General features: G+C 32.8%; 6 protein-coding genes and 1 long non-coding RNA gene across 11 annotated transcripts; 3 read left to right on the top strand and 4 right to left on the bottom strand.

Moving 5' to 3' along the window:
• The first annotated feature begins 15,805 nt into the window (after nucleotides 1-15,805).
• On the top strand, nucleotides 15,806-19,067 carry LOC107953319 (protein REVEILLE 7). Of its 5 annotated transcripts, none has more exons than XM_016888582.2 (7): nucleotides 15,806-16,035; nucleotides 16,271-16,336; nucleotides 16,850-16,966; nucleotides 17,092-17,203; nucleotides 17,293-17,354; nucleotides 17,542-17,961; nucleotides 18,057-19,067. In XM_016888582.2, the coding sequence occupies exons 2-7, from the start codon at nucleotides 16,325-16,327 to the stop codon at nucleotides 18,312-18,314; spliced, it is 981 nt and encodes a 326-aa protein (XP_016744071.1). In that variant the 5' UTR covers nucleotides 15,806-16,035; nucleotides 16,271-16,324; the 3' UTR covers nucleotides 18,315-19,067. The 5 variants fall into 5 exon arrangements, with proteins under 5 accessions (XP_016744071.1, XP_016744073.1, XP_016744076.1 ...); XM_016888584.2 differs by having other exon boundaries at nucleotides 15,819-16,011; XM_016888587.2 differs by lacking the exon at nucleotides 16,850-16,966 and having other exon boundaries at nucleotides 15,819-16,035.
• A 10,468-nt stretch (nucleotides 19,068-29,535) lies between these two features.
• Nucleotides 29,536-31,490, top strand: LOC107953320 (guanine nucleotide-binding protein subunit beta-like protein). Its single transcript, XM_016888592.2, has 2 exons — nucleotides 29,536-30,614; nucleotides 31,266-31,490. The coding sequence occupies exons 1-2, from the start codon at nucleotides 29,733-29,735 to the stop codon at nucleotides 31,365-31,367; spliced, it is 984 nt and encodes a 327-aa protein (XP_016744081.2). The 5' UTR covers nucleotides 29,536-29,732; the 3' UTR covers nucleotides 31,368-31,490.
• Nucleotides 31,491-34,915: 3,425 nt separating this feature from the next.
• Nucleotides 34,916-36,072, bottom strand: LOC107956531 (protein C2-DOMAIN ABA-RELATED 4). Its single transcript, XM_016892154.2, has 4 exons — nucleotides 35,912-36,072; nucleotides 35,588-35,826; nucleotides 35,410-35,505; nucleotides 34,916-35,329 (listed from the first exon to the last, which is right to left on the bottom strand). The coding sequence occupies exons 1-4, from the start codon at nucleotides 35,913-35,915 to the stop codon at nucleotides 35,030-35,032; spliced, it is 639 nt and encodes a 212-aa protein (XP_016747643.2). The 5' UTR covers nucleotides 35,916-36,072; the 3' UTR covers nucleotides 34,916-35,029.
• Nucleotides 36,073-36,735: 663 nt separating this feature from the next.
• On the top strand, nucleotides 36,736-37,358 carry LOC107956530 (uncharacterized). Its single transcript, XR_001700148.2, has 2 exons — nucleotides 36,736-37,065; nucleotides 37,193-37,358. It is a non-coding gene; the product is annotated as an uncharacterized lncRNA (long non-coding RNA).
• Nucleotides 37,359-42,729: 5,371 nt separating this feature from the next.
• Nucleotides 42,730-47,798, bottom strand: LOC107953318 (uncharacterized). The gene is made up of 7 exons (XM_016888581.2): nucleotides 47,380-47,798; nucleotides 47,104-47,189; nucleotides 46,686-46,748; nucleotides 46,496-46,597; nucleotides 46,194-46,259; nucleotides 43,582-43,657; nucleotides 42,730-43,347 (listed from the first exon to the last, which is right to left on the bottom strand). The coding sequence occupies exons 1-7, from the start codon at nucleotides 47,744-47,746 to the stop codon at nucleotides 42,842-42,844; spliced, it is 1,266 nt and encodes a 421-aa protein (XP_016744070.1). The 5' UTR covers nucleotides 47,747-47,798; the 3' UTR covers nucleotides 42,730-42,841.
• A 6,969-nt stretch (nucleotides 47,799-54,767) lies between these two features.
• On the bottom strand, nucleotides 54,768-57,515 carry LOC107955917 (probable inactive receptor kinase At2g26730). Its single transcript, XM_016891698.2, has 2 exons — nucleotides 56,222-57,515; nucleotides 54,768-55,339 (listed from the first exon to the last, which is right to left on the bottom strand). Exons 1-2 carry the CDS (start codon nucleotides 57,513-57,515, stop codon nucleotides 54,768-54,770), a joined length of 1,866 nt encoding a protein of 621 aa, XP_016747187.2.
• Nucleotides 57,516-69,598: 12,083 nt separating this feature from the next.
• LOC107953317 (ubiquitin-conjugating enzyme E2-23 kDa) lies at nucleotides 69,599-71,172 on the bottom strand. The gene is made up of 5 exons (XM_041097319.1): nucleotides 71,091-71,172; nucleotides 70,372-70,486; nucleotides 70,193-70,245; nucleotides 69,958-70,086; nucleotides 69,599-69,799 (listed from the first exon to the last, which is right to left on the bottom strand). The coding sequence occupies exons 1-5, from the start codon at nucleotides 71,167-71,169 to the stop codon at nucleotides 69,663-69,665; spliced, it is 513 nt and encodes a 170-aa protein (XP_040953253.1). The 5' UTR covers nucleotides 71,170-71,172; the 3' UTR covers nucleotides 69,599-69,662.
• Between the last annotated feature and the right edge of the window lie 917 nt (nucleotides 71,173-72,089).

The following is a 72,089-nucleotide window of genomic DNA, read 5'->3' on the forward strand; positions in this document are numbered from 1 at the left end:
ATTAAATCCCTTAGACTATAATTATACCATATTCTTATTTGATGGACAAATATGGACATGTTTTATTTATTTTTGTTAAGTTATAATGTAGAGGTTACAATTGTAAATTAAGTAAATAAAAGGTTAAATTAAAAGAATGCTAAATTAAGTTATCATCTTCCTTTCTTTTCTTTTGGAAACTGAATGGCCATTGTTATGGGAGAAGAAAGCTTCGGTCAAGCCAAGGTTGGGGTATGTAAGTGATCATTGATATTGTTTTTAGTATTTTTTATGTTTTTGAGCTCGTATTAGCTTGACCTAGCTAACCTGGATACTAATTTGTAAAACTATTAAATGTTATAGATTATGCCATTGATGAGTTTGAGTTGTTCTTCAAGTTTTATGGTAGATTATTAAGCTTGGTTGTTAAATATGACTATTTTGTAAAGTAGTTTTTAGTAATTTTAATGTTTAAAGACTAAAATGTTAAAGTGATAAAATTAAAAGGACTTGATGTAAAATAACAACAAATATGGGTTGTAGTGGAGTGCTATACAATTCGACTGAACTTAGTTTTAGTTAAAATTGGTTAAATTGCGAGTTTTGAGCTTATGGACTAAATTGCATAGAAGTACAATGTTGGGGAAATTTTGTAAAAAATTATAAAAGGATTTAATTGCATAAAATGAGTTAATTTTACTGTTGGAATTATTTAATTGAATAAAATTATTATTCTAGATCAAGAATGGGTTGAAAATCGAGGCATATAGAGGTTGTTGAATAGTCTTTGCACCTTTGTCATCGCTACAGTATAGTCTAGTAAGTTCGTTCTTTCAATTTTAATACATATTAAATGTATATTATATGAACTTAATTGTAGAATGATGGATAATGTTGATGCATATATTTGGGAATGAAAATAATGAATTGATATGGTATCGATCACTGATTAGAATATTCTGAGTCGATGAACGTAGGATAGAGTATGATTGACATACCAATAAGTTGTTTTGCGCGTGGTAAGGGATTGGTATGAAATGTGATGATGATTTCTGTATATCCTCTGTTCACTGAATATACTGAGGTCCTGCATATGTTGCAGACTATCGTGTTATATTACTGTGTTTTTTTGGTGTGTTACGGAGGCAGATGTTAGCCTATGGGCTAGACACTTAGTGTTGAGGTGTATTATCAGTTGGATTGGCTCGTATGAGTGTTTGGTGTGTTCTGGGTGGTTAACTGTGTACTCGTATCTGTATATCGTTCATCGGACAATGTTTTATTGATCATTGAATGTTATTGAAACATGAGAAATTTATTTGCACCATTGTTTGAGCATTACTCACCTGTTGTGAGCTGTGATTGACAGGAACTCTATTAGTAACCTTGTTATTTGAATTATTATTTTAATTTGGTATGTTTTATCGTTTAGTTGACGAACTTACTAAGTTTTATGTAAGCTTACTCGTGTCCTTGTCTTTTTCTTTATAAATTACGTTTTTGTGGAAATCAAGAGATCTGATCAACTCGAAGAATCACACTATCTGAGAAGCTTTTGGTAGACCTTGAGTGTAACCTTGGCTTATATGGCATGTAATAGGCTAATAGTGGATATTTTGTGATAGTTTTAAGCACGTACCTATGTGGTAGCTTGATCTACTTGTAATATTGTTGTGTCAAGTAACTATTTGAGGCATGTATGCTTAATTCTACTGAAGGCATGAGTGGTTGATGCTAATTAAGCATGAATTGGTAAGTTTTGTTATTTGATGTGGTATACATGGGTGGCTTGAAAGTTTAGCTTGACAATGGTTTATAATGTGATTGAAATGTGTTGTCAATGGTGGCACATTGGTTAGACACATAGGATGGTTGATTAACTTGATTTGAGTGGTTTAAAATGCATTCCAAAGTCTTATAAACATGTGTGTAAGTGTATAATTAGGTACCTAAGCAATTGGATGTGAAATGGGCAAGTTTTGGGTCATTTTTGGCACACACGGCTTGGGACACGGGCTGCCACACGCCCATGTGTCACACACGGGCAACCCACATGGATGTGTGCTCCAAACGTGTTAGGTGTAGGGTTCACAAGGGCTAGCACAATGCCTGCAATACGACCGTGTGACCCAAGTTAGTGAGTTACACTGGCAGACACACAGGTGAGCACATGGGCGTGTAGGATAGCCATACGACCATGTTTGGAGCCACACGGTCTGGGCTTTGTCACATGGCTTGGACACATGGCCGTGTGACCCCTATTTTTAGAACCTTCATATTTACCCCAAATCTTCTGATTTCTATCGAATTGGTCCCTAATTGTTTCTAAACTATTTTTAAGGCCTTGTAGGCTCGATTTAAGGCCCATAAATACATGTTTCACTTTAATTTAAATGTTACATGAATATTTGATAATTAAATTGTAAAATTGATACTGTGTGATACTGAATATTCTAAATTGTACTGTAATACTCTGTAACCCTAAAAAGGGATCCATCTATAGATCCATCTATAAAAAGGGATTTAAATGTATGGTATCAGAACTTGAGCTATGCTCATTATAATTTTACTCATAATGTGAAATAAATTCTTATAAGTCATCAAGGTAAGTTGAATATCTTCCTTTAGTACTTACTAAGTCTTTATACTTAACGTGTCATTGTTTCTTACGGGTAGATTCATTGAGGATTTTGTGAAGCCACATCCGATTTGGAAGTCTCCATTACCTTTGCAAAGTTGAAGTGTGCGTATTAATACTAAGTTCTTATCTCTATGAGTTTGACATGTACACAGATCGAGTGTCATTCAATAACAAGTTTTTATGATTTGGATTTAATTCCACATTAATGCTTTCAAACATGATGAATTGGCACAATCTTTACGATAATATAACTAATTAAAACTCGTGAGTTGAAATTGAGTTTGGTGAAATTTAAAAGGGTAAATTGTCTAGTTCGTTACTCAACTTTTTGGGCACTTTCATTTTGGTCACCCAAATAAAAATACTTGTAATTTAGTCACCGTCGTTATAATAATTAAATATTTTAGTCACCCAACCATTAACCCACTAATGGAGTTATAATAATTAAATACTTGTTCATCATCATCATCATCATTTTTTACTATTTTTTAACCCGCTATTGTTCATCATCATCTTCCCTCCACACCACCCCTTACTTCTACCATTCTTCTTCTTCTTCCTTTGCTCCTTGCTTCTGGCTATTGTACCATCTCTTCCTTTACCCACCGCTTCCATCATCATCACACATCAAGGGCTATTGTGATAATAAACTGATGTATTTGAACATATTGAAAATTTGATATAGAAACTTATTCAATTTTTTTTATTTGAAAGAAATTCAATATTTATTAAGATATTTTTAAAAACAATTTTTATATAAAGGGGTGTATTTTAAACTCTATACATTTTTTTATCAATTTTTAATATTTTAAACGTGTTTAGCAAATGTATACTTTATTCTAAGATGCAACAATTTATACTATTTTTAAAAAAAATTAAAATATTTTTACAATCTTTTACAATTTCTAATAAAATTGATATATATTTTACAATATTTAACTATTTTTATATTTTTTTACAATTTTTAAAAATTCTAACATATTTTAAGTTTTTTTAAAACTATATATTTTATAATTTATTTAAATTTTTGTAATTTTTATAAATTTTTATTATGTTATATTTTTTTTATATTTTTAGGGTTGTTTCGAATGATGATGTCATTATGACATCAAATTATGACACATGCCGAATCAGGAAAACCGTAGGGACAAAAATGGGCAAAAGAAAATCTTTAAGAATTAAAGTTAAAAAAAGGTGTAGGGACTAATACGTGCATTAAACCAGATTAATAAATGAGAAGGGGGGAAATTTTCCTTCTCTCATTCTTTCAAAAGTCGACGCAAAAAGCGAAGAAGGGGACAGGAGTGATGGTGACTTTGTTTCTCTATTCCTATTTGGGAAATTTGCTAATAAACCCTTGGGAAATGACAGCATAAAACCTTGCTCAATGTCTAACATTATAACCAAGTCCATAACATTAACCGCATAAGTTTGTTCCCCCAATTTTCACCTTTTACCCCAAATTTTTTGAAATAATTTTTTTCCTAGACAAATAATAGGGAAAAAATTATTCAAAATTCTTCTATATCAAATCGGCACGAAATCGTATATGGATATTTTGTAGCGTTACAAATTAGATCTGGGACGTGCCTGACAGAGAATAGGGTAAAGTGGTGATAATATGAGGTAAGTAAACCAAACTTTGCAAAATGTCCCTCACCTACCTTTTAAGTATTGGAGGATGTTGTTGACGTCAAACTTTGATTCTCTTCCAACTTTCTTTCTTTTTGGCATATCTATCAAGTAGCCAGCTATCCCTGTCAGCATCAAATAATACATATAAGGAAAATAAAATACAGTAATATTATTTTATTAAAAGAATTAAAAAAATTCAGTAATTTAATAATGTAAAAACAATGATAATGCAATCTTTGATTAATGAAAACTGTAATTCTTTATATTATCATTTCAATAATTCGACTTAGATTATGAGGTATGATATGGTGATTGCTCACATCGCCTCTTAATTATGTTATGTGTTCGAGTTTCGTTTATGAGAATGAAACACACTTCATAGTTAATCATTTACATAACAAAAAATTGTTCGATAAGAATATTTTTCTAGCCTTACTCAATTTTGATATTGAGCAAATTGATCGCTCTTAAAAAATGAAGCAATTTACTCCATGTCAATTTTAAAAAATGAGCATCTAAGACAGTTAAACACAACATTAATATTTTTTTTGTCAATTTTATATAATTTTAATTAATATAATAATAAATTTCTAAAGTAAAGTTTTTTTTTTATATGAAATTTCCCTCAAAAGTTTTTCTACATTATATCTTGGTTTTTTGTTTGTTATTGGCCGTTGTTCAACCTAATGCAGTCTCTTTTCTATGACCTGATGTGATCCTTTTCACTTCGGTCGTTTATGGCCGACCTCGTCTTCACCGTTTTGACAGTTTGTAACCATCTTCATTCGTGAACAGCTTTCCAATCAACACTGTTGACACCATTTTTTGGATGAAAACGGGGTCGACTTGGGTTTTGAAAAATGAAAACGAAAATGGGAGTCGCCACCGATCCTTTTTGATGAGGTGTGATCAGATCACCTCAAAAAGTGGTTGTTTTTAATAAACGATTTAATTTTATTAAAACAACGATTTTGGTCCACGAAATTCAGAAAAACGGGTTCGGGAGTCGGTTACGCACGAGGAAGGATTAACACCCTCGATACGCCTAAAATTGGTACCTAATTGATTACTTAATGTCTTAGTGTCGAAAAACTAAAAACTTTAGAGAGATTTAAAATACGATCCTTAAAAAAACTCGGATGACATGGATTGAAATTCGAGAGGATATTTGGCTATTTGGTTAAACGAGAAATATCGACACCCAGCACCTTAGGGCACGTTTTCTCGAATTTCCCAAATGCAAAACATTGCCTTATTTCGAAAATTTTTTAAAAGGATATTTAGCCATTTGGTTGAACAAGAAAAATCGACACCCAGCACCTTGGGGCACGTTCTCTCGAATTTTCCAAACGCAAAACATTGCCTTATTTGAAAATTTTTAAAAGGATATTTAGCCATTTGGTTGAATGAGAAAAATCGACACCCAGTACCTTAGGGCACGTTTTCTCAAATTTCTCAAACGCAAAACATTGCCTTATTTGAAAATTTTTGTTTTTGATGTATGGTGTTAATATGTGTGACGATTTTATATAAAAATGTGGATATATGTATATTATAAAATATACATCAATATTACAAAAAATATATGTATGCATGTACATATTTTAAAATGATAGAACATAAAAATATATATTTAGGAATTATAAAATATATGTATAGAGTATAAGAATGTATATATGCATATATATTTTTTAAGTTATAAAGTATAGAAGACGTATGTATATACATATATGTATATAAAAAATGCATATTGATGATAGAATATATATAAAAATATATATATAAGTATGTACATATATTGATTGTAAAAAATATATACGTGTATTAAGAATGTATGCATGTACATGTATTTTTAAAGTTATAGAACATAAAAAAACATATGTATGTAAAAATATATAAAACATAAAACATAAAACATAGGTGCGTATGTACATTATATAAAAATATGTATATGTACGTGTATAATAAAGTTTAAAATAAAGATATAAATAAGCAAAAAAAAAAACTAAATAAATAAATAAGATAAAAAAGGGTTTAAATGTAGCTTAAATTAAATTAGCAGGATAGATTAAAATAAAAATAAATAAATAAAGGGACCAATTTCAAATGCGCAAAGTAAAGCGGGGATTAATCGGAAAAATACCCATTGACCTCCTATTCTACGTTTCCAAGGACTAAAATGAAACAAGCAGTAAATCTTGCGGCCCGAATAAAAAATAAGAAAGAATCCGATTGCACTATGTTGCAAAAGCGGAGGGGCTGAACATACAATTAGCCCTTTCTAGCAAAACACGCGGATCCTAGCGTTACTGGGTCGGGTCGCGGGTCAACCATCAAAACGACGCCGTTTTGGCCACTGATGCTAAGGCCCAAAACGACGTCGTTTTATACCCAAGATAAATACTCTAAAAAAACAAAAATCAGTTTAAACCCACTTTAAAAAAAACCAGAGAGCTTTCAAAATCTCTCTCTAACAGCCTCAAATCTGACCAAATGGGGCCACTGTCTGCGCCGCCGTGGAACCACCGTAGGCCGTTGCCGGAGCGACGTGGGGATCGGATTTTCAACCCGATTTAAAGACCATTTTAAGGCCTAACCTTCTAGGCACAAAAGCCGAAAGAAGAGAACCCCCCACACCCCTTCGGGGTCCAATTTCAGTGACCAAACAAGGCCACCGGCGATGGGATTTACGGCGAACATGTATGGCCCTCTTCCCTTCTTCTTTCTATTTACTTTAATATGTAGAAAAAGAGGATAAAAAAAAAAGAAAAATGAACCGAATGAAAATAAGAAAAAACGAATCTGAAATAACAAAAAAAAATCACCTTTCAAAATTGATTTCTGTTTTTATTTCTCAGAATTCGATCTATATTCTTTTATTTCAAACTCTCTTTTTTGATACAAAAATCCCCCCTTTTACAAAGAAATTGTATTGGCTTTTTATAGCCAATATACAATACTTTTGCTGCTACTTGTTGTTGTTTCTGCCTCTGTTCAGTAGTCTTTTCTTTCTCTTTTCTTGCAGGTGGTCAGCAGAGGCGGAGCTTGCTATTTTGGTGCAATGCTTGGCTGGCGGTGGCTAGGGTGTCAGGTAAGCCTCGGGACGAGGCGTGGATGGTACGCCCGAGGGAGCGGCGCACATGGGAAAGGCAGGGAACCCTAGGGTTCCCTGATGTTTTTTACTTTTTGGGCCCAATTGGGCCAATTTAGATTTTGGGCCTTGGGCCGGGTATTGTAATTGGGCTTCGAGATTGGGTTAACCATTTGGTTTGGAGGCCCGGGAAAATTTGGGCTGTACAAACACGTTTTTTTTAATATTTGTGTTATATCCCTTCTATGTGTCACCAACAAACGAATCACAAGTTATGCACGTGCTTACGTTGGGTGAGTTTGTGAATCTTGAATCACAATCCATGTTATGGTAAACCTTCATGAGATCACTTTCATTGAGTGCACGTGGAGTTTTAGACTAATTTATAACTCAGTTGTCCTAAGAGGTCATATTTTTGAGTTAGAACGTTGTAATACCCGATTTTGGCACGGGTCTAAAAGGCTCTTAGTAAACAAATAAAAAATAAAAAAATAGAAAAATAGGGTCCAAATTACAGTGGGCCAATACGACCTAAACTCAAAATACATGGCCTGATTTCAAACGGTGGCCCAACTACAAATGCGGCCCAAAATAAATGAAGAAACCCTAGGGTTTTCTAAGGATCAGCAGCGTCGCAACCATGCCCTCCAAGCCACCAGCGTCCCCGACCTTCATCTGCACACAAAAAAGGAAACAAACAGTATATGGAAAACAAAATCGAAGGATTTGCAAATCAAATCAATATAGGCAGATTCGTTTCTTCATATATTTTGAGAATGGCTATAAAAGGCCATTAAACACACTGTAATAAGGATCGGGATTTTGGAAAAAATCAATAAAAAGAAATAAGTGTTTTCGCAACAAACAGAGAAAGGAGATCGAAACCAAAGGTTGATACATTTTCGTTTTACTATTTATTTTCTTTTTATTGTTTTTATTATACACTGATATAAAATAAAATAAGGGAGAAAGAAGTTCACATTCATTCGGATCTGTCACACCGCTTGAAGGATTGAGAGAGAGCCACCCTCGAGGATTGGCGGCCGGAAACCAAAAGGTTTTCGTGATTTCCCCGTGTATTCTGCCGGATTTTGGGAATTTTGAGCCCCGATCTGTACTTGGACAGGTCAGAAGGGCCGAAAAGGGGATTTTTTTTTCGGCCACCGCAGACAGCGGTGCCGGCGCCGGCGATGATTGGCCAGTGCCCGGACAATAGCCGATCGGACTGGGGGAGGGAGAGTTTTTTAAGTTTTTTTTAAAGAATTAGTTTTGAAATGATTTTTTTAGGTTAGGGGCTTTTTATAGGGTAACAAAACGATACCGTTTTGGGGAACCCTCAGACGCCCAAAACGGCATCGTTTTGAGTACCCGACCCGAATCCGACCCGATCCGCTTTAGGGTCCGCGTGTTTTTATGCGGAGGGGCAAATTGCACTTTTGGCCCCTCCGCCTTTTAATATATTTTCAATTAGGTTTTTTTGTTTTTTTTAAATTCGTCCTTTAATTTATTTTGAATTTCAATTTAACCCTTTTGAACGGCGCCGTTTTAGAGGAGAAGGAAAAATTACCCTTCCAGCCCCTCTATGTAATTCGCGCGTTCAATTTAGTCCTCCAGACTTTATTTATTTACGAATTTGCCCTATTTTTATCACAGTTTAAAATTAGTCCTTTTTTTAGAATTAATTAATTTCAAAATAATTTCTTTTTCTTTTTTTTAAGTTTATATGTGTAATTATTATTGTTATGATTTATATATATTTATTACATATATATGTACGTGTATATATATTATACTTTCTATCCATATTTTTATAATTTCTATATGTATATTTTTCTTTATTCTCATAAATGTATTATATATATAAATATTTTTTATATAAATTTTATAGTTTTTTTCCATAATTTCAATGTATATATTATGCACTTTTTTTTCTTTATATTTTTTTGTTTATTTATTTGTTTGTTGATTTATGTTTTCGTATTTTTTTTATTTTGCTCATTTATTTGATACTTTGCATGTCATTGGTTTTTTTTTAAAAAATTTTATTTATTTATTTGTTTATCTTATTTCTATACAATTGTCGTATTTATTATTGTTATTTGTTATTGCGATATTTATACATGCATTCAATATAACATTACATCATTTTTTACTCGATTTTAAAAATAAAAATAAAAATAAAAATAAAAAATTTTCCAAATTGAGATAATGCTCGTATTTAGGATTTTCAAGGGAATTGAGCCCTAACGTATTGGGTTCCGATTTTCTTTGTTAAATCTAACAATCGAGCATTTCTCTTTAATAAAAAAAATAAGAACTCATTATTGAGAATTCAACACGTTGTGTCCTAACGTATTGGATGTGACGCATTAATTTCTCGAAATGGAGATTTTTTCTAAAAAATAATAAAGGAAATATTCCGAGTTTGAGATTTTGGAGGAATTGTGCCCTAACGTATTGGGCCGCGATTTCTTAAATCTTGAATAAATGGATATTCTTTTAAATTTTTATTACACAAGTATTCTGGCCTAATTCATTTTTGAGGAAATAAGAATGTTGTGCCCTAACGTATTGGGTGTGGCATTTTCTTTCTTTGAAATGGTAAAGGTCTTAATACGTAACGTTTTTAAGTTTTTGCTAAGGATTATATTTTCAAATTTTTGACATTAAGACATTAATTAATTAATTAGGTACCAATTTTTGGGCGTTATGAGGGTGATAATCCTTCCTCATACGTAACCGACTCCCGGACTCATTTTTCTAAAATTCGTAGACCAAGGTCGTTTTTAGGTGACCCAATCACACCTTAATAAAAGATTGGTGGCGACTCCCAATTTTTGTTATTTTTAAAGTTGACAACCTACAATTTCTGTTTTCAAAAAAATCGGTTTCGACAAACGTCATATCACTGACATTACAAAGGAACATAGTATAATTCTTCTCAAAGATGAAACTAAAAAATTGCTTAGGGGACTAGAGATGAATTATAAATTATTAGGAATGAAAATACAAATTTATTATTATACTAATATATAATTTCATATAAATTTAAGAGACTAAATGACAATCTACCATTTGGGGCCTAAGGTCACTGCTTGTCCCTTTATCTTCGTCCTTGACTCCATTGTCAACAAGCTTAGTACACGTGGATTCCTCGATCCCCTCGTCACTAATTCATCCAATACCTATCTCTCTCAAACTATCTCAACCAAGAGTGAACCACCACCTCCTCGTTATTTGCATTTAAAAAATTACTGGACTCCAAATAATAGAAAACAAACCATTTGAGAGTTTGTTAGTGAGGGTGATAACGTGAGCGTGTTAAAAAGATGAAACCAACTACAAGTTTATGGGTAGGCAGATAAGAAAAGTAGAGTAGAAGCAAGGAAGGAGGCAGGCAAGGCAAGGCATGTGAGAATTAGAGGTCTACAATCTCTGCCCACCCATTATGCCTGAAACCACGCGGATCTGGAAATATCGAAATCATGGCTCACAATTTTCCTCTTATTTAATATACATGTCTATAGAATATAGATCACATGTGAACGCATTGCTGATCCTTTCTAATTCTCTGTGCTACATCCAACCAACGAAATGCAACAATATTTAGATTATCTTTCATCCGCGCCCAATAAAAATATAAATTGTTTTTTTATACGGAAGAATCGACTTGCATGGTGTAAAAATTAAAATAGTTTTATACACTTTTATAGTTATTTATATGATTAATATTTTAACGATTTAACCGTTATATTTTATGATCTATTCATATAAATCATGCATGTCAAATTTGATGTAAATTTAATACTTTTAATAATTTATTTTATGTAAAAAAAATATTTAACCATTTAATTTATTAATATATAGAGTATTTTAAAAGCATTCGAGTCAATCCTCAAAAAGTTGCATCTATCCTAAAATGGAGACAACTGAAAAATGTAACTGACGTTTGAAGTTTTCTAGGATTAGTTGGTTATTATAAGCAGTTTGTGAAGAGATTTTCTATGATTGCCTTACCATTGACCAGGATACTTTAGAAGAATATTAAGTTTGAATGGACTGATGAACATTAACGAAACTTTGAGAGATTGAAGAAAACACTTCAAAAGCTCCAATGTTAACACCACCAAAGTTGATAAAGGAGTATGACATTTACAGTGATGCATCTTATAATGGACTTAGATGTGTGTTGACACACACATAAGATGGAAAGATAATTGCTTATGTTTCTCGATAGTTGGAACTACATGAGAAAAATTATCATATACAAGATTTATAGTTGACAATTATTGTATTTGCTTTAAAAATTTGGCGACATTATCTGTACAGTGAGATGTGTTATATTTTTACTAATCACCAATGTTTGAAGTATTTTCTCAACTAAAAAGAAGTTGAATTTAAGACAAAAAAGATGGATTGAGTTGCTAGAAGACTATGATTATATCATTGACTATCATCTAGGGAAGATAAATGTAGTAGTTGATGCATTAAATAGAACGTCATTTTCAAGTAAAATTTAAAGTTTGAATTGAAGATTAAATGTTAGTAATTGGTCAAGAATATTGTGATAATCATCTCTTTTCTATGTGTAACTTTGAAAGTAAAAAACGCAAGTCTAGAGTACTAAAATGTATGATGATTTGAAGCTCTACTATTGGTGGACTAGAAATAAGTGAACGCAAGTCGAGAAATTGAACAAGTAATTCTAGTAATTTCTTAAGAACTATTTTTAAAAAGTAAAGTATGAGTTTAAGTTAAACCTTACAACTGTATACATGTAGGTGTTGGAAGATATCCTAAAAAACTATATCATTGAATTTGAAGGAAGTTGGGAGAACTACATTCTGTTGGTTGAATTTGCTTATAATAATAGTTACCAGTCAAGCATAAAAATGACATCTTATGAGGCATTTTATGGTAAAAAGTAGGACTCCAATAAACGAAAATAGAATTAAGCGAAAGCAAATTAATAGGTTCAAATTTAAGTAAAGAAATTAGAAAGAAAATGAAGTTGATCAAAGATAATATGAAGATGGCCTTTGATAGATAGAAATTAGACACAAATCTTTAAAAAGAGACGTTGAATATAATGTGAGAGACAAAGTGTTCTTAACAGTGTCTTTGTGGAAAAAAGTTCTTTGATTTAGCAAGAAAGATAAATTAAATTTAAGATTTATTAGACCTTATGAAATACTTGAACGAGTAGGTTCAGTGACATGTTGATTGGCCTTCCCACTAAAACTAGCAGTGGCATATTGGTTGGCCTTTCCACTAAAACTAGAGAAAATTTATCAGTAAAAATTAGTAGATAGACATCAAAGAATGTTATTAGAAATGATATGCTGAAATTTACTAAACCAGGGCTTTTATTATTATTATTATTAAAATAACTTTAAAATATTAATTATTTAACAAAATGAGTTAAAAAAATTAAGAAAATGACACAATTTCTACAATATCTGTTGGTGTCACCACTATGTCAGGCAGCACCAAACAACATTTTTTTTAATCATGCTTTAATCATTAACTTTTAAAAAACAATTTTTAGGGGTGTCGTTTGACACAGTGGCGACACTGGACTTAAATCTGATTATATAAAACGTTTAGGGATCTGATGAAAAAATTACATTTTTTAGATTGGCTGAAAAAAAAAGGGTGTCGCACCACCTAATTAAATTATTTTTCAACTTTTGGTTTATTTGCATGTTAGGTCTGTCCTCTTTTGAAATTAAATTTAAATAACCTTTAAAAATATAAGAATAATAAAAATAAACCCTTCTTAAATTTTTTGAAAAATAATAAAATTAAAAAACTATATAAAAGTCTTATTTAAATTACTCAGATATATCCCTCAAAAAATTTCTTCAAGTTTATCTAAATTTAAACATTTTCAATTTATTCCTTAGCATATTTGAAGTTTTAATGATTTATTTAATTGAATCATCTGGATCAATCGAACCGATAAATGGATGGTGTGACTGATTCGATCATCGATCTAATTTTAAAAACAATAAATTAGATATATAGGAGGGGAAATTAATTGAACTTGATTGGTAGATAAATAATAAATAAAATATATGATAAGGTTGATAGCTGAGGCTAGCACACCATTATCCTCGCAAAGAAAATGATAAATGAACAAACATGAGGCTGGAATTCAAATAAAATCGAAAATTTATTTTATGGATAATTTTTATCATATTATTTGTGGTTCGTTCAATTAAAAAAATCACATCATCTTTGATTTAGAAGATTAATCTAAATGTACATATAATATGAAAAAAAATGATATGTCATTTTTTAATTAGATGAAACCATAAATAATATGGTGAAAATGATCGTAGAATATTTTTTTAATAAAATCGGATACCTAATTTGCCTAATACGACTACTGCGGCTAAACAAGGTGGGACTATAAGTAAATTTGGTAATCTTAAAAGCGTATTATGCCTTTTATTCTTTTATGTAAATTATAAAAATACAAATAAAATTAGATAATTAAAATATTAAACAGACATATTTAATGTTAAATATGCTGTATTATTCCATATTTATATTTATATTATTTATATTCTATAATATATAAAAAAGTATAAATTTAACAAACTATTAAGCTAACCACTATAATTCCTATTTTTAATTATATTATTGAATTTATCATTTTAAATAATTTTTATAGTTTATAAGATTTATCACATTTATAATATTTTTAATTTTATTAAAATAAATACTTAAAAATTAGCTAATAAAAAAAAGTTATCATACTTATAAATAAAAATTTTGATTCTATTAAAAGATTGTTACTAAATAAATTTATATAATAAAAAAATCAAATATTATATCGAATTATTTTATATTTAAATTGTTATGTTTTTTATAAACCAAAAAGAAAAAAAAGATTATAATAGTTTTGTTTTAAATAGTAAATTTTAATTATTTATATAATAGCTAACTTTAGATTTTATATATACAATTTTATAAGTAATATTTTTAATAATATAAATTATATATTATCTACGAATTATTAAGAAAAATAAATAAAATTTGAAAAAAATATATATAACTTTTACAAATGTTCTAATAATAATTAGAAAATTTTTATTAGCATATATTTGAAATATCAAAATAATTGTATATGTTAATTATTTTAATTAGTTATTATTTTATTTTGGTGAAAAATTAATTATTATTTTGAATAACGCTGTGTTGCATTAATCGCATGAAATAAAACTAAATGGTATATTGAATGTATTAAAAATATTTAAATTTTTATTACAATATTTGAAAGATTAAATAAATTAATATACTTTGATTCTATTCAACAATTAAATACGCAAAATTGTAATATTAGAAGTCTTTTATTATTGTCTAAGTTTCTAATCAAGATGGTGTTAAGTAATAAATAAATATAATTATGGGAATGTTTTAGGTAAAAGCACAGGGAGATCCATGTTTTGAGTAATAAATTGTACTTTACCCCTCAATAAATGGGTAAATTAGTCTTTTTTATATTAAAGCAAAGTAAATTAATTTTTTTAATTTAATTCATTTGTATAATTTAAAACTGACATAATTAACAGAATAAGTGTTATGTGTACGTGATGAAAAAGTATATATAGATAAAATTTTTAACGAAAAAATTAATTTATTCTTTAATTTAATATACACTATCTAATTTATCAATTTTTAAATAGAGAAATAAAATACAATCTACTACATTATTTTCGCGGAAGGATTTTGTTTTTATTTTTAACCTAACAGAATAATGACATGGGATTGAATAAAAAGCGGAGGAATCATTGATTTGAAAACTTTCATTAATTCACTTTCTACTGTCTGGAAACTGGAAAGAGACTACTAAAATCTAACAAATATATATATATACATGGACGGTATTGGTTGTAGTTGGTACGCGTGGCGTTAGGGCAAAGGAGAGCTGATGTGGCAAAAAAGCACAGAGGAGGTGTGGTGGACCCCAGTTCAGCTCATCAAAGACGCCCTTTATGTCACAAGCACTTGGCCAGCCGTCTTTGTCTCTCTCACTCTCTCTCTCCGTGATATTTTCCCCCCATTTCTTTTTGCCCTTTTATTCCTTCCCCCATTTTATCTCCAGCAAGTGCATCCCACGCGCTATCACTGGTGGGACAGAGAATCAGAGACAAGAAACAAGCGGGAACGTGAAACAATCGCGCGTGAAATTGAAAATCATAAAATATCTGGAAAATGCCTACATTTATCATTTATCCATTCATCATCACTCAATATCTTCCACAAAAAATATATTTTTAAAAAATAGAAAAGACAGTGTAAGTAAAAGATGCCGCGTGTCGAGGGACCCGAGCGTTCTCAGCCACAAGACTCTAAGCACTTCTCGAATTTTCCATGGAAATGAAAAAAATAAAGAAAATTCAAAAAAAATCGTATCTTACGTGTCACCTTTCCCTGCTTTTATACCCAATAAGACCAATAACTTGAAAAAAAAAAAAACCTGTATTTCCCTTTCCTTTTTCCTTTCATTCTCTCTGCAATCTATCTTCTAATTTCGAGTCTTCCTTGAATTTTCTTTGCCCTTTTTTGCTTTTAAAGTACACCAGTACCACTCTTTATTTTTTTCCTTCGTTTTCACTGGGAATTTCTCTGCCACAAGTCGAGATTTCATTTCCAAGTAATTTGTTTTCCTTCTTTACTGGTACGTTTGTGGATAATATTTCATTTGCCTTGATATTTTTTCACTGATTCATTGGCGAGAAGAGAAGTTCTTCTTCTTCTTCTTGTAAATTTCTTGTTAATTTTGAAAGAAAAATTCTGAGTGGTGGTTGTGCAAGTTGACTTCGTTGGATTATTAAAGGTTCTTATTGTTATTGTTATGTATAGAGAGATTACATGTACTAAAGAGTGGTTGTTTTGGTTTTGCGGAGTTGCAGGGGTTATTCTAGTATTCACTTCGCAAGATTTGAAGCAAAATCCGTTTCCGTGTGATGGATACTCAGGTATATAGAAACAGAAACCTGTTTTGTTGTTTATAGGGCTTCTACTTGCACAGTGTTTTGTATTATGGACTCTAGCTGATTAATTGGATAAGACGGTACAATTTGCAGTGTAAATCCTTAAGTATAATTTGGTTTGCAGGGTAAACTGATATCGGTGGAATTTTCCTCTTTTATCTTTTCAATCCTAGATAGATTTGCATATTAAGACTTGTTTTTTATATTGCGAATGGGATGATGGAGGATTCAAATCCATTGCTTTGAGCCAAATGCTCTTCTCAGGTGTAATTAGTTGTCATCAATGTGATTGCTTAACTTCGGTATGGATTATTGCAAGTTTTGGAATCACATGCTTTTCTTGTTCTTCTGAATGGTGTGTTTTCTTCTTATGCGTAAATATATCTTTGTGGAAGTGAATATGGTTCAATGTGAATTATCATAGGTTTTAGTACAAACAGTTGTTACTTGAAAGTGAGATCTTTCCTTGTTTAATTGCTATTGGAAATTCTGATGTAGGACCAAATTGAAGACAAAACATCGCCCAATGCTTTTAAATCTGGCATATGCCCCCAATCTATGACATTGAACCAGTTGCAGGAGTTATACACATTTAATCATGATCACACACCCAAGGTTCCATTCTTCATGTTACCTGTTTAATTATACTTTCCTTTCAAGACTGCTTCCAACATATTATTGTTAATCTTTTCATGGCTATATGCTCATATCTCACGTTTATTTCTTTCCTGTTAAAATAGGCTAGAAAACCCTACACTATAACTAAACAGAGGGAGAAATGGACTGAGGAAGAGCATGAGAGGTTTCTTGAAGCTTTAAGGTTGTATGGTCGTGGCTGGCGCCAAATAGAAGGTAAGTGCACAATGAGTTGAACTGATTTACTTATCTTTGCCATGTTCACTATGGTTTGAACAGTTTAAGTTACTCTTATTTTCATGCAGAGCATGTAGGCACTAAATCTGCAGTTCAAATTCGAAGCCATGCTCAAAAGTTTTTCTCTAAGGTTCATTGCTTTGAGTTCATTACAAGATTTCCTTGATTAAGTAAATGTATTATATCTTTTATTACCAAGATTTACTTCATTAAGAAAATGCATTGTATGTTTTATTACCTTGCAATGTGTATAGTCATAGGCAGGTTCTCCTAGTCAGTCTGTTTCTCATATGCATACTTTCTGATTGTTGTTCTAGGTTGTCCGAGAGTCAAATGGTGGCTTTGATGGTTCCATTAAATCAATAGTGATACCGCCTCCTCGTCCTAAAAGAAAGCCAGTACATCCATATCCCCGAAAATCTGTCGATTTGGTCAAAGGAAAATCACCATCATCTCAACCAGAGAGATCTCCATCCCCCAACCAATTTTTCAGAGAGCAAGACAACAAATCACCAACGTCAGTTTTATCTGACGCAATGGGGTCTTCTGCCTTGGAGCAACAGAAAGGATGTTCTTCCCCAACTTCTTGTACTACAAATTTGCAGTCAATCAATACATCCCCTGTTGAAAAGGAAACTGACTATGCAACCTCTAACTTGGCTGCTGAGGAAGAGAAACCCTCTTTGTCATCTGTGAAAATGTTTGGTCAATCAGATGCGGAGAACATTCTGTCCATGGTAAAATTATGGTGTTAAATCTCTTCCTTTATTTTGTAAACTACTATTGCTAACCTTTATGACTCTAATTTCTTTTTCTTTCATGTATGATCCAGAACCTCAATGCAGATTTCAAGGACTTTGTTTTTGGTGAAGGCAATGCAGCACCTGTTATACCTTCCACTAGTATTAAGCTTTTTGGGAAAACAGTTCAGGTGAAAGATTCCCCTAAACCTTCCATAAGTGCAGAAAATTTTGAGTCACAAACATCTAAGACCAGTCGAGATGATGTTGATGCTGTCAATAAAATGCTAGTTCAGGCATTTCCTTCAACACACTTTAGACACGAGTTTGTCACACGGTACAGTTATTGATAATTGGAATGCAATGCCTTCTAGAGCTAACTTATCTACCAGTGATGCTCCTCTGCCATGGTGGGCCTTTTACCAAGGTGTACCCTTTTGTTACATTACTTCATTTAATCAAAACCGCTCGGATTCTAGTGTTGGAGAGAGGATGAAAGAGAGAGAAATTCTAAATGAAGGATCCTGTAGTGGTTCAAATACTGGTTCAGTTAGTCATGTAAGTAGGAGGGTTTCGGACTGCATTGATTCCGAAAGCCAACATCCTTGTCTTGAGGGAAAAATGTCTCCCCAAAGATGTACTAAGGGGTTTGTGCCATACAAAAGATGTTTAGCAGAAAGAGATATGACATCATCTGTTGTGTCTGAAGGGCAGGAGACACACAGAGCCCGAGTATGCTCATAGTAGCTGGCCAGCTATGTTGTTCCGATAGTGAAATGTCAAAAAGCTTTTAAGATAGTTTAGATAGTGGGAGGATGACAAATAATTATTTGAGATGTTCCTTTCCAAAGATAATATTTTTAGGCAAAAAGCTTGAATGGGTCGTAGACTATTTTTAACTGCTTCTGTATATCGGGGCCCTTCAGGTGACACATTTGAAGCGGAGGAGCTGCTGGCTTGATTCTATACGTCTATGTTTAGAGAGTTGAAACTGTGTTTTTTGCAACTTAGGCGTCATGTGTATATGCATGTCATGAATGCTAACTTGTTTTGCCGCAATTTTTGTATCTTTACATTATTAATGATTCCAGAATTATTTTTTCCCTTTCTGTCATCTTACAACAACATAAATGGTAATCAGTTCTTTATGCATGGTTCATAAATGTTAATGATATGAGCTTTAGTCTATCATTTTTATCTCCCTTTTGAAGTTTGACGCAACTACAACCAGTCTACAACTATTCAAATTGTCCAATTCAAACCAACTTCCCTATTACTTCTTAAGCTTCACGGTAGTTTCAATTTTACGAATTGAAAAGCGTAGTTTACCATGTTAGATGGACATGATCTCCAAGGCCATCTTGATGGCATCAAACTCGCTCCACTAAAACATGTTGAAGGCAATAAACCACCGAAACAAATCTTGTTTACCGCATTTGATTCTGTCAAGATCGATTCATCCAACAAGCCATGATAGCTTCTGTTGATAGCCCAATTGCCTCGACAATTGTTGTTGCTTGATACTCTACAAAAAGCATGGGCTCTTTTATATACTCTATATGCAAACAAAAGTCGCATACGAATCTACAACTTCAGTGATCAACTTATTAAAGTTACAAAGTAAGCCAAGAGTGTTGTAGAATATCTATAAAAATCACGATCATCACAAATGAGTTAGCTATTACCGATAATAGGGGTATAGGTCCAGAATATCGAATATGAATAACTTTTTCAAAAACTTCTTAATGATGAACTCTTCTCCAACAATAGGAGAAATAAATGTCTTCTCCTATCAGTGCCATCATTTTACAACACAAGACCAATCCTTCTCAATATTCTCACAATACTCGTCGCAACAATTTGCTCGAACTTTTATCACCATAATTTTTTCATCCTCAACAAGTTCCTTGCCGCACACAAGTTCCCAATAATGCTCAATCCCATTTTAGTGCCAATTTTGGGATAAATATGGTCAAACTATATTGTGTATCGCTCCAAGCCTTATAATCATTAGGATGCCAAAGCCAATTTTGCATCTCACAATGCACAATGTGCTCCATCTTAGATTCTAGATATTGGCACTTCTCATCATCTCACTGCGGATCTTTAATCTCTTGACAATGCTAATGAATATAAAGGCAATGAAGAAAATAATATTATTCCTATTCACCACATTGGTACTACTAATGTGCAACCATTAATTCTTCTTTTAAACTTAGCAACATATGCACCTTCAATTAAACAATCTCTCGTTTTTGTTTCCTAATTTTGTAAGAAGAACCAAACATAAATTAATTTTTTTTTCCATTTCATTTTTTGGTGAAGTATCTAATTTCAAGAATGCAATTGATGTCCATCCAAGTAACAATGGACACTATATGTAGCCTAACTTTACCCCTCCTAGGTAATATTTTGCTACAAACAAGAGCTCCATTTCCCTTTGGAATTAAAGACTGAGTGACCCAATTCTCACACTTTTTTTTTATTTTAAATAAAAATTCTTTACACTTATCTACATAAAAAAGAATTATTTTTGTAATGTTTGCTCCTCAAATAAAAGTCATAAATTTACATTTTTATCAAAATACATTACAAAATGGTCAATCTCTCAAATGATTTTTTTGCGATTTATGGGACCATCTCCTGTGCTTTTTGGTTGATAAACAAATATATTTGGTTATAAACACTCAAAAATAAAAAATGAAGTTTAATCAATTTTTTTACAAATTTCATCCTTCGGTAGAAAAAAAAATTCAAAACAAAAGTTTTATCTTTTTATTCCGATGGTGAAAGGGAGTTTCAAAGTCTTGACCTTTATTTTTAGTCTCATGATGTAGAACATTTATTATCACCTCCATACATGCCACAAAGAGTTGCTATAGTTGAATGATAACATTGTCACATCCTAGAAACAACAAAAACCCTCTTAAAACCATGTTTCTCTTCTGTCTGATTTTTGTAGTTTTCCCTGTCATCATGTCGTATATTTGATTAATCATCTTCTTACCCCAAACCTTCAAAATGACTCACCATATAAAAAAAAACTATTTATAGAAGAACTCACTTTACACAAACCTACGAGTTTTATGGTGTCTTTGATATTCATGGCTAAAATCATACACAAAATAAATTACAACCACACAGAAAACCTTTTGTATATTTAGGTTTCTTCTGAACTTACCATTGTAATTATTGCTTTGACCCGGCCACCTCCGAAAATTGTCTCATGATGTTCAATTATTTGAAGATAATTTTTCTTTTGCAACTATTTTTTTTCCAATTTCAATCAAATATTGATTGGTGCACACTTTTAGCTACCAAAAGCACACCAAATCTTCCTCATATATCACTAGACTCTTTATATATCTAGCACTGATTATCATTGACAATCCACAACCATTAGCTTTCCCAACACTCATTGCACAAGGTTCTTGGTTGCCTACTAAACAATAGTTGTGTCAATCGACTTCTGGTACATCTTCTCCCTCTTACTTCAACCAACCACATCCACCTAACCTAACTCAACCTCTTCTCACTTATAGTCGACAACCTAAATTATCCAATTCATCTCAACTCAATTCTCACACACAAGTCCCAAAAGTCACAAGATGATTTGTAGTTGTTTCGAGCTTTAGAAGACGGTTTTTTTTTTACTTGGGATGCTCTAGACCAAACCCTAAATTTGGGCAACAAGCTAGATGCTTAGAACTTGAAATATTCAACAAAAAAGATGATTAATTGAATGATAATGGACAAATGAAATAAAAACAATAAGTAAATAAAGGAAACAAAAACTAAAGGTAGAAAATGGAATAGGTAAATCGATGGAGATGGATAGATGAATAAATATTCGATTGAGCCCTTCGAAAAATATTCTCGACAGATTTAATCAACAATTTTAACTAACTCTCCAAAAACGAGTTCTTGGCAACCTAAAGTGTGAAAAACTTCCCCCAAAATATTGAATATGATTAAATAAAAAGAATATTTTAAATAAAAACAAAAATTGAATCTTGCAAAATAAAATACTCCAAAGAGTGCTTTATTAAAATAATCAAAATTTCCTTAACTAATGAATAGTTAAAAACAAACTTACAATTTAATTAAATTTCTAATTTGGCTAAACAAGAAGTATTTCTAGTTTAACTAAACTTTCTTGCTAACTAAGAAATATAAAACTTTTAAACAATTTAAAATACTTCAAAATATCCTAAAATTTAAAATAAATAAATATAAAAATATAAAAATTAATAAATACAATATTGGGTTAATACATAATCAAAATTAAGCCTTAAATTTGAAATCAATATGATTTAAACACGAATCAAAACAAAACTAGTAATTCTCGTAATAATTCTGTTCAAAAATTTTGGCTTGCGTAGTCTTCACTAAAATTGTCATAACTTGAGCTCTAAAACTTGAAATCGGGTGATTCAAAGTGCATTTTGAAGATAAGAGATAGATCTTTCATCGGTCAGAAGACATCTTGATCCAAAAATACTTAGATTCCATCCAAAAATATGTCTCAATTCAACTAATTTTCTAGAGTAAAAAATTGGCAACTTTAGTGGATTGATTGAATTGAATTAATTTCTCCCTATTCATGCATGTTGAATCAATCATTGACGCTAAATAAATTATCCCAAGCATGTTAGCACCCACGATTTTCGATTTTTAACCAAGACTTCAAATAATTGAATTCGTGATTTTTTAAAGCTCGATCATGTCTCCTTTAAGCTTGTTACATCCGTTTGTCACAAACTATTGTACAATCAAGTTCATTTTCTCTTGAATATGCTTCAATCTTGTGCAAGTGATTGAACCTTAACGTCACATATCATCGTCGGATCACTGGCAACCTCTTGGTGCCGAACCACCGCCAGTTTCTTGCTGGTTTGGCCAGGTCAAATTTGCATCGTATCGATTGGTCTGGATGCATCATAGTTCTTCGACTTCCGTCAAAAAATTATAGGTTACAAAAATCCTATGTTTATTTTTCGGCTTACATATTTTATTCTAAAATAATAAAATTAAGCTCTGCGTGGAGATGATAGTTCATGATCTAATTTATACATGCCCGAGAAATTAATAAAATTACATTTAACTTTCTAGGAATCACAATTTTAATAAAATTACTTTATCATACATAATAATAAAATAATATCATATGTTCATTCACATATATTCCCCTAAACATGCATACAATTACAATAATATCACATCTTATCAAAATTAATCACACACGAAGAAGAGAGAATTTTGGTCTCAATTTATACTATAAACATAGCAAAACTTAATGCTCTGATACCAATTATTAGAAAAAATTTAATTTGAAAACGACTTTCTTATATAGCGAAAAATAAAGTTTTTTAAAACCAAGCCGATTTGTGATATTTATAGCAATAAACATTTTACCGACACCGCACCTATGTTTTTGGCTAAACGGATCCTTGTTGTTTCCAAATTTCAACTGAATGACATTCTTTGTTATTCTTGTACTATGAACTACTTCGGGAATGGGCTCGAACGATTTGAATCAAACACAACCAAAAATAGTTTACTTTACTTTCAGTGTGAAAGCAAAACTTCTCTCAATAGAAACTGACAGAATTATTATTCCGAAAAATAGAATTTATACTTAGAGAATAAACTCTCACTATTTTTGGGCAGAATAACAATATCTCAAAGTTATGTGTTTAGCGCTACCAATGTCATTTATTTATAGGGAGAAGAGGTAAAACCCTTGTTGAGTTGTAGAAGTCTATTTAAATAGAAAAATGAACTTTTAGTCTAACTAGGATTAGGTAGGGCGGAAACCCTAGTTAAACAAACTAGGGTTTGTCATCCCTCTCTTTAAACATGAGAGGTTTTTGGGCCTCTCCAATATCGGGTCCAATTACAAGTACTTCCTGGACTTTTAACCCAGTATTTTATAATTTGATCCAACCCGATATTTGTTTTTCTATTTCTCAAAATAAACAACTTAAATAAATTAGTTTCTCAATTAAATAATTTTCTCAACCCAATTTTAATTGCATCAAAATCATGACGATTTTACCGTAAAAGAATCTATGAAAAAATATATTTAATATTTTTACATTCAATGGATTTACTACGACCAAATGATTTATTTCTATTTTCGAACTTCATTTAATTCAAAAACCATAAATTCATTTCCAAGTCATTTTCATTTTGAAGAAAACCACATTGATTTTCAAATGTTTCTCATTTCTCTATTTTTGTCATTTCTATCCATTTATGTTCATTTGATTAAACATGTAGCTCATTTCAAGTTTCAACGAAAGTAACTCGATTAGTGCTCGTCCAATGACCTTGTCATAAGTGTGTTACCTTCGTAGAATATCCTTAATCTCTTTAGGATAAATTCATTCTCCTAATATGATCTTATTTTATCTTATGGTAACCATTACAACTTCCTTCATGAAAAATAAATTACTATCAAATAGTAATTAAGTCATTCATCACAAATACGAAAGATCCGTGGCCACATTTACTTTTCATCAACCATGTAATGCCAATGAGAGGATATCATTTACCCATGTCTCGGGCTATGAATTCCACTGTTGTGAATGATGTTACATACTGCAGAAGTCGCACACCCAACACACTAGCTTTTGGTTCCTTATCTATTCGAACTCAAGCTTTTACTTATATTAAAGTATGCGAGTTACACATACATAGTCTGTCATCCACTCAAGATTTAGGTATGTCACACTTTTAACGGAACAAGTGACTAAATCCATAAACGAATTCATGATCTATTCTTCTTGGGTCCAATCCGATTCTGCCAGTTTAGTCAATCACATCTATGTCTCTATTTTTTAGGAGTCATTCGCTCTGATGCCCAAGATAAGGTATGTACCCAATTGGACTTGATAGACGACATATTAATCTTTCAATCAGTTTGCTCATTTTCGATTAGATTAAGGACATGTTTAGGTTCGTCTACTAATATAAGCTTTCTTTCCATATTACGATCCGACCACATAATATCGCTTAGTATTAGTTTAAACATTAGACAACAGTGAGCCAATTTTTGTTTCATTTTGCTTTGCATCACATAAGGACAATTATACAAAGTATATTAATGTAATCCATGAATTGTATTATTAACCAATTTGTTCGAAAAAATTACAAGTTTATAAACAAATATACTACACTCAAGGCACCAGATCCAACAATCCTTTAATATGTCTAATATCGCTTTGGCAGAATCACAACTCTCTGGTTGCTTGTAAAGAGTATTGGTCATGCTTGCCAACATATAGTAACGAGCTATATCATTAGATTCTTTCCAGCAATTTCTAGCCTTAACTTGGTTGGTCGAAGGGCAATTATCATCAAGAACCGTATTGAGTCTCTCATAGCTTAGGACAATCACGAGGTTCATTTTCCACTCCTTATAGTTATTTCCATTCAAATTTGTTCTCAAAAAGGATATTCAATAAATGATTTGGTGTCATTTTTTAATAGAAATTAAAAAAAACGTTCATTTATTAATATCTTTGTGTTAAACAAATATTTTGAAAAACTTTTGCAACATTCAATATGCATTAAGATGATGCATGCGTCTTACATTAAACCTTAAAAAAACATTTATAAATCGTTGCAATGATAATTTCTACACACATTGAATTAAGTAATCTTGGGGCAATATTAATCAACTAGTAAGAACATGGATTTTCATCCAATTAATTATTGGATATGGTTCCTTTAATGTAATATTTTTGTCTATATACACTTGTATTTTTTTGAACAAATTAATTTAATAAAATTATCTATGAATTACATTGATAACCTTTATATATTATCATTAATGGTTTTTGCACGCAAAGCCAAATGGAAGTAAATATTGACTCACTAGTTATTTAATGTTTAATTAATACTAAGCGATATTATGTGGTCGGACCATAATACGAAAAGACAACTTATATAAGTAGATTAACCTAAACATGTCCTTAGTCTAATCGGAAATAAGAAAATAGATTGAAAGAATAATATTCTGTTTATCAGGTCCAATTGGGGAGATGTTTTTTTGGGCGTCGGAGCAAATGACTCATAAAAGATAGAGACATATATGTGGTTGGCTGGACTAGCAGTACATCGGACATGACCGAAGAAGAATAGATCCTGAATTCGTTTATGGATTTATTCACTTGTGATGTTTGTAAAGTGGCACATCTTAATCTTGAGTGGACGATGGACTATATATGTCTGACTCATATACTTTGATTTATGTAAAAGTTTGAGTTCAAATAAATAAGGAACCGAAAGCTAGTGCGTTGGGTATATGACTTCTGCAATATGTAGTATCATTCACAATAGTGAAATTCATAACCCAAGAAATGGGTAAATGATTCCTTTTATTGACATTACATGATAGATGAAAAGTAAATGTACTCATAGGTCGTTTATCTTTGTGATAAATGACTTAATTACTATTTGGTAGTAATTGATTTTTTATGAAGGAAGATGTAATGGTTACCATAAGATAAAATATAATCATATTAGGAGAATAGAATTATCTCAAAGAGATTAGAGATAACTTATGATGGTAACACACTTATGACATTGTCATTGGGCGAACACTGATCGAGTAGCTTTCGTAATGGTATGTAATTAAGGAGAGCTTAGTCATGATACTATAGTGGAATGACTTCGTGACTAAATGAGTTTATAATTAATAGGAAAAATGTTGGAACTTAAGTATAAATCATTTGATCCCTAATTATATATGTTCAATCAGCCCCTTCGCTAGCTTGTTGAAACCAAAAATGAATTGCATGTAGAATCAAATGAACGTAAATGGATTGAAATGATAAAGTTGGAGAAATGAGTTACATTTGGAAATGAATGTGGTTTCTTACTAAGTATGGAAATTACCTAAGAATTAATGTAAGTTTTTCGAAATATTATTTAATTAAATAATTGAAGTTCGAAAATAAAATTAAATTAATTGGTCGTTGTGAATCTATAGAAAATTAAATATATTTTCTCATAGATTCTTTTACGGTAAAATTGCCATGACTTTAATGTAATTAGAATTGAGTTGAGAAAATTACTTAATTGGAAAATTAATTTATCTAATTAAATTAATTTAATAAATAAAATTTATTTTAGGAAATAGAAAAACATGTATTGGGTTAGATTAAATTATAAAGTGCTAGGTTAAAAATCCAAAAAGCACATATAATTTGATCTAATACAAGAAAGGCCCAGAAACCTCACTCCTAGTAGAACTGGGAGGCTAGTTTTTCTGTTAGATAAATATTATTTCTTTCTACTAATTCAACCGAGATTCTTCTATCTCTCTATATAAATAGATGACATTGGTAGGGCTAAAAAAACACAACTTTGAGATATTGTTCAAAAATAGTGGAAATTTATTTTCTAAGAATAAATTTTATTTTCTAGGAATAACAATTCTACCAGTTTCTATTAAGAAAAATATTTGCTTTCCTACTCGAAGTAAGAAAATTGTTTTTGGTTATGTGTTTGATTCATAATTGTTCGAGCCCACACTTGAAGCGATTTGTGGTACGAAAATAGTTGAGAAGGTTGTTAGGTTAAAATTCGGGAATGCCTAGGATTTGTTTCGTACAAAACACATGTACTTTTTTAGAAAAGTTTATCGCTATAAATATCACAAATTGGCTTGGATATCAAATTTTTAATTTTTCGCTGTAACAGAAAATTGTTTTTAAACTAAATTTTTTCCAGCATTAATACGTTAACATAATTCCTTAGGTATTCACATGTACTAGTAATCATTTCTCGTTTGGTCATCATTCTAACTTAAGTAGATCTTCGTGACAGAAAAAAAAAAACTTCCTTAGTGAATTCCACATGATAATACCTACCTTAAGACTTGACAAATTATCATATGCTATTACAATAGTTATCTCTTTTAAGGAAATCTCCTTGGAAATCTCCTCGGTGAAATACACATGACAATACTTACTTTAGGACCGACAAATTATCATGTCATCACAAGAGACCATTGATGGAAGCCGTAGGTCTTGTTTAGAGACCTTCTCCCACACAATCTTTTAGAAAACATGCAAGGTTTTTATTTTTGGATTCAATCATGAATGATTAAAATGTCATGACAAGTATACGTGACATTCTTTTCCTCAACTATATGACATGCTTGTCATGCATATGCATGAACTCATTTTTTTAGTCACTTTAAATATCATCATGCTATCTTTGGGTCTTATGGTGAAAGCCAAATCTCTTGGTTTGGGTTTCTCAAAATCCAAAAGACTAGAAAAATAATCAAAAGGATCTACTATCAAATCGTTATCACCACCACGGGTCATTGTTGTCGCCGCTGATGCCACCGTCACTGCCATCGATCAGTAGTGATCAACCCACAATTAATCTTTTTCCTATTGGTTGGGTTGGGTTTGCGTTATCTTGATCGATTTTGGATATGTCTCGGTTCTCTGTGTTTCACCGAAAAATTAGATTAAAAAACCTTAAGTCTATTTCTAGCTCACATGAATAATTCTAAAAAATAAAATAAAACCTACGTAAAGTAAAGTTGATAATCCATGATCTAACTACATATCTCAAAATTTATTAAAACCTAAAATTACACCTAATCTAATATCTAGAAATCAGAACTTTGATTAAATTACTTTATCATATATATAATAAAATAATTAAATACATTCATTCACATACATACATAACCTAAAACATGCACAACCTAGTAGCACAAATGATGGAATTTTTAACATAAGAGCCAAGTTCCACTTTTTTATAACATACAATGACTAATTTGTTTATTTTTAAGTAAATGGGCGAAAGACAATCCAACTCTAATATAGGAACTTTCATGATTCTTTTACTGGCAAGTTTCATATGTCGCATAGCCCAATCAAAATTTTAAATTAAAGTTTTTTTTATAGAATTCTTGCAATTTTAATAATTAGACTGATATTTTCAAATAAAAAAATGAGGATTGAATTTTTAATTTTAGAATACAAGAACGAAATATCAAATTTTGTCGAAGTATAAAAACTAAATGAAGAATTAGGGTTGTTGTCGGTTCTAGATTCTTTTAAGTGCTAAAGTTTAAGTCCATTATACATCGTGGGTCTTGTGTTTTAGTTATATAGTGTTGTCATTAGACCTGTTTATGGGCTGGATTATCTGCTCAGGTCCGAAGATTTGCCCGAAATTTGGGAGGGTTTAGATAAAAATATTAAGTCCGAAAAATAGGCTTAGGCAAAAAAAAAAAATAGACTCATTTAAAATATGGGTCGGGCTCAGGCTTGAACATTCAAGGCTTGAGTTCGACCTGACCTAACCCATTTTTAAGTTTATAATATTTTATATTATGTTAGTTTTATATATTATGTAATTTAGAATACATTAAAAAAATAAATATACACTAAATATATAATACTATTATAATATAAATATTAAAATAATATTAAGATTATTATATAAAAAAATTTAATAAATAAAAAATTATTAAATTATTAAATATTAAAATAATATAAACCAACCTAAATGGGTTTAGATAATTCTTTTGTAAATGCTGTTGTCATATATGAGTTTTGAATCGATTTAGATAAGAGTTAAAAAACCCATATTTTCAAAACCCTAAATCCCTATAAAGCGGAACTATATATACTTGTTATACCCACTCGTTTTCTCCTCTTGAGCTCTTCGGCCTCTCACTGTTTTCCTTCAAAACCCTAATAGCTGTCCTCTCCTCCTGAACGTGTTCGAAAATGGCTGGTTCTGAGGGATTGATTCTACGTGGCACCATGCGTGCCCACACCGACATGGTGACAGCCATTGCTACTCCCATCGATAACTCCGACATGATCGTCACTTCCTCCCGCGACAAATCCATCATCCTTTGGCACTTAACCAAGGACGAAAAGACCTACGGTGTCCCTCGTCGTCGTCTCACCGGTCACTCTCACTTCGTGCAAGACGTTGTCCTCTCTTCCGATTCTCAGTTCGCTCTCTCTGGTTCCTGGGATGGTGAGCTTCGTCTCTGGGACTTATCTGCCGGTACCTCAGCTCGCCGTTTTGTCGGCCACACCAAAGATGTTCTCTCTGTTGCCTTTTCAATTGACAACCGTCAAATTGTTTCGGCTTCTCGAGATCGAACTATCAGGCTTTGGAATACCCTTGGAGAATGTAAATACACAATCCAAGAAGGTGACGCTCATACCGACTGGGTTAGCTGCGTTCGTTTCAGCCCAAATACTGTCCAACCCACCATTGTTTCAGCTTCATGGGACAAGACTGTTAAAGTTTGGAACCTGACCAACTGTAAGATTCGTAACACCTTGTCCGGACACTCCGGTTATGTGAATACGGTGGCGGTTTCACCTGATGGGTCTTTGTGTGCCAGTGGAGGAAAAGATGGAGTGATTCTGTTATGGGATTTGGCTGAAGGAAAGAAGCTTTATAGTCTTGATGCAGGTTCCGTCATTCACTCGCTTTGCTTTAGTCCTAATAGGTACTGGCTTTGCGCCGCCACCGAGCAGGGTATCAAGATCTGGGATCTGGAGAGTAAGAGCATAGTGGAGGACTTGAAGGTTGATCTTAAGGCAGAGGCTGAGAAGTCTGACGTCACTGACATCGGAAATAAGAAGAAGGTAATAATGCTTTCTCATCCTTTGCTATTCTGTATTATGGGTTTTCCTTTTTGGATTCAAGATGATAAGTAATTTGAATGCTATGTTTTGGTTGGAAATTTTAGGTGCAACTTGATTTATTGTGAATAATTGGGTTTTGGATTTTATGATGATGGTATAGGTTCCTTGTTTTTATGAACTGAACTTAACTTGTAGATGGAAATTAGGCTAGGCTGCTTGGTCAATTCCATTTTACCATGAGCTTGTTTATTAAGACAATCAAGTTAGATATCCTACTTGTTTTTATGAACTGTACTGAATCTGTTTCTTGAGTGCATAACTACTAGGTTTTATCTTCTTTGTGAATTGTGAATTATGAATTGTGAATATGGAGTTATTTGCTCGTCACATATTGCGGCATCTATTTTGCTAATCAGGTAAAAGTACTGTAGTAGTAGTCGGATTAAATTCACCTAAATGCTCATGTTTCTTTTGTTCAGTTTTTTGTTTCTAAGCATGCCATTGTTAGTATTTGTACTTTGACAAGCTTTTGCCCTGAAGTTGTGATGTAAAACTTTCTTTAAAATCATTTGTATAATTCTAGATTGGTATTTGGTTTAAGAGTTCATTAATTGTTAGGAAAATGATGGAATTATTTTCCATGTATTGCAGGTCATATACTGCACAAGCTTGAACTGGAGTGCCGATGGAAGCACCTTGTTTAGTGGGTACACTGATGGTGTAATCAGAGTTTGGGGGATTGGTCGTTACTAGATATGCTTGTCTTGAGTTAAGATTTTGTTTCAAATGTCGGAAGGTTTTTTGGTTTATTTTCTTAATATGGTTGGATATTGAGGCCTTGCTCACTTCTATTCTAATTTGGTTTGGTTTATTTAATTACTGGCTTAGGTTTGAATTGAATGGAGTATAATTTTCTCAGTTTTGCTTCCTTCCTTTTTTATGTCATGATTCAATAATAAGATTAGTATTATGTGAAAAACTCGTTAAAGTGTAGTTTTTCTGAAATCTGTGTTGCCTTTCCGTCGACGTGGTTGCTAGGCTGGATCCAACAGTGGTCCTCGATTAGAACGGGTTTCGTAGCCCACTCTCTCGCCTATGAGATCACCAAAAGGCATGAGCGCTCATTGTTGGGCATTTGGTTGGCCATATAGGTTTACAATTTGGACATGAAGTCCATTTATGGAAAATGCCTCGTACGGCTTCACATGCCCGCTTGCACCCTTGACAATAATTGAAGGTCACAAGCTCAACCACACACCATGGCTAACAATTTGCACAACTTAAGTTGATCCTTCACGAACTTGGGTATAAGAGAGGGGACTCTCCTTTCGGGATAAATGTTATCTCACAACACTACAACTCAGTATTGTAGATGGTTTTACCTTTTCTCTTTTTGAAATGAATAATTTTATATTTTAGAAAATGGGAGTTAATTAATATGAGTAAATTAATTAATTAATTAATTAATTATGTGGGGACGGTGAAAATTTTTGTTGGTAACTGTATGAATAGTGAAGAAGAGTTCACCCTATTTTTGGAAGAAGAGAAAACAGTCCATGTCACAAGAAACATCCCAAGAGTGAAGGGAAAAACTCTTTGGAACCCTACCATATTCCAGGGTTATTTTCACTTATATTTTTATGAAGCGGTACTATGTGAAAATCTTTAGGGAATGTTCCGAATAATGATTATTTTGACTTATTCTAAATTGCGAGTTGTTCTCAATGTAGAGATTATTTCGAATAAGAGTTGTTCTGTGGTGATGCGTTTTTTTGGTAGAGCTTGTTCTAAGTAAGGACTCGTCAAAAAAAAAAATACAATTGGTTTAAATACAAGATGTTACAAACAATGATTGTTCTAAACATAGCTATTCTTGAAACGCCATTACTCTAAACATGATTTGTACTGAACTTTAGTTGTTCTCAACAAAAGTAGTTCTCAATTAATGACATTAGATGACAACTGTTCTAACTAAAGCCCTATTCTGAACATAATTATTCTTGAACAACTTTTCACAATAACTATTATTCTAAACAAGAATTGTTGCTCTAGAATAAATAATAGGTGAAACAACAATGCCAATTGTTCCACACTTGGTAGCATGATTTCCTAAAATATAATATTGTTTATCTTAAGGAAGAGATAAAATGTTAATAGCCAAAATTGAGTATCTATATTTTGCCCCTAGATGAGAATTCTTAAGAGAAGTTCTCATGCAAGAAGAGTGTAGAAAAAATAAATAAAACAATTTTATACTCGTAAAAAGTTCATGTTGTGTAGGAGAAGAAAAAAATTGTATTTATCACTTTGTTGTGCCGTGCATGAATTTTTGTTTTGATGAGAGAAAAGAAAAAAAAAACATGCATAAAAGCAAGTGTAGGGGTGAGTGTTTGATTGAATCGAGTAAAAGTTTTCGAGTTAATTGAGTTGACGGATCTTATTTTATCATCCTCACTCAATTTTAAAACTTTTCGAATCGAGTAAAGTGAAACGAAACTCGAGTTGAATTGAGTGAAATTATTCGAGTTAAATTAAAAAATTAAACATGTGAAACTAAAATCTTGTTACAATATAACTAATTCCATGTTAGAGAACACATAAATTTTGAAACCATATATATTTGAAAACTTTTTTAAAGCAAAATAAGAAAAAAAAAACTTGAATTGTTAATTAACTTATTTAGGTCCCAAAATTATTATTTTCGATTATTTTTAAAATTTTAACTTTCTTTATATACTTTTTATATTTTTTAAAATATAAATTTTGGAAATTTTATAAATATTTTGAAATATTTTGTAACTTTATTTGAGAGAAACCAATTTGTTCATTTTCAAAATTGACAGGGATGAAAATGGTATTTACACCAATCTCTTATTCGAATTATTCGAGTTATTTGAGTTTTAAAATTCAACTTGACTCAAACTAGAAACTCAAATTTTACTTATTCAAGTTGACTCGTAAAAATCAAATAACTCGATTCGATTAACTCAAATTTTTCTTCGATTTTTTCAAACTGAATTAAGTTCTGCTCACCCCTAAACAAGTGTATTATGGAAAAAAAATGATAATATTTTCTCTTAAAAAATGGAGAACATGCTAGAATGTTTCTCTAGAAATTTTAGAATAACAAGTTATATAAAAATATTAATAAAAAAATTGGAAAGAAAATGCAAGAATTGTTTTGAGAATTTTGAGAAGAGTAAGTTATAGTATTTTGGAAGAGCATGTCTTTTTTTTTTTTTTTTAAATTTAGGAATAACAAGCTAGTGCACTTCTCTAAAAATTTAAGAATGACAATCCATAGGGTTTCGCTTAAAAAAATGGAATAACTTGTTATTGCTTTTCCTAAAAAAAATGAGAACAACTAGGTAAATTATTTCCAGTTAGTTATATAATTTTGCTAAATAAATAGGAATATTTTCTTATAGCGCTTTCCTTAAAAAAAAAATGGGAACAACTAGGCAAAATGCGTCCAAAAGTATTAGTTATATTGCATCACTAAATAAATATGAGACATCTTATTATAGCGTTTTTGGACCAGAACTAGTCAAAATCGGCATGTATTGCTAGGAAAAACGTCATATGAAATAATGCACTAAAAAGTCTACAAATCGTTTTTGGACCAGAAGAGTGATGATAATGAAAGACCTCGAAACAATCTTTTCATCATTCCCGCTAACATCTAAGGGAGCACGATGATCACGGGCATTCTATTTGACACCGGAAGGTCCCATGACACCCTCTACCTTCAAACGATGGAAGAAATGAGAATATCACGAGTGGAGCTAACACCCGCACGCGTTCTCTTGGTGGGAGTAGGGAATGTGGAGATTCTCTCAATTGGAAACTTGGTTCTTCTACTCACCTTGGAAGAAAGCCCGTGGATAACAACTACCATGGTAAACTTTCTAGAAAGCAATTTCTAAGCAATACTGATACTTTTAATGGAAACTATTAGATATTTAGGTATACCAAAAATTTCCTTTTCCTACTCGTGTGTGAGGACTTTAGTCTATACCAAAGTTTTTAATAGATACCAATATTTCTAATGATATATTAAAGTTTTAACTGTTTAATAAATATTAATATATAAAATATTTTAAATCGATATGATAAAGATATATCAGTTAAAAAATTTACATGTATGACAAATCCAATTATATCAATAAATTCAATAATTGAATCATTAAGCCAATTGAGTCTTAGCTCGATTGGCATTGATATTCTTGCTAGTACAAGAGGACGTAGGTTCGAGCACATCATCCTCCTATTTATAAGTGCTGGAAATTAACATGATAAAGTGGAAAGAAAATTATTGAATTACGAATATAATGAAATGAGATAAATAAGTGGACAACAAATTGAGTTGTGTAGAAAGGTAGCGTAGAAATCAAACAAATAAACATATATAAAAATCAAAAGGTTTTAGAGCCAGGGTAATGAATCCACTGCAGTTGGATCTCCACTTCCCCACACTCCACATTTCTCAATCTAAGGAAGAGGTCTTGGATGATCTTCCCTTCATTATTCACGTATATGGCACTCTCATCCACCAGGCAGTTGTCGGTGTCCGGTTTCAACCTTGATAATACTGTTCCACTTGGTATTTCTTCCAAATTCGTATACGTTTTCAAAGCTTCTATGAATGACCTCACCTCGAACTCTGAATCTCCCATTTTGTCATCCTTGCTGAACGTGTCATGGTCGTACACAGTCTACAATTTTGTTCAAAGGCTTAATATATGATGCATGCGTTTATGTTGAATGAATTGGGAATCTTTATTTGCGTACTTACCAGACTGACTGGAATATCAGGATCTGTTATTGAAAGAGTTAAATCATCATTCCACTCAGGGTTTACATCCTTCTTTACTATACGAGTCTTCAATCTCTGCAAACGAATATATACAAAACATATAATTAAAGGTGTGTGTATAACATCATCATCATCATAATAATAAGAAGAAGAGAACCTGGTTGCCCATCTTAACAACTACATAAGGATCGCTGCTACGGACATCACGAACGGCAAGGTTAACGCCCCGTTTAACGTGAACCCGCAGCAAACCCATCAAGTTGTCCATCACAGACTCACTCGATTCTAGGTCTGCTGCTCTTGGTGCACCTTCTATTAAACTGTGCATTTTCGCTCTTAATCTCCTCCTCCTTTGTACAGCCAACTGAAAGACGTTTCTCTTTTCTTTCTCTACCTCTATCCAACCAAAGCAGATCATTTAAATAAATAACTAAATCTTTTAATCGATAAGTAACAGAAGGAGAAAGGTATGAAGCATTACTCATTGTTTTTGGTTTGCTGGGATCCACCTGGGTTGTTTCTTTATTCAAGCACCTGATAGGCAGAGAATGAGAATTTTATAGGAATGATCAAGGAGCTTGTCAGTTGGAGGTATGGATGGTGGACCCAAATGCAGAATAGGGGATGTGGGGGGATAAATATCAATGGAGGATGACCCTGAGATCCCGATTAGTAAGCTCTTGGAAGGGAATTGGTCCTCCTATTATTCCGCTTCTTCAGTTTACCTCCGACAAACCATCACCAACGCCTAAATTACACTGTTTTTGCGGATCAATCTATCATTCTTCCAACTTTTTTGCCTTCCTTTCTCTTTTTTTCTTTACTAGAACATTACATTATTGTTATGGTTAAAATGTGTCAATAGTCCATGTATTTTTCAAAAATTGGAAATTTAGTTCATGTAATTATATTTTTAAGAATTTAATCTCTTTATTTTTTTAAATTTAGATTTAACTGTTAACATTATTAATTTCTTTGTTAAATTGATTATTGTGACAAATAAAAAAATCAGTGGATAGCCATGTAATTAAAAAAAATGTTACAATTAACTTGAATTTAACAAAAAATTTAGTAATATAAATAATTCAACTCAAATTTTAAAATCTAAAAAATAAATATAAATTTTAGAAAATATAGGTACTATAGGCATATTTTAACCTATTGTTAATAATAACCACCTCTCAACCACTAGGACCAGCAAAAAAAGACTCACCTAGACATGTTTAAAGGTCCCATTATTCATTAAAATTCAAAGATTATCCTGAAATATAAAAGAGTTTCAACAAAAGTATAAAGCTTAAAAGATGGACTTATGTAGAAATTTGGACTCATTTTTTTATTGAGTCGAGCCTTGGATAAATTTTTTTATTATCTGATTTTAGATATAATCTTTATATTTTATTATAATCTTAGATAGATTCAAACCCCATCCTTAATAACTAAACCTAAAACCTAATTCTTATTCCAATACTCTTCAGCTCTCAAACTTATAATTTGTCCATCCCCTGTCACTGTATTTTTCACAATCACGATCATTTAGGGTTTCAAATTACCTTCTGTTTAATGGTCTTATTCCTTCATCCATTCCACCACTAGTCCGTCTATCATCCATTCGTCTGACCATCTCCTTTCGAGGTTTGTATTTTAGCCTCTCTCTTTTTTAATTGTAAATAAATGATGAAGAAGAAGGACTTATGTGGGTTTTTTTTTTGTTTTTTTGAAATGATTCTCTAAAATAAAAAATAATATTGTTATGAATAAGGGAAGAAGATGAAAATAGAATGAAGAGAAGGAGTATGAAGGTTGGAAGGAGATCATGGTTTCTTGGAGAAAATTTAGAGATTTAGAACGAGAATGAAAATGAGAGATTATCTGGTTGTTTCATACTTCTATTTGCCGATGTGAATGACTAGCAATTAATTATTTCAGGTCTCCGTAATGTTTTATGTGAGTAAAGTTGGTTGAATTGAGATAGACGAATTATCTAGATTCGAATATGTTCAATTTTTTTAAAATACATAATCAAGTTTGTAGAGTACGTTGTTAAGTCGGTAAGATAACACAAATATAAATTTATTAGTAATACCTGCTTTGCATCCTCGCAAAATATGATGTCTTTGTCCTTGGGAGAAGCTCAAAACCCTGAAAATCGAAGGTCTGATTTCTTTTGAATTATTGTAGGACTTCTCTTTCATTTTAATTTTTAGGTTACATTTAATCACAATTTCTCTAATTAGATTACAAAATTTGTTTAGAACTTAAGTATTTTTTCAAATTTAAAGATGTTTTAAATAAATTGTTGATTGAGTCTTAACATGGGTATTGTTGTGCGCTGAAATATATTATCCTTCTATTTATGGGTTGGAGAGGGCTGTGAATAATTCTAAACATTATGTTAAAAAGAACAAATATGACCGGGACCTATATTGAAAATGTTAAAAAAACTAAAAAATCGAACATATATGCCACACGTCTTAATTACTATTTTATAACGATGTAATTGAATTCTTTAAACTGATTTAAGCTCAAATTAGTTCCTTTACAATTGAGTTAAACTTAAATAAAATTTTAAATTCATATTTTTATGAGATAAATCTGAATTAACTCATTATTTCAATCCGAATAGACGTCTAAACTAACCCATTAATTGAAGGCTTTTATATACATGCTACATAGACAATCATAGGATCATATCAATGTCCATCCCATCGCATGATAGTAAATCAGACAATGACCTAACTATCAACCCTATAAAGTAGACAATCTGTCCAGATCGACCCACCCAAATTCTCCCTCTATGAACTCTATATATATCGAAGAAGACTCTAAGCTATTACTACGCTGTCAAACTCTGCTCAAACAACACTATAACTCTTCAAACTTGGGTTTTCGGAAATTATTTACGAAGTCAAAATTTCATTTATAGCTCATTGACAAGTTACCACATACCAAGTTCATTGATTGAACAAGATGCTGATAAGAACATATTATTAATCTTTAAATTCTTCCATGGTGGCCTCTTAACAAATTCTTTTCATTTAAATCATGTGTTATAAAATTAACATATTATACACATATTTACTACATTAATACTATATTTTAAATCACATGCCATTCTAAAGCAGCTAAATTCTCATAACATATTATTAGGGATTTTGACACTTTATGATCAAGGGTCATTAAGTTATAACTTATTTTCAAACACTTTAATTCATAGAATTCACACACATAGATTTCAATATCATTTTCATATATTTTTCCAAAGCATAATAACTTAAGATAAGTATGAGTATCTAAGAGTACTTACCTATTGGATGCTTATTATCTCAAGATCAAAATTCTAAACACTTGAATCCATCTTCAACAAACTTGGAATATTTTTCATTCTCAACATTTTCTCATTTTTCGTACACACAAAAATATAACCAAAATTAACACAAGAGCTTTCCAAGCTTTCACATGGTAACCAAACTCAAATATCAAGTTAAGAGAGGTGAAAAACATCATTTCTTACCTTATTAAAGCTCTTTCTCTAGTTTAAAACTAGTTTTTATTCCCGTGTGATGCATGGGTCAATTGTGTATATTACCTTTATAGTATTTTTATATATAACATTAGCTTTTGTTTAACAACATTAATGAATTTCCTCAAGAAAATCCAAAAGTAATGTAATTCAAAATATTTTTAAAAACATATAACAAATTAGTAGTAGTTATATTAATGTCTTTTAATCTTAAAAATATTTAATATTAAAACAATATGGTTCGACTAGTAATATTAATTTATTATTATTATTTAAATAATATTATTAATAATTTTTATAAGTTATTTATATTATATATTGTTAAATTTATTTTTTTTAATGTTAAAGTTATTAGTATTCAAATTTTTTATAATATATATTTATTTTGCTCTAGTTTAAACAATGAATGTAAATTAAATATATATTATAGAATAAAATTGTAACTTAAATGAAAATTTGTGCAATCTTTAATTATGCCGGGCTGAATGTATTTTTTTACCTTTTATTTTAATAAATATTATAATCTTTAATTACCTTTGGCTATATCTTTGATGGGCGACAAGAGATAGTTTTTCATCTGTAGGGACTTATAGAGGTATTCACCAACTTGGCTCGATCGATAATTCTAGTGTTTGGAATTCAATTTGGAAAATCAAGGCGCCTCAAAGGGTAATTAGGGTGTTTATTTGAATCCTGTGGAAGAATAGATTACTAACTAATGGAAAGAGATTAAGGAGACATATGGCGAATGAAAGCCATTGTCTGAGATGTAGCAATGTATATGAATTGGGAATCCATGTTGTTCGGGATTGCACCTTTCCTAGGACTGCTTGGTGGTCAATTGAGCCAACTCATGCTTGGGTAAGATTTTTTTTCTTTGCCACTGGATGAGTGGATCTTATGGAACTTGCAGAACATTGGACATTGTGATAGTCAAGAGATAGAATGGCGATTTTTCCCCCTATAATGTGGTAGCTTCTTTGGAAATATTGGAATATGTATGTGTTTTCTAGTAGTCACAGTTGTGCTCAAGAAATTGTGAATATAGGTGTTAGTTGGACGAAGAGTTACGTAAGGATGCTTGCACTTGTGTTACATGTTAATCTTATGGTTTCTGCTATGCAGTGGTCAACTCCGAATAGAGGTTGGAGTAAACTTAATACATATGGGGCAGTGTCGCTAAACAGATCTTATGTTGCCATTGGGGCAGTGATTAGAGATGCTGATGTTAATTGGTTATGGGGATTCTCGATGTTGCTAGGTAAAGACACAATTTTTAAGATTGAATAAAAAGCTATTCTAGAGGGTCTATGCTTAGCATGGGAAAAGGGGATTCGGCAGTTAAAGATTGAGTGTGATAATGCTCTTTTGGTGGAGACGATTGTGGGTGGTGGAAGCAAGATTACGCTCTATTCATTGAATGATAAATCTAAGTTAAGGTTTGTATATGCCATATTCCGAGAGCTCATGCTGACCATGGGGCTAAGGTTACGACTACAAGATTCACAAAGGTCCAAGTGTTTGAAGAACCACCTTGCTCTGTGTTGGATTTAGGGTGGGTTTAGATGGGTGATTGGGTGCAGTACGGTGTATTTAGTTTACTTTTTGTCTCACACTACAACATCGCTACCGTATCTAATCTCATCGCCACCGCTATTTTTACACTAATCGCAGGTGAACACACTATCACCCTTAATTCAGGCAAATTATATTGATTGTATAAGAAACTAATGTGTTTTCTTAGCAGTGTTGCTTAAAGCTGTTTTATTTTACCAAATAAAAATATATGAAAACTTGTGTTTATGATAATCTATAAGATTTTTTAAATGAAACATATTAATTACAGTTGTCATCATATTAATGTGCCAAATGGTAGCATATAAACTGTGACACATAAATTTTGTTTCCATTTTCTATAATCTCAAATTGATATAATATACATATATGATTTCTCTCTCAATACCCAACCATACACTTGCTGAAAAAGGAGAATTTAAAGGTGGAAATCTAACAAGGAGATTAGTTTCTAGGTGATTTTGACAAAAACTCAAAGTTAAAAGGTTGAGTTCTTGAGAAAATTGAAGAGAAAAGTAAGGAAAATGAAGAGAGAGAGAGAGATCCATGGGAAGATGAAGATTTGGCTAAGGGAATGAAAGGGATGAGTTTTCATCCTTCTTCGGCCAATTTTAAAAACCCCGGATCAAAAATATCCAAGTCAAAATACTGACATGCAATCTACATTCCATCTCTCTATTTCATTACACCCAATGGCTTACATTTAATCCAATTATCAAATATCATGTCAAAATAATAATTCCAATACCATGTAAAGGGGATTAAAATCTCATAATTCACAATTAGGTCTTAATATAAATTTTTGGATGGTGAGAATTACAGTTTCACCCTTCTTTCGATAAAACGAAAATTTTACAATTTAACTCCCGTGCTTTCTAATCTTTTTAATTTAGTCACACCAATACATATTCTAATTTATTCCCATGCAAAAATAATCAATAATAATCCATATTTCTTTTTTTATCAAAATTTTCACTTTAGTTCTCAAATTTATCCTTTCTGCCACATTTCTACATCCTTAATACTTTTCATGACTTCCATCTAAATATCAATTTCCCTCTCATGAATTTTCTTTATCTTACTTATTTTCCAAAATCCTCGGAATTTTCATTGTATTCAACTTCGGAATAGTGTCAAATGACATATCAAAATTTTGGGGTGTTGCAAAGGTTCTTAACTAGGATGATTATCCATATAAAGGCATCAACTAAATCGTTAACCATCACTACTTAAGTTGGTGTATATATTATAATTGAACCTAACAGTTTGTGAAAATCTGAGCAAGGTTGGTAATTATTCAATTAGGTCACTAGTGTCAACTCTCGTATCATCCCTAGAATTCTACGTACTAACCTGACTTCATAAAGATTAGCAAATAAGTACGACTTGAATAAATAGTCCAGTCAAGATATTAACCAATCATTTACCTATTTCAATTAATATGCCATTAACCTATAATTTCTTTAGTTTGCAAAAAGCTCTGGTCGTAAGAAATCACCGAAATTAGTCAAATTGATCTTTAAGGGTCAACCTTATTTCCCTACTACCACATTTAATTTTGTTTTAGGCCTAAAATTTTTATTTTTGATGGTTTTGACATGTATCAATAGTGAAACTTTAGATAAAATGTTAAAAGTTAAAAACTTAAATCTCAATGTCAAGTTCAAAATCCATCGTTTACATATTTCAAGTTAAAAATTTTCACTCATAAATTTTGTATAAATGTATAAAAATACATAAAAAAATGTATTTATTACTCTAAATATATATTTATTATTCACAAATTTTATCCTTTAGTTCTTCTTTTAACCCTTTTTCTGATTGAGTTGATGTAAAATTGACTAATAACATACACTTAAATAATAATAATAATAATATAGGCACAGAACACAATCTCAATGATAAACAAATTTTATGTAAATAATTCATATAAAATAATAAATTTTGTTAAAAATTGTAAAATCATAATTAAAATGGCATAGTTAAATATTTGAATGTTTAATGTGTTAGATTCAAAACTATAATAATATTTATTTATGATTTAAATTTTGAATTTTTAGTACTTTCTCTAATATTATGTTAACTTATGATGCCAGGTCACACTTAAATATAATATAGATTATAGATTATAGATTATCGATAAATAATAATAATAATAATAAAACCACAACAGAATGTACAACCACCAAATTCGCAATCTATACACTGCAAAATTAGTATATGGTTACCAAACTCTGCATTCTATATACACTACAAAATTAGTATGATCCCATATTTATTATCAATACAATTTGATCCTTCTTCAACACCAACTCAATCAAATGAACACAACTCATCTAATTGTTCATCAGTCCATTGCGGAAGTGAGCCTCTTGAAATTGGTACATCTCTTCGTTCCTTATCTGCATCAATAGTTACACTCTCTCGCTCGTTAGCAATGCCAAACAAATTTGGATCACCACTGCTTTGCTTGCTTTTCAGGTGATTGTCTCTCCCTACCACATTCTGTGAACCCGGCTGCTTCTTGACCACAACATTTTCCTCAAGGCCATTGATGCCGGCTAGCAATGCAGCTTTTTCCATTCCATTGGTGATAACCTGACTTGTTGAGGGTTCCTTTCCTGCAGAACCATTTTGACTTCTATTTCTTCCATTAACACAGCATCTGCTTCCCAATGTTGCGTCTGCTTCATTTCCATTATCATTCAGCACTCTCCTTCTCATATAACCAGTCTGTCCGAGGTTATCCATAATATTCGCATTTCTGTCTGGTGACAGACTGGACACTTTCTGTTGGTTCCAAGTCTCTTTGGTGTTTCCTGTAGCAACAAACATGGATTGACAAGTCAGTAGCATTCGGGTTTACTTTTTAGAAAAAAACCAGTGGCCTTGTGGTCCATCCAAAGAGTCCCAGATTAAATTAGCTAAAGAATTTTTCCTTGTGTAACCTACTACTGAGTAGAGAAACCAAACCAAGAAATGATCTATTGTGCTCCAAGAAGGACAAAAACCAAACATTTCCCTGGTTAAACAGACAAAGAAATGTCACTGACCAATGCCATTAGCAGTAGATATGACCCTTGATGTATGCTTCAGTTCTGACAGAGGCTCAGTATCCTTTGGTATTGCCTGCAAAATTAGTAAATTATATTAGCAAGTAGTAGTGTAAACATGCAGAGTTTCTTTTAATGCAAAATGTAGACTCAAAGATTTTTCTTCGGGCTTTAGATGTTTAAGAAGTCTACTTAATGTGTTTGGAGTTTTGAACGTCAATGGTAATGGAAAAATATAAGACCAGATATCATATTATAAACAGTTAAGTCAATGGCTGTGGCCTAAAGTAGTGTAGTTTAGGAGAGAACAGTACTAAATCAATAGAATTAAGGCTAAAAACAAGATAGAAGTTGGAACAGTGGAAAACATAGAGTATAAGAACCTCTAGTTTCTGTCTATAATTCGAAGAAAATAATAATTTTGTTGCTGTAAATATTTTCAGCTTATTTATGCTAGGGTTGCAATAAAGATCTAATACTAATCCTAGCTTGAAACCCTAAGACAACTTATAATACTAGCCCTATATTTAAACCCTGAAGTTAACTTATATCCTGTCTATGATATGTCTAATAATTAAAAAATAAAGCTGAAATAATAAAACAATATAAAACAATTAGCAGCTCTCGCGTCACTCCCTTTGGATTTCTAAAGGTTGTTTGTCCAGTTTTAACACCTCGACAGCCCCAACCCCCTTTCTGCTACTCCATCAATCCTTCCAGACATAGGCTTTCCTGCAATCTATCACCAAACATGCTTTTCAGCCATTAAAGCATGCCCTCGTGCATTTTCAATGTTGAATAACCAATCACTTGTATCTCATCTTGATATATTGGTTCAACCCTGCTAGATAATAAGATGACATCTGTTCATTACTCTCATTCAACCTAAAATGGAAAGATTGTTAAAATTAGAATTATTCTCCTCAATAGACAATCCTTTTTGCTTAATGAGTGAAGCTTCTCATACAACTCCATTCCATAATCAGTTGGTAGAAATTGCCTGTGCAATTTCGCTTTCATGTGTTCCAACGTACTGACGTTAGGCATACCTTAGCGTGCATGTTGCTCAACTTCCTTCCACCATTGAAGCATAGTGCCTTCCAATTTTAGTTTCACAAATGTCAACTTCCTAGCCTCCACCAAAGGTTTCCACTCAAAATAATTCTCCAAGCTAGCTTCCCAATCAAAGTAATTTTCCACATGCATCTTACCAAGAAAATTAGCAACTTCGATCTTAATTCTGCTCCCATTTAATACAAAGGCATGTACAACCACTAATCCAATCCACTTAGTACAGCACAATTTGCGGTCCAACATCATGAAAGGGGTTTGCTTCCTGACCGATATCAAATTCATCAACAAGACTACCTTTTGGTACATTAAACTGGTTGTGGGCACCTGTCTTGTCCTAGCATAAATTTCACGAGACCATTCTTCGGTCCCACATCATATCTCACCCAATTCTGTTTCTTGACCCTGATTTCCTCTTCTCCAACCTCTACCACATCCAACCAGGTCTTAATAGCTAACCATAATATAACCTAGGATCTACTTAGGCTCTAATGCCAAAATTTAGTGTGGTTTAAGAGAAACAGCAGTAAATTAATAGAATTAAGGATGGAAAGGAGGAAGACAGAAGTTGGAACTCTTGAAAATGTACAGTTACAAAAAAAACGCTAGCTTTTGTCTATAATTCAAAGAAAATGATAATATTGTGGCCGTAAATATTTTACAACTTATTTATACTAGGGTTAAAATAAAGTTTTAATCCTAGCCCTAGATTTAAACCCTAAAGATAACTTCTAATCCTAATTAATAAATAAAAGTGAAATAATAAAATAATATGAAACAATAGCAGCTCATGTGTCATAAAGATTTACAAACAATAAGAAACACAAAATTTTAATTAGTAATCACAAACATTGACTTCAAAACTATGCATAAAGTGGAAGTTCTGGCACACTCTTCTTTGAACATATTATTACCTTACGTTACATCTGACAGTCAACTTATAAAGATCATACACCAAGAATCAAGCCAATTAGATATATCTGATAATATGATGGTTCAAGTTCATCAATAATGCAGTGTAACCATTGAATAATTTATACTAGTTAAAGTTCAGATGATTTAATCATCCTCACATAACTTTGAAACTAAAATGTTACAAGGAACCATGATTAAGTGCTGCACACATGTATTATTTGATCAAGTGTTGCACAAATATATTGCATCATAAATGACACGATTTCTTAACATAACCACAGAGTATGAACTATGTTCTAAAACCAGCTAGTATAGATACAAGCACGAAAATTCATAAGCATGTTGTGACAAGGACTACTTAAAGCACCCATATTCAGCACTTGCTGAAGGCCATAAATTCTTATATGAATTCTTATCAGTTTATATTTTTGCATTAGAGCTGGAATTATGGTTCACAACAATCTCGGCACATTAAATTTCAAGTATTACGAAACCTTGTAGAGCAGTTTTTTCTCAATCAATAGAAAGTAGCAAGAAAAATGTGGGAATCATAGGATAAAGTCAAATGTTCTAATCTTAGTACTGAGAGTAAATATTCACTTTGAAGTGGCTAATTAGACAGTTACCTTGACGACATTGTTGAGCGTTATATTGAGATAACGTGCAGAGCACATAGGTGAGAAAACTGAAACCTGCAAGTACGGTTTTCAATCAAAGCCTTGTCACAAGTGACAACATTGCAGATCTCGAATCTAACACAAGAAGTTCCACAGGATGAACGCCCACTACTAGAAACCATAAGGATTTCGGTATAATTTTAGTTCTGATTCTAAGATACAGGTAGATAATACCATATTCTACAAACATTCACCATTCAGGATTAAAATTATGCTAATATTAGCCCTACAAGGCAAAAACAATGAAAAACCTTCTGCAGTATCAAAACCGTGCCAACAGTTATGTCCTTTGCAAAGCGTCCATCAACTAGGACTTTGCCATGGATGCTAGCATCAATTGTACCTGTAGGATCCTGAAATCAAATCACAGGCACATCAAATGTTCTTACAACATAGAGAGCATTGGACCCAAAAAAAGCATAATAAGTGAGTTACTTTTACCTTGAGAGTCACCATAAGATCACCAAGACCATTTGCGGTACAGGATTTGATAATGGCAACAACCTAATTGATTATAAGTAGAGAGTGAGAAAAACATTTGTATTGAACAGACACAGTTTTTATTTTAAGCTCGGAAGCTTATATTTCTTCAGTTGCACTACCGATCGTGTCAAAAAGCATTGAGTACTTTGAAAAGATAGCAATATACATGGAAAACTCCGGATTCCTATGCACATGGTTAACACAAAGGTTCAAACGAGCCAAATATGGATTGTATCACGTCCTCTCTAGCACTAAGTCTAGGATTCCGCCTAGAAAGAGAAATAAATTCTAGAATTCAAGACTTACGTAATGAACTCACTTGAAATAGAAAGCAAAACAAAGGCGAACTCCGAAATCCAGATAAAAACGGCCATACCTGTGCTACTTTTCTATTGCCCAGTTTAGGTTCAGTTTTGATCCAACTCAAGGGAGTACCAATTGTCCCGCCATTATCAACCAAACCTTTCATAAAAGAAAACCATCCGTAAAATCTAAAAATCATAACTAAAGAAGTAATAGCTGCATTTTTCCCTTTAGTTTTGCCACTTGCTTTCTACTTTCTTAAAAGTTGCTATAAATGAACAAGTCGTTAAATTGCATCCTTATTAACACAGACAAAGGTTAGAAACAAGAAATACAAAAAAAAAAAAACCTTCACGGCGTATGAATTCGAGGGCGAAAAGCCAGGGATCACGCGAGAAGTCATCGTCGGCGGCGGCGGCAGGATCCACGACGGCCCTCCTAATGTACTCCTGGGTAGGAACGGGGTCCTCACCGATGCAGGAGGAATTGTTATTGTAATGAAGTTTGCGAAGCATAGCGGCTTGAACGGCTCCAGCAGGGCCAGGGATGAGGTTCGGGGAAGAGGGCAGTGAAGAGTTCGAGGTGGGAGATAGTGATTGGGAGATGAGGGGAAAGGGCGGGGTAGATTTTAGGGGCTTGTGATTGCAGGGGCGGAGAAGGGAAGGGAGGCCACAATCGTCAATGTCTAGAGTTTCCCAGGGGTGGTCTGCTTCCATCTCTCAAACGCGGGAACGGATTTCAACTCTTTTTTCTCTGCTGCTCCACTTGAAGTGGTTATGGTGGAAGATTATATGAATTTTAAGGTAAAATTACCATTAAAGTCCTTTACTATAAGTCATATTACATTTTACCATGTACCTTTTATCAAATAACAAATTGGTCATTCTATTAAAATTCTATTCATTTTTCTGTTAAAAACTAGTCTAGTATGAGGTACACATGACACACTAAGTGTCACTATATGGTTATTCCATTAACTATGCTAGTTTTAACAAGTTCACATTTGGTTTAACAAGTTCAAGACCTCACCTAGATAATCCGAACGGCGAAAAGATTGGAGCTCGACCGAATGGTGATGAAGCCAAATTAGAGCCCTTCTTTTTTTTTTAACTTGGGTTTGAGTTTTCATAGTTTTAGGGCCGATTTTCTAGAGATTTGACTCAAAGAAAGGATGAACGAAGGAAGAGCTTTGGTTTGATTTTGTCCGTGATCGGGGCAGAAAACAAACAACATTGGAAGGAACAGTGAGTAGGGCAAGGACTGGAGAGAAGAAAATAAAGAGGAAAAGAAAAACAAGCATTCAGAGTAGTTTTGATATTAGGAGTTTTTAAGGTTTACTTTCAAGGTTAATATTACATGGAAATTAGGTGGCACATTTGTCTCCACGCATAGAACAAGACAAAACTTAATTAGCTTCAATGTTTCTTTGTCTCGAGATAGAGATCACTCTGTCTCAAGACCTAAATGGAATTATCTCGAGACTATTTAGGCAACATTTCGAGATATTAAAAATATAACTAGACAATAAGGTACATTTTGTTTTTATGGTCTCGAGACATATTCATGTTGTCTCGAGACTCAATGACAAATTGACCATAAATACACATTTTCAATTGTTCAAACCTTACCAAAATATACCCTAAACATGCCTAAATTTTACCTTAATACAAGATCATTAGTTTAACACCTAAAAACTCAACCAAACATCATCAAATTGTAAACATCAATGCATCATTGTCTAACCAACTAATTCACATATTCTAACACATATAATCTAACATAATTATCTGCTAATCTAGGAATGAAATTCACCTTTATAAAGCTTATATGCCAAGTATAAAATATACCAAAATGCAAATATAAACAACATGCCCAAAACAACTTAGGTACATGTAATTTCAACACAAACACATATGTACATACAAAAAAGGTAGCAAAATGACTTTCAAACTGAGTTGTTGAGATTAAATGCTTGAACACTTTTAATTTACGGAAATCCTTGTCCTTGACCTGCACACGAAAATAAGCATAACCCTATGTTAATTATTAAATACTCAGTGGTGCTGATACAATTCAAATTCAGATTCAAATATATTAGAACAAAAATTAAAGCATATACATAACTATAACTTTAACTAATTTTTTTCTTTATCACAAAATCAAGAATCATATCATTCTCAAACTTAGTCATTCAATGTTTATCTCAATAAATCATAATTTCATGTCATCACATACTCAATGTCTTTTCCATTACTTACTCATTTTGACCCCTATTATCTAACGATAGACATTAGGGTGGATATTCAGATTTGTATAACGAATGAGTCCACGACCCTCTAGCAATTGAGACAGTTTTATTCTGTCATCTTGAGTTGTTCAACAACGATGGCTTTAGTATTTATCTGGACTATTTTATTCTACCATCCCAGGTTGCCCGACAATGATGATTTTACTATTTGTTCACGACCCTCAGGGAATTAGAGCTAGTAAAATCACTATATTGATGACTAAGTCTAACATCATTTAACGGAGCATGATCATTATTATCACCATTATAACACGGTTCAACATGATATCAATATTTCAATATAACATATAAATACATATTTATCAAGCTTAGACCTGATCATGGGTCAGGTCGGACCATTGCAAAATTTAGGCTCGATTTCTAGGTCTAGGCTCGACCTGACCTGACAATAAGCTTAAAATTTTGTTCAAGTTCAGCTCGAATAAAAAATGCTAAACCCGAGCCCAGTTTGGCCTGTTCGTATTAAAAATTTTTATATTATTTTTTATATAAAACAAATTTAAAAATATAATACACCAATTACATTAAAAATATTAAAATAAACGTTTCCCAACAAATTGAAAACACATTAAAAAAAGTTTTTATACTTAAATAACACTAAAATAGTTTTAACTTAGCGTGCAAATTCCATATAGTAGCAAAATTAATAATAACACAAGAGTTATACAATATCCAAACAATAAAATAGTAACAATATAATAGCAAAATGGCAATAAACAACAACAAAACAACAGTGAAAACAAAATTTAGGCAAATTCGAGCTGGGTAAGGCTCGAGCCAAAAAATCTTACTCGAGACCTGACCAGTTTAGAAAACACCCATCACCCGGAATGAAGCAATACGTTCCGAGCAAGAGATATCACATCTGGACACTAAAACTAATTTAACTCAAGCATCAATATCAAGACTTAACTTTAACATAATATACTCATTTGAAGATATGTAAGTCATTTATAAGCTTATTTAAAGTTTGGTTACAATCTGGGGTCGTTTGGGGCTTAATCAGGGCAAAACAGGGTCAATGTCGCAACTTTAGAAATTGGGTGTCGCGACACTAGGCTTTGGATGTTGCGGTGTCGAAAACAAAATGCTCCAATGACTCCAATGTCGCGACACTGATCAAATGTAGTGACATCGGAAATAGATTACTTGAAACATGTTTGAATCATCTAAAAACAAGTTCAAACTATCATTAACCTTCCTATAACACATCTAAATACTTTAGGAACTCAAAATATACTAGACTATCATTAAAAAGCTTTACCTAACACATAAATATACCCAGCTAGAGAAGTTCAATTCCAAAGCACAAAATGATAATTAACATCCATGGCATAGTTTTGGAATCACATGACAATTTATAACAAAAGTTTATATGATTCTAACCCTAATGTACATGCCACTAGATAACCAAAATTTAAGTTTCATACGCTTCACTCCTTACTTGATGATGAGATGAAGATGGGGAGAGCCACTTCAAAATCTACCTTCAAAACGATTTTTACCTACGCGTTTTAACCAACACATTAAGCTTATGGAAGCTTAGTAAGTGCTAAAGAATTCAAATTTTACCATTGAGTTTAATTAACTATTTTAATAAATAAATAAACATGTTAACATGATCACAATAATTAGCTCTAGTTAAAGAATAACAACGTCATTCTTCTTTTTCCCACTTACCATACATTTATCATTTACACATTGATAATTTCCCATTCAATTTCGCTCATTTTAGACTTGAGTGAACAAGATAAATGGAATAAAATCACAAATACAAGAGAACATAAGTGCTAAATTAGGAGCACCGAAGTGCAAGTTTCAAGAGCACCGGAATGCTAAATTCATGAACGCGCTATGATATTCCTAATAGCATGCCATCTATATTCCACAAGTTCAAAACTTGTCTACAAAGGGTTTTATCATTATTATAAAATCATTATTCATCACAAGTACGATCAAATTTCATATTTTCAAAATCACACCTAACTTTTCAACATTATACAATTTAGTCATTTTCTCTTCACACTTAAACCACATCCACAATATTCACATTCACTTACTACTTCCTTGAGTAGTTCACATATTTATTAAGTTAAGAATACTAAATTGCATGAAAATAACATGTTCATTAATTTTATTTTCCAAAAATCTAATTAGGTAAAGAAAATTCTAAAATACTTAAATTTTGCTAAATTAGACTTCCTTCAAGGTTTGTCTACTTGTTTCCCCTTGCCTACACCCTTTCCATCTTCTTCCTTTTCTTTCTCTTCATTTTACATAAATATCATAAAATATGAAAAATCAATATCCTTTATCCACAACACTTCCATTTTCAAATAATCAAAGTAAACATGCAACTATCACTAAAGCATGAAGATCTTACCTTAAAGCCTTAGTTAATAAACATGCAACTATCACTAAAGCATGAAGATCTTACCTTAAAGCCTTAGTTAATCACATTATCTAGATTTTCTCTCTCCTTAAGTATGAACACTTCACTTCTATTTAAAAAAATTAAGCTTGTTAGGTTGTGAGCAACTTGATTTAGCTAAGGTTTTCAATGAAAAATTGATACTTTTTAGCTTGGAATGACCTTGATGGTGATGAAGGATGAAATAGAAGAGAAAAGAAAACTCTCTTCTCCGCAACAATGGTGGCAAGGCGAGAGAGAAAAGAAAGATGGAGATATTTTAATAAAAAAATAATTTAATTTAATATTATAATAGTAATAGTAATGACGATGAACAAATAAAATTTATTATAACTAAAAAAAATATTCAAATTTTCTATTCGTCACCAATAATTTAATAAAAAATAATTTAATTTAATATTATAATAGTAATAGTAATGACGATGAATAAATAAAATTTATTATAACTAAAAAAATTTTATTCGTCATCATTATCTATTCGTCATCATTATCCACTAGATCTTGGTGAAATTGCTCTTCATGTCCTCACATATTCCACAAATAATTCAATTTAATCTTTTTTACTTTTAATTTCAATTTGACCCAACACTTTGTAAAACCTACAATTTAGTCTATACCTCGGTGTAATATCTCCCACTACATCAATCTTTTAAATTTTCTCCAATCTCCTATTTCCTTCTCCTTTAACACTTATTAATTTTATTTTATTTATTTAGAATAATTTCGACTCATAACAGCTTAAAATTATGTTACGGCCGAGGAGTTTTCAAGGATGTTATATTTCGGGCTTATATATTTACCTAAACCCTCTCACTTTTCGGACGAGTGGCCCAATCCATGACTAATTCCAATCATGCGCATGTTTACACTATATATATATCACAATTCAAGCTTTCAAGGTTGATTTCAGTAGTTGCAACATCAAATTCATCATTTTCATAGTTTGGGAAAAGATACAATTACCTCAATAAGTACTTTTTATTTGATTATAATGTCTTACTAGATTACGAACAAGTTATGGAAATTGAATTATAAAAGCACAAACCACAAAAGCTATACAATGTCCGCCTTTTCCTTTCCTTTCGCCTTTGACGTTCCAACGTTGTCTTTGATTATGTTCGATAATACAATTACGAAAATGTCGTTAATCACACAATTCAATAAAATCAAACATGAAAGCATTTAATTCAATTTATTTCTTTACAACCCTAATATTCGAAACATCCATATTACACAATCTGTCTGATTGAATTTAGATCCAACTTAATAAATATAGTACAAGAACCTCTAGCTTTCAATTCATGAGATACTTTTCTAATAACTTTCAATTTATTCAATTTACTCCCTAATGGTAAAATTAACTAGTAAGCTTAGTTGAATTTCTATTCAAATCCACTATCTTTTTATCACTTTATAACATAATCTTCCTACTAGCTAGTAACGTCATGCATAAACTTAAATATTTAACAACCAATTTCTCTAAGCTTTTCAACCATGAAAATTCAACCAAAACATAAAAAATGCATTGGTCTAAACATTGGGTTATAGTTGAATCCAACTTATTAAAGCTTGAATCCATAAGAAATTATCAAAATAAATCTCATACCTTAGTGAATTGTTGGACGGCAACAAAGGAATGGTAGAAGGAAATTTTCTTTTTCTTTCTAAAGTTTCGGTGGTGAAAAAAAGTTAAAAACTAACTTAGAGAATAGATGATAATTATCATGTATGTTCTTTAAGGTTTATTTACTCTGAAGTCCTTAGTATAATATCTAACTAGGTCCTTTTCTATTTTTGCATTATAGTCATTTTAATTTTACTAAATATTTAACTTTTTACTATTGTAGACAACACATAAATTATACTTCCAAATCTTTTAAGTATTTCGATCCAAAAATTGAATTTTCCAATGCTACTGAAAATTAAATGGTTATAATTTTAACCATATTTGGCTCTATTCCTAATTCTGTCAATACAATTTTTGATGAATTTTTCAAGTTGTCATTTGCTAAACTATTTTGATCAATTAAATGGAAATTTTTACTAAATATTTTCTCAGATTAGTAATATTTATGACAGAGAATTTTAAGTGCGTTACAAGCAGTCCTGGGGTTGCCTCCATCTACCAACTCACACTCCTCATTCTCATCCCCCAAATCAGCGATCGAATCAATTCTTGAGCCAAATTTCTTTCTACCAAGATTTTGGAATTTCTTACCATTCGTAATATCTTTCCATATTGGTCTTCTTTTCCTGTGCTTTGTCACGATCCGTGTTGGACCAAAGGCATCCTTTCCGATAGCACTGCTATCCTTCTTTGTGTTAACTTTCTCAAGAATGTGTTGCCCAAAATTTTCCACATTCGATTTCTCCAGCGAGCACACTTCGTTGAAATGGTCGTAGCGTCTAAAGTTAAAAGTATATTGTGGGTAAAGCCCTATATTCCACACGTTGAAGAGCATTCTCAACACAAACTCTCAAGATTAAAGGTTTGCTCAAATCTACAATCGCCTCCATGTGAGTAGAACGACCTCATACCATTCTTCGTATTGTCATCAACTTTAACAACCTCACCAATGGTGCTACCAATGGCATTCAAAAGGCTTTTCTTATAAAACACACCAGATGAATCAGGAAGCTTGATCTAAGCTATAACCTTAAGCGAGAAAGATTGTAGCATTGAGAAAGAACTTGACCATGGGTACATAGTCAGGTGCTGTCCGAAAACAATCCACGGCCCCTCAAACAAGACTTCAGTGTAATCCCCATCATCCTTCAACTTAACCATTTTTCAAGTCTATCAGTTGGATTGAAGATGATGATTTCTATCCCAAAAGTTAAGAAATAATACTATTTTTGAAACGAATTGTAGAATCAAAGTTACATAAATTGAATCAAATTTTTACTTTTAATTATTTCATGCAAAACATTCAACAAATCCCAAATTCAATCACCACATTTGCCAAGTATTTTTTTTAACATACATTTAATTGTCATGTCATGGATGTGAGCTTGATCTATCTTCTTCATCTTTTAACGTACTGATCATTACAGCAACTTGATTCATGTTAGGCCTTTCATACGGATTGGGATTTATGCATTTGAGTGCTATCTGCAAGAGGTTCAATAACCTCTCTTCACTTGCACCCAGGGAGATCAAGGCCTTGTCAAACACTTCTACAGTCCATTCTTCTGTAACCACTGAATGCACCCATCGAGCCAAATCGATCCCATTAGTGTGAACCGGCTTCCCTGTGAGAAGTTCTAGAAGAATCACCCCAAAACCATAGATGTCAGCTTTAAAGCTGCCATAGGTTGGGGCCGCATGATCCAAAGCATCCTTGCTAGATTGGAAATCGAAGGATAGGTCTTGAGTCTGGAACACCATTAGCCCATACTCACTGATACAGGGATCCATGTTTTGATTGAAGAGTATGTTTGTGGATTTCAGGTTACCATGAGCTATTCCATCTTCACCAAGCTCCTCATGCATAAATGCCAATGCCTCACCAACAATGGCCGCAACATTTAATCTGCTTTCCCAGCCGAACGCCCGGCCACTTTGGGATCCTGAATCAACAATGAAACATTCATACGACATATATCTATATACCTATATATAAAAGAAAGGACATAGGCTCTTCCTACATTGACTTGTGTCCCATCACCCCTATTTCGCTCTTTTATTATAATATTATTAACATAATTTGATATTATATTTTATAATATTATTAGTTAGTTCAAATACTTAATATTGTTATTTATTCTAATTTAATTTTTTATGTACATTTTTTATTAAAGAAATACTATTTTAATTTTTTTTTAAAATCAGCTTCATAAGTTAAAATAAGTGTTTTTTCATTATTAAAAAACAATATCAACTACCGGAAATTATTATAAATATTGGAGTTATTAATGACACAAATTTCTTTTTCAATTTTTAGTCATTATAAAATAATGGTAAAATTGTAGTTTCAATCTTTCTATTAAAATTACATTTGAGATTTAGTATTTATATTTTAATAACACATAATTAGGTTCTCTACTTTCACAATGGTGTCAATTAATCTAAATAATAAACATCTCAACTATTGTAATTAAAATGATTATATGAATTTCTCTTAATAGCACTTTTATGGTACAACAAAAAGAAATTATGGGTCAAGTCGGAAGGAGTATTTTAAAGAAATATTTAACCTCAACATTTTAACAAATTTTGAGTAAATAATGATATGATGTAGAAAAACCAAATTATATTAAATTAAAATATAAATACTAAATCCTAAGGTTCGTCTAAAATAAATTATGCCTAACATGATCGAATTTACTACAAATTGCTTCTTCATTTAATGTGTTAAAGTGTATGCTGGCTTGCATGGTTTAAGATTTTTTCATCCAAAATTCAAGTTATAAAATCAAAATCTGATGTAGAATTGGTGACAATGAAGTTACCGTGGAGGAGCCTGAAAAGACTGCCATTGGGTTGATATTCATAAACCAAGAGCTTCTCTTGCTGTGAACAATAAAATGCAACTGATGGCAATACACTGGGATGCCTGGTCTGGTCCAACCTCTTCATTCTCCTCTTGAACTCTTCACTATCAACACTCCAATCTTTTATCCTCTTCACTGCCAACGTTGTCACCCCATTATCAAGCATTACCTTGTAAAGGCTTCCATGTTTCCCTTTTCCAAGCAATTCAGCTGGTGCTCGAAGCAGGTCCTCGAATCTTAAACCTTGACCTGTTGGACTTGTAAGCACTACAAGTGATGATAAGGCCACTCCACTCTCCACAGAACTTATTGAATACTCTGATTTATTCTCAGCAATCTTCGATTCATTCGAAGTAGTAGTACTGGTCTTGTAGCTACGCCTGCTAGTGTTTGTTTCCACTGCTTCTTTGTCGTCCTTCGGCTTCATTTTACTCACTAGTTTGAAGGCAACGAATAACACGACAATAAGGCCGAGAACTGCGTAACCGGAGTAGATAAAAAAACGTTTGATCGACGAATGGTTGGATTTCCGTTTCGATGGCGGTGTTGGAGGGCATGGCTTTGAGACTAATTCTCCACAAAGTCCAGGATTACCTGAAAAACTATCAGCAGAGAATCTCCCTTTGACATCAGGAATTGGACCACTGAAGTTATTGTTAGATATGTTTAGCTGCAACAGGTGGGAGAAATCAAGATTTGGTACCTCACCAGTAAGTTGATTGTTCTGAGCAAAGAAAGTAATTAGGCCCGAAATTTGAGAGATATCAGGAACTTCACCGGAGAAGTTATTGTTCGATATATCGAACCTCTTTAGATTACTCAACTGCTTTAGAGATTCTGGAAGGTGACCAGATATTTGGTTACCACTTACATAAAGGTGTGTCAAATGTTTGCAATTCCCTATTTCTTCTGATATTGATCCAACAACATTGTTGCTGTGTAGGCTAAGCACTGAAAGGGAACTTGCCTTACAGGCAAAACCAATATCAAGAACACCAGTGAGATTTAACTCATCGAGAACGACTTTCTTAACGGATTTTGACAACGTATCGCAGGATACACCGATCCATTTGTCATTGCAAGGGTCTGAACTCATGTTCCAACCCCAACTTTGATCTCTTCCTACATTTCCAGCTGCAAGTTTGTCCATGAATCCCACAAGTGATCGTTTCACTTCTTCATCTTCCGATTTCGAGACATGAAAGAGGAGAAAGATCAAAACGGGTAGTATCCGGACCGAAACTCGGTTCATTCTTGATGAAGAAGCGATGGTTAACAAAAATGAACAGGATAATGTGGATTTGTGTCCTTTATAAGAAAGGGTATGCTTCATCATGTGTTGCTGGTACGAACAAATAGAAAATAACAAGGCATTGACCACATTTGATTGCCAAATGGCTGAAATTACAATGACCATTTGCTAGGTAATAGAAGTAAGTGTCAATAATGGCTGGGAATGAGCCAAACGACCGAAGTGGCATTTTAAAAATTGACTGCCGGCAAAGTGAAATAGTCAAGAATTTCTGAAGATGCCATGTCTTGCTCAGTTGGCATTTTCAAGCCAATTCTTCTGGTTATTGAAAAGTAATCATCTTTCAACAATAGAATTTTTCAGTGGATAAAATATTGTTCTTTATACACTCAACCGACGCCAATACAAAAAGACTATAATTTGAGGATTAATTTTTATTTAAGTTATAACATGAACATGTGACATATTTAATTAAATAAAAATAAGGTAAATTAAGTTTTTTTTGGGTACGTTAATAGAATATCATATCATATCATATTTATTTTCTTAGTATATAAAAAAACCTAAGGATCGACTTGTGCTGAAGATCAGACAAACAGACAAGGTTTAATTAAAGTAAACAATTAATGTGGTGATGTGCCCATTAAGAGCTGGTGAGGGAATTCAAAATTGGAAGATTGATTTGATGGCATCCAAAGAAAGATGAGTGGGTTGGATTTGATTGTGGGTTGATTTGATTAGAGTTTTCTGCAAAAGTTTCAGCCTTTAACACAATAAAGGATCCTTTCAAACATAGGTGAAATTTTAACAATGCTTGTGATGTTGAATAAAGAAAAAAATTGAACCCAAATTGAGAAGCAGGATGGAGTCACATTGAAGTATTATAGTTACCTAATTGTTCATATTTCACAAATTACATTTTGTATATAAAATTTTCAAAACATCAACAATTATTTGCAAGTAAGTGAAAAAATTGCATGTAAATTCTAATTTAAACAAAGATTCTTGAAATTTTAAACAAAGAAGAAAAAACCTCCTGGGATTTTTATTTTGGGGAAGAAGAATAGAGGAAGAAAGAAAAGAAGAAGAGAAAATTAATAAAGATATCAGTTGTCATAATTCACATAATATAAGTTTTTTTTAAGCAAACAGTTGGGACAATTTATGTAACGGAATTATAATTTAAGTATCACATGTCATCTTGTTTGTACGTCTTCTTCACTGGCTTCTCGATAACTTAGAAATAGGAGGTGAAGAAGACAGTATGATGGCCAGGGTAGGAAAAAGAAGAAAAGAAAATGAGAGAAAATGAAAAAGAAAAAGAGGTACAAACAGGACAACATGTGGAGCCATGCGAGTGGCCAGCGCTGCCACGTCAACAAAAAAGGTAACGGCATTAGGCTTGGGTACCAATATAGTTGACAGAAAAAAAGTTCGGATATCAATTTAGGACAAAAAAAAATCATAAGTACCAATCTAAGAGAAATACACAAATTTGAATGCCAATTTTATATTTAACTCTAAAAAAACTATAATTTAAGGACGAATTATTCATTTAGAAAAAAAATTGTTTCATTCGTTAGCTACTATTAATATATAATTAGTTTTATCTTCAACCAAATCTTTTATATAGTCATAAAGGAGAGAAAAGAAAATCCAATTGCTTAAAGTTAAATTTGATGATAAAAATAAGTTTTCCAATATATTAATAAGTTATATACAAATAAATTATAATAAAGCACTACATATATATAATAGGAGCTGAAGAAGATGTTAATAACTTTGATTCCCAAAAGAAAGCTACCTCAAACATCTATAAATTTTATAAATGAAGCGTATAAAATATGCACTAAGGCACAAATCAATCATCTCAAACCACTGTCTGAGCACACCATATCAAAGTGTCTTCATCCAATATAATGGACAAGATTTTTACTCAAGCAGACCAACAAAGGTATCTTGAGTGCTTTTAGAATAGATATGTGGGGTTTCCTGCTCGCAATTTTACAAAAGATAGGGTTCAATGACCGACAGAGGCAACTTATTATGACCTATCAGATTTTCATAAACGGTAGCTCGACTTAGACTTGGGGATCCCTATCTTTTCTTGTTATGCCAAGATGTGCTTTCCTTGATACTCCTCCACAGACGATTGCTATTTATTCTTTAATGTTGTTGTGGTGCAATTAAGTCCATACTAGCTCCTTTTTGTTTGCCCTCTGGCCTGTCAATTAATCACACAAAAGCCGAACTATTCTTCAGCAATGCAGGCGAAGCAAACAAGAGGCAATGGTTGTTGGACATTGTAGGAGTTAACCAGGTCCACATTCCAGGGAAGTATCTGGGAATTCAATTGGGATGCTCGAATAATAAGAAGTTATGTTTCCAGCGGCTATTAGAAAAGTTGCAGAACAAACTTGCTTCTTAGAAATCACTTTGCCTTCCCAAGGTACGAGGCATACGTTATCTTCTTTACCAATTTATACATTTTCTTGTTTCAAGGCCCCGAAATAAGTTGTTGAGAAAGTAGACCAATTACTGAGAAGCTTCTGGTGGGGACATGAGCTAAATCAGAAAAAGTTGCATATGGCATACTATTTGTAAACTGAAATGTGAGCATTTCAAAGCTTGAATTGTTGAACGATGCCTTGTTGTTTAAGCAAGCATGGAGAATGCTTATAGAAACCCTTCTAACCTGGCACAAAAAGTATTGTTAAATAAGTGTTCTCCAACAATAAACTCTTACAATGTTGTTCAGAAAGTGTCAGATTCCTAGGTTTGGAAAAGCTTATTAAGAAAGGCGACATATATGCGAAAAATGTCTTCATGTCCCAGAAGGGAAAGGAGAGAGATAATTGTAATGCCCAAAATTTTTAATACAATTATTAATGACACTGTTTTGGAAACATGCACAAAAGAATTTTTGAGAAATTGGAATGAGCTTAATAAAGGATTTCTTTTAAAAGAATTAACTAGATACTGAGAAAGGAAATTAGTAAGGATAAATGTGAGTTTAAAATGTGGAATAAAATATTTAATTCGGATTTAGAGATGGTATAAGAATTAAACTGTAAATTGATCATACGAATTAAAAGTTAGTTTAATAATTATTATTTTTGTATAAAGGAGACATGAAGAATTGAAAATCAAGTTTGGATTAAATTGAATGTGTGGATTATTAAAAGGGGTATTTTGGAATTTTCTACATGCAATTCGTTTTCACTGGAGTGGATCATTTTCCGGTTCCTTATCTATTTGAACTATGACTTTAAGTACATCAATGTATACAAGTCATGCATATATAGTTTATTATCCACTTAGGATTAAGGTATATCATATTATGAACATCACAAGTGAATAAATCCATAAATGGATATAGGATAAATTCAACTTGGGTCTTGTTTGATGTATTATCAATCCAAATAATTATATCTATGTTTTTATCTTTTGGGACTCATTCACTCAGATACCGAAGACAATGTATCTCCCCATCAGACTTAATAGATGACATAATAGTCTTTCAATCAGTTTACTCAAATTCGATTATATTACAGACTATTTAGATTATCTACTAATATAATTTGTATTTTCGCATTATGATTCGACCACATAATGCAACTTAATATTAGTTAAATATTAGATAATCAATGAGCCAATATTTGTTTATATTTTGTTTTGCGTGCAAATACTGTTGAGAATATATACAAACGATATTAATGAGTAATGAAATTTTATTTCACCCAATTTGTTTGAAAAATTACAAATACACTACACTTAAGGTATTAAATCTTAACCGTATTTGTGTGCAATGTAGATATGATATAATGCATTATGAAATAGCACATATGTTCACTTGGTTTTGTTTGGAGGGAATGCACTTTTAGTTCAATATATATATATATCTTGGTTGTGTTTGGCTAGGGCACCTATGGTGCAATATGTACATGGTAGTTTTGTATGAAAATCTCAAGTGTTGGAATCTTATTTTACTAAGTTCTAAAAGTATGAGCATTGGTAAAAGAAATATATAAGTAGATATGTATTGAAACAAGTATGATAATAACAAGTTAAGAAAATAAGAATTTGATAGTAGGATGCCAGTAGTATGTTAAGAAAGAGGTACATAAATATTGAAATAGTAAGCCTTGTGAAATGAGAAGAAAATGTGAAATTATTGATGGGAACTGCATATAGATTGAAAATAAAATTAAGAATTGAATGGTATAAGAAAATTCTCGTTAAAGGAACAAAAAGAGGTTAATAGATGATAACCACTCTAATTAAGTGAAACGAATGGTACTTGAGTGTTTGAGTTTTAATGAAAAATTAATAAGTGATTCAAATGAAACAAGATTTTATGTCTATAAAAGACTCAACACTAACATGCTTGTAATCAGGGTGAAGACTTATAGGGATATGAAAATGAGTTCATATGCAATTGTGTTAAGGAATAATTGTTACATGCTTATAATATGTAATGACATTAGGTATGTGTGAGCTATATGGAAGTTTGTTGGTGAAAATTGTCTTTTAATTGGTTATATGAATAAGTAAGGCATAATATGAAGATGTTCATTTTGTTTATTGATGATTTGTTGTTTGTAATTTATTGTTTAATAACATGCTTTTAATGTAGAAACATATGTGGTACTGTTGGACATTGATGTGCACCACAATGCTTTAAAAAAGCTCAATGTGCAAATGTTGTTCCGTCGCAAGTTATAGGGGTTTGAGTTTGGTTCTTCATGTAGAGCAACATCACACTCAGAGATCTCAGCTGATTGAATGATTTGTAATTCCTTTTCGGCCTTTTTAATAGTCATGACATGTACTTAGGCCTTAATATTGTCTTTTGGGGGTGCTTGACTTGGATTTAAATGTTATTTTTGGTTATTTGGCATATTTAGTACATGTTTGACACTTTTGGTAATTTTGATGCACTAATTTTGATAATTTATTAAGAGACTTTGATGTTATATATGCATGTTGATTCAAGTTACTTTTTAATTACCATAGAGGCTAAAATTTGATTTAAAGTATGTTTGACCATGAATTTGCATGTTATACACATGTTTTGATATGTCAATTTTGTTAGTATTAGTTTGGTCTATGTTATGTATGTTTAAGTATGGTTTAGAGTAAGCTTGGAAAACTTGAAATGATCAATTTTCTATATTTCTGGTGTGAAGTACTCAAGTAGCAGAATCACATAATTGGCTATAGGTACCCAAACCTCAAATTCCAATACTTGCAAAGTCAATAGCTAAACTTGTGAAATAGGGGTGACAAGTAGCATCAAGTATTGGTATGTGTACCAAGTTCTTGTTTAGTTCAGGCCCATCAGTCTCTATAATGTGCTATACAATGTGGTTACTAAGACAGTGGTTAATAGATTGAGACCAGTTACGGTGAAACTCATACAGCCTAACCGAGTGAGTTTCATTGCTAGAAGACACATTGCTAATAACATCCTTATTGCTCAGGAGATCATCTATGCCATGCGGACTTGTAAAGGTAAAAACAAATGGATGGCATTAAAGTCAACCTAGAGAAAGCGTACAACCGTATCCGGTGGGATTTTTTGAGGACACTTTTCTTGAAGCAGGACTTCCTAATTCTCTTACTTAAGTAATCATGCATTGTATTTCCACGACTTCTATGCAGATTATTTGGAACGAAAAGATTACGGATACTTTCAAACCTTCTAGGGGTGTGCGTCAAGGAGATACCATTCCTCTATATCTTCTTTTTCTTGGGATGGAGCAGTTAGGACATCTAATAGAGAAGGCGGTGACTATTTCTTTATGGACTCCCATTAAACTTTTTCGTCGAAACCCACCTATATCTCATTTTTGTTTTTGCAGATAACTTGGTTCTCTTCTGCAAGGCAAACTTGTTGCACGCAGAAGTCGTTAGTGACATATTGGGTGTCTTTTCCAAACATTCGGGCCATAAAGCGAGTTCGTATCAAAATTCACATTTTTTCTCCAGTAATGATGTTGGAATTGTGCCAATGTTATCAGTAAGAAGTTTGGTTTCACACAGGTTGAGGACCTGGCAGCCTCTTTTTAGTTCACTATTGAGAAACTGTACCGCGAGTTGAATGAATGAGATGCTAGGACGTTGTCTATCATCAGACGAGTTACCTTAATGAAGGTGATTCTTTTGGCTATTCCCAATTATTTTATGAGCTTTGCATTAATCCCAATTTCAATTTGTAACGAGATTGGCAAAATAGATAGAGCTTTCATTTGGGGTTCTAGCTCGGACGGAAGGAAGTCGGCACTTAAGAGTTGGAGTAAATGGAAATGGCGGCCTAGGGATAAGAAGATTACGGGATCAAAATAAAACCAATTTGTTAAGACTTGGTTTTGACCTTTTAATCGAGGTGGATACCCTTTGGTTTTGGGTCCTGAGATGCAAATATAATGTACAAGGACTTCCTCTCGAATGTTAGGAGAAAGGTTGTTGGAGCAAGAGGCAGCAGCAGCAAGCTTCAACAAGATACTTGTCGAGCAAGTCTCGTGACTTGTAGGAGAAACAAAGCAGAAAACTCAAATGGATTTTTAAGCAAAACTAAAAATGGAGAGCATATGGATGATAACTTGTTGAATTCATTTCATCAACTAAATATGGCACAAAGCCAATACATAAAACAAGTTTACAATCTTGATAAAACAGTAGGTTGACCTAAACTTCACCTACTACCACTAATACACATAGTAACTTGTGCTAATTAGCTTGAACAAACAAACAAAGCTGATTTATCAGCTCAGTCAACATCAAAATTACATCAAACATAAACCTAACATAGTTATAAAGCAACTAAGTTACATTACTCTAACTTAAAATTACAAAATGAAACATAAACAGCTTGCTGACTAGGTGAACCAGCAGCTTCTGCATGTAGTGCCTTTGACAGTCTTGGTTGCTGCATGCTGACCATTACTTCAACACTCCTCCTTGGTTAGCATGTTGCAAACTCTCATATTAGCTCTCAGGTGTTCAAACTTGGAAACACTTAGTGCTTTTGTTAAAATATCAGCAATTTGCTCTTCAGAACTGCAATGTATCAGCTTAACAACATGAGCTTGCTCCATTTCCCGAACTGCATGAAGTTTGATGTTGAAGTGCTTGGTCCTTCCATGAAAAACAGGATTCTTTGCAATAGCAACTGCTGATTGGTTGTCACACATTATCTCAGTTGCTTCCTTTTGCTCATGATTGATATCTTTCAAAATTTTTCTAAGCCATATGGCTTGATTGACTGCTGCAGCAGCAGCCACATATTCTGCTTCTGCAGTTGACTGAGCCACTACTCCCTGCTTCTTTGAGCTCCAGCAAATCATAGCAGAGCCTATGTTGAATGCATAACCTGTAGTGCTCTTCATGTCATCCAAGGAACCAGCCCAATCACTGTCACAATATCCAACTAGCTTCAAGTTCTCAGCCTTGGTAAACTGCATTCCATAGGACAAAGTTCCTTTGATGTATCTTAGAACCCTTTTTGCAGCTCTAAAATGACTTTCATTTGAACAATGCATAAACCTCGAGAGTAGACTCACAGCATACATTATATCAGGTCTAGTAGTAGTCAAATACAACAAACATCCAACTAGACTTCGATAGGTTGTTTCACAAACCTTTTCATGCTTGTCTTGGCTTGAGAGTTTTTCTCCAACAGCAACTGGTGTGCTGGTTGCTTTGCAATTCTCCATTGAGAATTTGTTGAGAACCTTCATAGCAAAGGTCTTTTGACTTAGCCAAATACTATTCTTAGCTTGAGTTACTTCCATGCCTAAGAAGTAAGACATCAATCCCAAGTTTGACATTTCAAAGTGCTGTTGCATTTTGACTTTAAAGCTGCTTAGCATCTCATGATCTCCTCCTGTCACCAGTAGGTCATCGACATATATTGAGACAATGAGCTGAGTTTCAGCACTAGTTGATTTAACATACAGAGTTGGCTCGCTGAGACTTCTTTCAAATCCTTGACTGGTCAGATAGCCATCTATTCTGCTATACTAGGCCCTTGGAGCCTGTTTCAAGCCATACAAGGCTTTGTTGAGCTTGTACACCATTTCTTCTTTGCCAGACACCTTGAAACCTTGAGGTTGCTCCACATAAATCTCCTCTTCAAGGAATCCATTCAGAAATGCTGATTTTACATCAAGTTGATGTATCAACCACTGTTTTTGTGCTGCTAAGGCAACTAGCAGTCTAATAGTGTCTAGCCAGGCCACTGGTGCAAAGGTTTCCAGGTAGTCTGATCCATACCTTTGACTGAAGCCTTTCACAACCAATCTAGCCTTTAACTTGTTTAGGCTACCATCAGCATTGTTCTTTACTCGATAAACCCATTTGACACCAATAATCTTCCTGTTTGTTGGTTTATCAACCAGACTCCAGGTCTGATTCTTTTCAATCATTTTGATTTCTTCAATCATTGCTTGCTTCCAGCCCTCCTGGCTTTCTGCTTTTTCAAAGCAACTTGGTTCAACAGTAGCCACTTGTGCTCTTTCATAAACATCAGCCAGTGATCGAGTGCCTCTGATTGGAACATCATCTACATCCATTTCAGATGTGTTTTCATCATTTTCAACTTGGTCCACTGCGAGATCTTCAGCCACTGCCTCTGGTTCAGCCTTCTCCCAATTCCAGTGTCCTTTTTCATTGAAAACAACATCCCTGCTAACCAATATCTTGTTTGTAGCAGGTTCTAGGATTCTGTAGCCCTTCTTAACCAAGCTATAGCCGATCAGGATCCCTGCTTGAGCTCTTTTATCTAGCTTGCTTCTCTTCTCAGCTGGAACTTGTGTGTAGCACAGACAACCAAAGGTTCTAAGATGAGCCAGTGATGGCTTAAACCCAAACCAGGCTTCAAATGAAGTCTTCTCAGCCAGAGCCTTGGTTGGGAGCCTGTTTTGGAGATAAACTGCTGTGTTAACAGCTTCAGCCCACAGACTTTTGGGCAAATTCTTCTCAAACAGAAGACATCTTGCCATGTTCATCAAACTTCTGTTTTTCCTTTCACTGACCCCATTCTGTTGGGGTGTATACACATTAGTCAACTGGTGTTTGATACCTGCTTCTTCACAGTAGGCTTGGAACTGAGCTGAGGTGTACTCAGTTCCATTATCTGACCTCATTGCTCTAAGTTTGCAACCAGACTCAGTTTCAACAGCAGCTTTATACTTCAGGAACACAGATGGAACTTCTGATTTCTGTTTTAGAAAATAAATTCAGCAGTATCTTGTTAAGTCATCAATAAATAGAATAAAGTACCTGCTTCCTTTGAGAGACTCAGTCTTCATTGGTCCATACACATCTGTATGCACAAGCTGGAGCTTCTCTGATGCTCTCCATGTTGTGCTTGTTGGAAATGGCAATCTTGCCAATTTTCCTTGCTGACATATCTCACAAAGCTCATCATTCTTCACTGAATCGATGAAATTTTCTGCCAGACCTTTATTGACCCTGCGGGTTATGGATTTGTAGTTTGCATGTCCAAGCCTCTGATGCCAGAGTCTCGAGTCATCAGTGGAGGCTATGCAGGCTGAATGTGAGTCATTTGGCCAGTCTACTTCAAAACATTTATCAGTCATGGTGACTGTTATAAGGTTTGATCCACTTGGATCAAAATTTGACATTCTTTCTCCTTGAAAACAACTGAGTAACCTTTCTCAAGTAGTTGAGTTATACTGAGAAGGTTCCTATCGATTTCAGGTACCAAAAGTACATTTGAAATAATTTTGCCACCTGTAGAAGTATGAATCAGCACATCTCCTCTTCCTTCAGCATTGATTAACTGACCATTTCCAATTTTTACTTTGGTTTTGCAGGTTCTGTCCAGGGTTTTGAAGATAGTTGCATCTGGTGACATGTGGTTTGTGCACCCACTGTCTAGAAGCCAGCCCTTTGAACCCTTCTTCTGATTTGCTGCACATGACACAGCAAAAACATGTTCTTCTTGATCACTGCTTTCTTCAGCTACTCGAGCTTCTACCTTTTGTTGCTGAAATTGATTCTGTCTTGGTTTGCTTCTATTCTTGCAAACTTTTTCAACATGGCCTTTTTTCTTGCAGTGTTGGCATACTGCATCTGGTCTAAACCAGCATCTATCTTCTGGATGACCAGCTCTTTTACAATGTCTGCAGAGTTGGTCGCTGCTCCTAGCAGCATCAGGCTTAGGCCTGTTTTTCCAGAACTTTTTGCCTTTATGAGTTTTGATGCTCGAGGCTTCTTTGGCTTGAAAAGCCCCTTCCTGGTGCTCCTCTTGTCTGCTGGCTCTTCTTTGCTCTTGTGCATACAAGGCATTGATTAGCTCAGTTAAGGAGATAGTTGTCAAGTCCCTTGAGTCTTCGAGGGATGAAATTTTAGCTTCATACCTCTCTGGTAGAGTGGACATGACTTTCTCAACCATTCTAGCTTCGCTGAATTGCTCTCCTAGGAGCCTTATGCTGTTTACAACAGCCATAATCCGATCTGAGTACTGCTTAACTGTTTCTTCCTCTTTCATTTTGAGATTTTCGAAATCTCTTCTCAAGTTGAGCAGCTGTTGTTGCCTTGTTTTCTCAGTCCCCTGAAATTCTTCTTTCAGCTTGTCCCAAGCCTCCTTTGGTGTTTCACAGGCCATGATCCTCATAAAGATCACATCTGTCACACAATTCTGTATGCATGACATGGCCTTGTGCCTTTTTGTTCTTTCATCAGTGTGTTGCCTTATTTGAGCAACTGTTGGATTAGCTCGAAGAGGTGCTGGCTCAGCATCTGAGTTAACAACTTCCCATAGGTCGAATGCCTGCAGGTAAGTCCTCATCTTGACTGCCCAAATGTTGAAGCCCTCTCCATTGAAGACAGGTGGTGAAGCTGGTGAAAAAACTGATGATGCCATCGTTTTGATACTGAACTACAACAGGTCCTCTAAGAATATGGCTCTAGATACCAATTGTTGGAGCAAGAGGCAGCAGCAGCAAGCTTCAACAAGATACTTGTCGAGCAAGTCTCGTGACTTGTAGGAGAAACAAAGTAGAAAACTCAAATGGATTTTTAAGCAAAACTAAAAATAGAGAGCATATGGATGATAACTTGTTGAATTCATTTCATCAACTAAATATGGCACAAAGCCAATACATAAAACAAGTTTACAATCTTGACAAAACAGTAGGTTGACCTAAACTTCACCTACTACCACTAATACACATAGTAACTTGTGCTAATTAGCTTGAACAAACAAACAAAGCTGATTTATCAGCTCAGTCAACATCAAAATTACATCAAACATAAACCTAACATAGTTATAAAGCAACTAAGTTACATTACTCTAACTTAAAATTACAAAATGAAACATAAACAGCTTGCTGACTAGGTGAACCAGCAGCTTCTGCATGTAGTGCCTTTGACAGTCTTGGTTGCTGCATGCTGACCATTACTTCAACAAAGGTGATTCAAGGGGTTCATTGATTAGTTGGAAATGGTAATTTGATTACCTTATGGAATTATCCTTAGGTGACTGAAGTGGAATCTCTGATAGGTTGTGAACCTATGAGGGAGGACATGTTACTCAAGGATAGTCAGTTCTAATGGAGACTGGGATTGGCATTTTTGAACTTGGTGCTGCCGCATAACATTGTTACTAAGGTTGCTGGTATTTTACCTCCTAGTGATGCAGGGGAAGATCGTCTAGCTTGGTCTTGGTCTACGAATGGAGTTTTTTCGGCCTCAGCCACCTATAAAACCATGGCAAGGAGTCAACTGGGAGAGGAAGATTCAGTTTCGGACTTATTTGGAGGTGTACAGTACCAGAACGGTCAAGACATTTTCTATGGATGGTTTTCAAAGACCGTCTCCTAATTTTTATGCCGTTGGTAGAATTTATCTAAAAGCTTTGCTGATGATGGGTGAGAAAATTTCTCATAAAATATATTAAAATAATCTTCCAGTACATTATCTACCAGGAATAATAATAATAATAATAATAATAATAGTAATGTATCTGATTTTATGTACCAATTGTTGTTATGTCCATTGTCCTTTTGTAGGCACCAATGTTTTGAAAAATCACTTATCACTTCTAATTTTCTATTATGCTGCTGATAGCAATGAAGTGGGTTCATCTTTGCTTCCATTAGGACTTCCAAGGCATTTTTATGGATCTGCACGTCCATCAATTTCATCATCACTAGAACAGGTTTCCTCATCGGTTACATCTTCATCGCCATCGGTCTCCTCAGCAGCTGTTGGTTTCATGATATCTTCCTTCTTCGCATATAGCTCACAGAATTCTGTTTTCCAAGAAGACAGAAGATAACATTGCTCAGCCCTGGAAAGGAATATTCAATGTACAACCACCCTACCTTTCTTACAAACATCTTGGGAACAAACGTCTTATGCTAAGGATGCATAACCAAAAAAACCATATCACAAGTTCTAAAATCTTTACCTTTTACTTTCTGATCATATTGTTTTCGATCTTTCATCATCAATGATGCTGCATCCCTGTTTAGGGGGTGTGATGGGTTTGGATAAAGCAAGAGCTGTGGAAGAAAAACTTCAAAAATGTTTAAAAGATCTGCAAAAAAAAAGGAAATCAATTCACAAGGGCATTCATCAATTAAGGAAATTAATAATGTGGAATGTCGCTTGTTAGTAACCGATAGAAGTAAACTGATGCGTACCGAACATTGGACTCCACGACTGGTTAATAACATCCAAGCATACAGAACCAGACCTGAAATTCATTTAATATAGAAAAATTCAAGTTGCGTAAGAACTTTGAACAACAATTATCATGGTGAAATATTCAGTGAAATATTGCAATCCATGAGAATCAAGTTTGAAATTATAAATTGTTCACGTTTCATCGACATTTGGGTGAAGTATCTTATTCACGAATCTAATAGAAGGAGACTTGTAAGGATAGGCATCTGGAAGCTCAACCCGGATTTTCCAAACTCCACCTTCATACAGACCTATTGCAGTTGATGAAGTTAAGGATATTTAAGAAAGAAAAAAATGGATTCAGAACAAGGACATCCAAACTGTGTTGCTCAAATTTCTCACTTTCTGAAAGTGCCAGTGTTTGACACCCATGACATATACATATCGAGACATGAATATGGGAATATGACTTTTCAAGAACCCTCCATATGGAAATAACTTCTAAAAAATTGAACATGTCTTGACAAATACATACCCATATCTTACACATAGGCCCTAGTGCAAGCAACACAGTTTCCAAAGGAAACAACGATTGACCAGACGATAAAAGAATAAGAGACAGAAAACTCACCAAGCACAAAAAGGTTTAGGAAATCAAATTCCTTCTACGTAAAAGGGAAAGAGTAAGAGAGAGAGTAGAGGTATATGTGTGTATGAAAGAGAAACAGCCCCTTATTGTATAATAGTTTAATCAAATTAACAATCTATTCTCAAATTGATAAGCATGTATAATGCTATGGAACAGTCCCTTCAGTGCTGTTAGGCAGTAATTACATGAACATAAAAATATTATCAAGACGGATCATATCAAATGCATAACTGGAGAACCTATATTGAACAGATTAGAAAACATACTTTCTTTGGGACCATGAAATCTCACAATGAATTCGTTGAGTATATCATTTATTGTTTCCACAACATAATCATTCATCATCCTGGATAAAATGAATAGGAGAGAAGTGACAAAGAGATGGAAAACTCATTAGCAACTCAGATTAAAAATCCCAAAATTTCAGAAACAGTTGACAAATTCAGTAAAGCTTTCAGAGAAATGAAATGGGAAAAGTAGTAACATAGTTAAATAAAGTGGAAACAGGAACAGATCTCTCTCTTGAATCTGTTCATTAATGACCATGACACAATAGAGTAGCACATGAGAATTTAATGAATAATGGACATTAATGACCATGACCCTCTAATACTCTAATATCCCTTCCTCTCTTCCCTTCTTTTGGATAAGTAAAATTTTATTTATCCGAAGTAAGCAAAGTTTTGCTTCAAAGTTTGACAATGGTTACATAACCACTCACAAAAGAGTACATTAGCTAATACATTACATTCAAATACCTATTATTCCCCAATCAACAATCAACAAGGCATTAAGTTGATCAGTAAATTTGCTATGAGAAGGCAGCCTGTCTCTAACACTATAAGTGATCAATCAAAATAGCTCCATTGGTGATCAGGCCATTCCTCCCTTTCTCTCTCTCTCTCTAAGGGAGCAGTTGATTTTATAATAATTTTTTTCATAATTACTTTGCTTAAGCTTCCCTACTTGAAATGAGAGAATCTCACATCTCAAAGAATCTTGTGTCCTAAAATTGTCAGATAAACCACATCAAAGCAATCAACAGATTACTACAAAGTAAAAGTTGTGCTCTCCCAACTAAGGAGGTAAAATATGTCAACTAAAATAAACCATCAATGTACTCATTTCCCTTGAAAAACAAGTGCAGAAGTAATTTTATGCAGTTATGATGCAGTCTACAGACTTCTTCATGATAATCTTCAAACATGAATCGATACTGGCACCGCCTTTTAATAGTTGCCACCACTGCTGAAAGACCTTAACAC

The sequence above is a fragment of the Gossypium hirsutum genome, chromosome D07 (genome assembly GCF_007990345.1).
Source record: "Gossypium hirsutum isolate 1008001.06 chromosome D07, Gossypium_hirsutum_v2.1, whole genome shotgun sequence".
In the NCBI taxonomy this organism is placed as follows: Eukaryota; Viridiplantae; Streptophyta; class Magnoliopsida; order Malvales; family Malvaceae; genus Gossypium; species Gossypium hirsutum.

Coding starts and splice junctions, on each gene's coding strand:
- LOC107953319 (XM_016888582.2), top strand. Junction 17,204..17,292: donor TGGCTGGCGCCAAATAGAAG/GTAAGTGCACAA, acceptor ATTTTCATGCAG/AGCATGTAGGCACTAAATCT. Junction 17,962..18,056: donor CGGAGAACATTCTGTCCATG/GTAAAATTATGG, acceptor TGTATGATCCAG/AACCTCAATGCAGATTTCAA.
- LOC107953320 (XM_016888592.2), top strand. CDS start 29,733: ATGGCTGGTTCTGAGGGATTGATTCTACGTGGCACCATGCGTGCCCAC. Junction 30,615..31,265: donor ACATCGGAAATAAGAAGAAG/GTAATAATGCTT, acceptor CATGTATTGCAG/GTCATATACTGCACAAGCTT.
- LOC107956531 (XM_016892154.2), bottom strand. Junction 35,506..35,587: donor TTGTTAAGATGGGCAACCAG/GTTCTCTTCTTC, acceptor ATTCGTTTGCAG/AGATTGAAGACTCGTATAGT. Junction 35,330..35,409: donor CTGATATTCCAGTCAGTCTG/GTAAGTACGCAA, acceptor ACAAAATTGTAG/ACTGTGTACGACCATGACAC.
- LOC107953318 (XM_016888581.2), bottom strand. CDS start 47,746: ATGGAAGCAGACCACCCCTGGGAAACTCTAGACATTGACGATTGTGGC. Junction 46,598..46,685: donor ATCTTATGGTGACTCTCAAG/GTAAAAGTAACT, acceptor ATTTGATTTCAG/GATCCTACAGGTACAATTGA. Junction 43,348..43,581: donor ATCTACTGCTAATGGCATTG/GTCAGTGACATT, acceptor TTGTTGCTACAG/GAAACACCAAAGAGACTTGG.
- LOC107955917 (XM_016891698.2), bottom strand. CDS start 57,515: ATGAACCGAGTTTCGGTCCGGATACTACCCGTTTTGATCTTTCTCCTC. Junction 55,340..56,221: donor TCTTTTCAGGCTCCTCCACG/GTAACTTCATTG, acceptor TTGTTGATTCAG/GATCCCAAAGTGGCCGGGCG.
- LOC107953317 (XM_041097319.1), bottom strand. CDS start 71,169: ATGATGAATGATTATGTTGTGGAAACAATAAATGATATACTCAACGAA. Junction 70,487..71,090: donor ATTTCATGGTCCCAAAGAAA/GTATGTTTTCTA, acceptor CAACTGCAATAG/GTCTGTATGAAGGTGGAGTT. Junction 70,246..70,371: donor CACCCAAATGTCGATGAAAC/GTGAACAATTTA, acceptor AATGAATTTCAG/GTCTGGTTCTGTATGCTTGG.